This window comes from Ictalurus punctatus, chromosome 7, assembly GCF_001660625.3.
Source record: "Ictalurus punctatus breed USDA103 chromosome 7, Coco_2.0, whole genome shotgun sequence".
Classification (NCBI taxonomy): Eukaryota; Metazoa; Chordata; class Actinopteri; order Siluriformes; family Ictaluridae; genus Ictalurus; species Ictalurus punctatus.
In genome coordinates this window covers 21,969,206-22,040,668 of record NC_030422.2, presented here as the reverse complement: position 1 = coordinate 22,040,668, position 71,463 = coordinate 21,969,206, and the positions used below count along the sequence as shown (strand labels likewise).

At 38.6% G+C, this 71,463-nt stretch overlaps 4 protein-coding genes, 1 long non-coding RNA gene, 5 other non-coding genes and 1 pseudogene across 14 annotated transcripts in view; 4 read left to right on the top strand and 7 right to left on the bottom strand.

The window, feature by feature from the left end:
• The window catches only part of kdm6ba (lysine (K)-specific demethylase 6B, a), a 92,308-nt gene extending 74,695 nt beyond the window's left edge, over window positions 1-17,613 (top strand). For all 4 annotated transcript variants that reach the window (XM_047156842.2, XM_017472048.3, XM_017472049.3 and 1 more), the window contains 20 exons: window positions 3,157-3,233; window positions 3,722-3,845; window positions 4,035-4,127; window positions 4,210-4,423; window positions 4,908-5,153; window positions 5,423-5,569; window positions 5,714-6,244; window positions 6,387-9,376; window positions 9,577-9,703; window positions 9,871-9,976; window positions 10,106-10,311; window positions 10,514-10,608; window positions 10,735-10,803; window positions 11,031-11,179; window positions 11,678-11,792; window positions 12,046-12,233; window positions 12,401-12,542; window positions 12,749-12,875; window positions 15,548-15,718; window positions 15,868-17,613. In XM_047156842.2, coding sequence (XP_047012798.2) covers window positions 3,727-3,845; window positions 4,035-4,127; window positions 4,210-4,423; window positions 4,908-5,153; window positions 5,423-5,569; window positions 5,714-6,244; window positions 6,387-9,376; window positions 9,577-9,703; window positions 9,871-9,976; window positions 10,106-10,311; window positions 10,514-10,608; window positions 10,735-10,803; window positions 11,031-11,179; window positions 11,678-11,792; window positions 12,046-12,233; window positions 12,401-12,542; window positions 12,749-12,875; window positions 15,548-15,718; window positions 15,868-15,885 — 5,853 coding nt within the window. In that variant the 5' untranslated portion in view covers window positions 3,157-3,233; window positions 3,722-3,726 and the 3' untranslated portion in view covers window positions 15,886-17,613. The remainder of the gene's footprint in view (window positions 1-3,156; window positions 3,234-3,721; window positions 3,846-4,034; window positions 4,128-4,209; window positions 4,424-4,907; window positions 5,154-5,422; window positions 5,570-5,713; window positions 6,245-6,386; window positions 9,377-9,576; window positions 9,704-9,870; window positions 9,977-10,105; window positions 10,312-10,513; window positions 10,609-10,734; window positions 10,804-11,030; window positions 11,180-11,677; window positions 11,793-12,045; window positions 12,234-12,400; window positions 12,543-12,748; window positions 12,876-15,547; window positions 15,719-15,867) is intronic.
• A 2,089-nt stretch (window positions 17,614-19,702) lies between these two features.
• Window positions 19,703-19,866, bottom strand: LOC124628360 (U1 spliceosomal RNA). Its single transcript, XR_006982861.1, has one exon. It is a non-coding gene; the product is annotated as a U1 spliceosomal RNA (small nuclear RNA).
• Window positions 19,867-22,076: 2,210 nt separating this feature from the next.
• On the bottom strand, window positions 22,077-22,267 carry LOC124628368 (U2 spliceosomal RNA). Its single transcript, XR_006982869.1, has one exon. It is a non-coding gene; the product is annotated as a U2 spliceosomal RNA (small nuclear RNA).
• Window positions 22,268-28,436: 6,169 nt separating this feature from the next.
• LOC124628361 (U1 spliceosomal RNA) lies at window positions 28,437-28,600 on the bottom strand. The gene has a single exon (XR_006982862.1). It is a non-coding gene; the product is annotated as a U1 spliceosomal RNA (small nuclear RNA).
• Window positions 28,601-32,979: 4,379 nt separating this feature from the next.
• On the bottom strand, window positions 32,980-33,143 carry LOC128633147 (U1 spliceosomal RNA). The gene has a single exon (XR_008396795.1). It is a non-coding gene; the product is annotated as a U1 spliceosomal RNA (small nuclear RNA).
• Window positions 33,144-34,686: 1,543 nt separating this feature from the next.
• On the bottom strand, window positions 34,687-34,863 carry LOC128633148 (uncharacterized; annotated as a pseudogene).
• A 92-nt stretch (window positions 34,864-34,955) lies between these two features.
• LOC128633092 (uncharacterized) lies at window positions 34,956-41,068 on the top strand. Of its 2 annotated transcripts, XM_053681803.1 has the most exons (3): window positions 34,956-35,399; window positions 37,526-37,599; window positions 40,138-41,068. In XM_053681803.1, the coding sequence occupies exons 1-3, from the start codon at window positions 35,387-35,389 to the stop codon at window positions 40,741-40,743; spliced, it is 693 nt and encodes a 230-aa protein (XP_053537778.1). In that variant the 5' UTR covers window positions 34,956-35,386; the 3' UTR covers window positions 40,744-41,068. The 2 variants fall into 2 exon arrangements, with proteins under 2 accessions (XP_053537778.1, XP_053537777.1); XM_053681802.1 differs by lacking the exon at window positions 34,956-35,399 and having other exon boundaries at window positions 35,433-37,599.
• A 198-nt stretch (window positions 41,069-41,266) lies between these two features.
• Window positions 41,267-41,430, bottom strand: LOC124628364 (U1 spliceosomal RNA). The gene has a single exon (XR_006982865.1). It is a non-coding gene; the product is annotated as a U1 spliceosomal RNA (small nuclear RNA).
• Window positions 41,431-43,876: 2,446 nt separating this feature from the next.
• Window positions 43,877-46,706, top strand: tm4sf5 (transmembrane 4 L six family member 5). Its single transcript, NM_001201115.1, is given in 5 exon segments — window positions 43,877-44,153; window positions 44,697-44,777; window positions 45,168-45,313; window positions 45,562-45,751; window positions 46,277-46,706. Coding segments are annotated over 5 exon segments (606 nt in total). The 5' UTR covers window positions 43,877-43,982; the 3' UTR covers window positions 46,295-46,706.
• A 5,844-nt stretch (window positions 46,707-52,550) lies between these two features.
• On the top strand, window positions 52,551-62,140 carry LOC108267671 (uncharacterized). Its single transcript, XR_001813160.3, has 3 exons — window positions 52,551-52,799; window positions 59,557-59,655; window positions 60,908-62,140. It is a non-coding gene; the product is annotated as an uncharacterized LOC108267671 (long non-coding RNA).
• On the bottom strand, window positions 62,098-67,666 carry mettl3 (methyltransferase like 3). The gene is made up of 11 exons (XM_017471978.3): window positions 67,443-67,666; window positions 66,284-66,471; window positions 65,706-66,173; window positions 65,414-65,589; window positions 65,076-65,289; window positions 64,709-64,896; window positions 63,000-63,038; window positions 62,797-62,905; window positions 62,644-62,709; window positions 62,434-62,546; window positions 62,098-62,336 (listed from the first exon to the last, which is right to left on the bottom strand). Exons 1-11 carry the CDS (start codon window positions 67,543-67,545, stop codon window positions 62,225-62,227), a joined length of 1,776 nt encoding a protein of 591 aa, XP_017327467.1. The 5' UTR covers window positions 67,546-67,666; the 3' UTR covers window positions 62,098-62,224.
• Between the last annotated feature and the right edge of the window lie 3,797 nt (window positions 67,667-71,463).

The following is a 71,463-nucleotide window of genomic DNA, read 5'->3' as shown; positions in this document are numbered from 1 at the left end:
TAAAAAAAACCCAACCTCTTTACCTCATATCCTGTTTGTGTGATCAAAACAATAAATACGCCAAAGCCGACTTCGATGACGCAACGCTTGTCGAGAAATTCCCGACGCCATCACAGTGGTCGCCCCCAATCACCTGACCGTAAAGAGCATGAAAGCATGTCATAGGCGGAGTCTTTTGGGGTAAACCCTGTAGTCTCCATTATCTGACTCACAGGGGTTTCCCCAGTTATGCTTCAAACACATACACACATACACAATATTAAAAATGGTGCTTGATTGCAGAAGGCTAGTGTTGTCTGTTTTGGTCTCTTATTCTGTCATATGACTGTCTTTCATGACCTCTATTACGAGCACGTAGGTAAGTTATGATAACGCTTAACTGGATGGAAGCTAAAAGAGTAAAAGTCTGTATTTTATACTTTCTCTCGAACTTTTAAAGATAATATGCTTCACTGGAAATGATTGTGTGTGATGATAATGTCATAAGATGTGGCTAAGTTTACAGAAGGCTCGACTAGCATATAGTAGCTGAGATTTTGGTTCTTTTGATTATTCAGTGTGTCAGTGAGAAGCTGACTTTTCTGCATGTAAGCAGATTCTGGACTAGTTTCAGTAGTGAGTAAGCTGTGTGTAGTCTATTAATACCCTCTGACTAAATGGGACTCCAATCACTCACTTCCTCCGTCTGTCTTTTGTGAATGTCTTTCTCTGTATCACTTACCTAGAATCAGATACAACATTAACAACAACATTAACCTAGAAACATGAACATGCACACAAAAAACATTTATATTTCTATCTTGCTCTTAACCAAGAAACCCTTAACCTTGCTCTTCCTCTCTCTGCTGAATTGCTCACGTGATAGTTGGCTTTTGTACCCCAACCCTTTCCTCTCCAGCCATATAATGCAAGCGCTTTCACAGGCGTGTGTGTGTGTGTGCAGATCCAGTGCCTTCATTTTTGCATCCTCTTCTTGATTTCAGTTTCCTGCAGTTGTAGTAAATATGGAACTCTACACTTTTTATTTGATTATCCTATAATGCTAGAGATCTGTAGTTTGTTTAAAGCAGCTGTTAGTATTTTCAAAGCACAAAGCTACCCACTGACAACCCTTTCTGCAAACCGACCTCCCACAACATGTTTAAAATGACATACCTTTTATGAAAAAATTTGCAGAGCATAACAGTTGTGTATGGGTTAAGGGTGGAGCTAATTTCTGGGCCAGAAATTCTGTCAATAGAAGCCTGAAATAAAAGGCAGTCAGATGTATGACAACATTGTAAACCAGGTTTGTTTTTTCTCTTGATGTTATGATGATTACAGGTCTAGAACGGCTTTTTAATATTAGCAACTGCACCTTTAACTAAAGGAAACCTTTAGATAGAGCTTATTAGTCAAATGGTTTGTTCCAAGTTGTGTATGGTATAGATGGTCAAATCTCAAACACCAGTAATTTGTAGAGCTGAAATGGAAAAAAGTGAAAATGATAACCCAAATGACCTCTCTTCAGTAATTTCAGCCAGTATAATTCAGCAGCATGACTTCCAACAGTCACAGCTATTCGCAGACAGTAGATGCTAAATTGAGAGGTTGAAAGTCGTGACTGTGTGTGTGTTCCCTGAGCCTTGAGATCTAGACAACAGCTCACTGTGAAATAGTAGGAGCAGCATTGAACAGCAACGTCACGATTATTTCTGTCTTTCCCAGATCCTAAAATATCACAGAGGATTTGAAATAGCACAGAGCCATGGAGAATGGGTGGTAATGTGGGCAGTGCAGGCTCAAATCTCTCTCTCTCTCTCTCTCTCTCTCTCTCTCTCACACTCTCTCTCTCTCTCACACACACTCACACACACTCTCTCTCTCTCTCTCACACACACACTCTCTCTCTCTCTCTCACACACACACACTCTCTCTCTCTCTCTCTCTCTCTCTCTCTCTCTCTCTCTCTCTCTCACTCACACACACACACACACACGCGCGCTCTGTTGAACAATGATGTGTCATCCATACACTTGCTGTGTGCGCGTGTGTCACACAGCTATCTTATAATAAGTGTTGAATAACAGTGACTCATATGTAAAATTTGTTTTAATTTGCTCTGTGTGTGTGAGTGAGTGACTGATTTGGTCGTGTAAGAAGGAGTGTGTGGGTGTTTGATATGAACCTGGCCCGTTCTCTCCAGGAGAGCGCTGTAATTTTAGATTTTTAAAAAAAAATTTTAAAGAGTATTTTAAACTTTATACACAAAGTCCATCCCATTTAGCACTCCTATTGTTTACTCATTATACACCCCCTTCCCCGATTTGCAAATATATGCCAGGCCTAATAAGATTAGCATTGGTGTGGAGCAGAACACCACCACATAGTCAAAGCTCAATAGAAGGCTATATGCTTGCACAAGTGTGCAAACACACACACACCTCACACACTGCTGGCTAGACTCCAAAGGGCCCTCTGCTTCTCCCTCCCCCCTGTTTCTCTCTCCTGTGCCAGGAGGCCCCAGGAAGGTTTACAATGACCTCAGTACACTCTTCCTGTAGGTGAACTACCACTAGTCCATCTGTGCTCCACTCATGCACTCACACACTCGCACTCAAACACATGCTTACTGCCCCCTACATGCCGCTTGCAGTATTAATGCTGAGTCTTTTCTTTGTTGAGATCAAGTGTTACAACTGATTTGATAAACTGAGATCATTTGCCAGTAATGTGTTGATTATAGATACCTTTTGGTTACTTAATTGTATATTTTGAATTTGTTTATTAGAGCATGTTAAAAATAGTGGCATTTAAACATATTTTTTGCCATGTCATGTGCAGAGAACTGTGCTGTCGAGCTAACCACAAAATTATTATAGCAGTCTGAACAGTCATTTCTGATGCGTTAGTTTACACAAGACAGTTTTGACATTTATAAATAATTGAGATATTTCCTCAACAATCATGCAAGCTAAGCAAACAGATTTTATTTGTATAAGTGTATAAAATGTCTTCTTTTTGCATTTTCTCACTTGACTCAATTTACCTCTTCCTAACACTCACTAACAGCTTCAACAAAGGTCTATGAAGTGTTTCTTAATGAATGTTGTATATGGGCTTCAAATCTGTTCATTTCTAATGTGGTGTATTTTTTGTTTTTGTTTATTTCTGCAGTTCTCCAAACAACTTGAGTGTTAGTGTGTGGCCCTCTCTCTGCTGCTGTGGAGGGCTTCACACACAAAGCTAGTGTGGTAAGTAACTAACTAAAATCAACACACAGGCTAAAACGCATATATGTAATATATTAGAGAGAGAGTCATCTTATGTTTTTGGCTTACTCAAGTTTTTAAGGCTCATAAGGACATTAGTTGATGTGGGAGTCAAGTAAAGTGTTGCAGCTTAATTCGGTTATTCTACTCGGAGGCTGAATAAGTAGAGTATGTTGTTTTAATAAATTAGATGAGCTGTGAATTTGAATGGTCAGACCTGAATTGGGAAAGCAGTTTTCACTCAGATTTTCTCATATAATTAATACAAGTTTTGGTTTATAATATTACCAGTTTTATAATATTAATATTAATTTTAGTTAAGATTTAAAATGATCTACTAGAAAGCAATTATTTTGTAATGGGTAAGATTTATGAAAAAATACTAAGTTATAGCATTTTCTATTATTATAACTTTTTAATAATCTAGAATTTTCCTGTATATAAACAGATGATGATCATTTATGTTGCAGGCTGGATGCATCACACAGTGGAAAAATTTGGCGCACGCAGCTCACGGGACCCTTTCCCTCTGGATGGACTCAACCGGGGACCATGGGCTCCCATGGGTGGTCGTGCCTGGCCTCCTCCCTCCAGGTAGCTATACCTCCATATCTCTTAATACCACGCACCTGTACATGGACAAGCTTGTGTTTGTCTTCAGGTTGACTCAATTTTTATCATATGTAAATACTCACAATTTCTGAAACTGGCCCCTTTTTTCCGCAAAACGATTAGTGAACATGCTGTGAATGTTGCTATTGGTCATTCCCAATTTTCATACAGGTGCTCGCCTGGTGGTCAACCTCAGTTCCTCCCTCATCCCCCACCCAATCACATGACAGGACTAAATCATCCAAGTAAATTTTACAACAGTGGGTAAGTGTTTGAGAACATACATGATTACAGTTTACCTAGTGTTAAATAAAATCTTACACAAAATTCTGGTTGTGTTCCCCAGGCCACTGGCACGTGGAGGGGAAAAGCTGGACCTATCACAGGCTTTGCCAGGGTTACACAGGGATCTGCGGGTGCCCCCAGCCCCTCCCCGCCCATGGGATCCACTTGGTCAGCATTATGAGCCATTGCCCAGTGAGGATCATTCCCGTTTGCACAACGGATACAATGCTGGACCGCCTGCACACCTCACAGCTCGAGCCAACCAGCTGTTAAAGGTAAGAAAAGTATAATATTGCAGTTCATTGCCATTCCAAATATATACTGTCTGCCTGTTTTGAATTTATCTACTAGTAAGGTAGGAGTCCGACTTTTGTGTACTATCTACTTGACTTGATTAGATCTAGTTTCTTGCCACTAGAATTGCTGTATTGTATAATATTGTTGATTCTGTAGTGTTGCTTGGAAGTGCTCTAGTCTATGCCAATTAGTTCTCTCAGGTGGTTAATCAAGAGTAATTTCAGTCTCCCTTAAGGTGTGAATTGTGGGCAGGGCTTGCTAAGATAATATTGAAGGTTATTAGAAGCATAAATTTAGATAAAGTGTCAAGTTTAGTAGTGTTTTTATCGCTCAGTGAAGTGTTACCAGTTCCCTCTCAGCCTGTATGCAAGGGTCATACATGCACTCTTATAACAGGTTTTTCAGCTTTGAGGGATGGTAAGTACATGAATGTTTTCATGTTTAATGCCCTCTTTCTCCTAGTATGGTCCCCCTCCTTTGCAACATGGTTCCAGGCCTATGCCTCCAATCCCAGACTTGTGGGAACATTGTCAACAGCAGCAGCAACAACCACCCAGGGGCCCTTACTCTCATGCTGGACACTTAAAGCGGCCCGCACCCCCTCTGGCAGAGCACTCGGTCATCCAGCACACCCCTCTTTCCATAAACAGGCCTAATGAGGACTGTCCCAGCCCAAGCAAGAGGAAGAGGAGTTCGGACTCAGAACAGGTAGGGAGAACCGCTACCTGGTCAGGTGTCTAATAACTAAGCTTTTCACTTATTCTTATTCTGTTTACCTCATTACCTACATGGTATAAAACCCTTTAAATAAAAAGCGTTGTATAAATCAGAGCATTATATAATTCACTTACAATTGGTGTTCATGACATTTAGTTTTAGAACACTTGCTAGTCTATCATAGATGTTTTATCCTGGTAATGGGGTACTTACTGTTTGTGATGCTTATTTTAGTGCTTGAAAATTTCTGTCTTTTGTAGCGCATGATAGGCACCCACCAATACTCAGGGTCAGTGGGAACTTCACTGCCCTTGCTGCAGCAACCTCAGTCCCATTACCCCCCTCTGCAAAATGGGGCATCAACTTGGACCCCAGTAGAATGCAAAATTGACCACAATGAGTTTCAGGTTAGTAAAATTTATTGTGAGTAAGATTCTATATCATCTGCACCTTATTTTGGTCTTTAATTTCCTAATTAGCTTTACAGCACAATGTTAGTTTAGTGTCGAATATGGCCATTAATCTAAAATGTTAATTCACCTCGTTTACAGGACTTTCGCAAACAAGACACGGGTGACTGCAGTTACAAACTGTTCCCATCCTCCAAACCTTCACCCATCTCTCCACCTCCCACCACTTCTGCCAGGGGTTATGAACAAGGCCGTGGTGCTCCGCCTCAAACCATTAAGCCTTCTCAATCACCGCAGTCTCTGGGGTCCTCCTCTCACAATGTCCACCTCCACCAACCAACATACCCCTTTCCTAACAACAAGCCTTCTGCTCAGACTCCAGGGGAGCACCAGGTCATTCCCACCTACAAAGTGCATCCTTCTAGGGTGAGGTCTACAGGCAGCCAGGCACCCCTGCCACAACCTTCATCGTCCTTGGCTGATAGAGAAGGCCCTGTCCCCACACCAGCACACCACACCGCCGTGCCTTACAGCCACCCCAAATTCCAGCCCCATCCAGGGCTGGTTCCCACCACCAGCCCCTCTTCCAACAGCAGGACACAGGCCTCAGCACCTCAATGCAACCCTCATAAGCCCTGGAGGAGCCAGATCAGACATGATAACCAGGCCTCAGTGAGTGTACAATTCAGGAGAAAATAGTTCAACAGAAACTAAATATATTACATGCAAGTTTAATGAAATATGTCAGCTAAATTTTGGTTTTATTAAAATCACTTTATGATTTTATATGTTTACAATCTTATCTGTTTTCTAGGAGCTGGGTCATTATCAAAGATCAGTGGACTCTCAGGTTTCCTCTTCACCTCTGCATCTGCAGAGTAGAACTGGGCAGAATCAGGATGAAGGCACCTCTCAGGCTCGGGAACCAGTCATCACCTCCACAGTGTCCTCTACTAACGGCTCTGTGGTGAGCACCATTAAAAGCTGGAAGACTGCACACCCTTCAGCGCTAGTCTCAAACCCCAATACGACTCCATCTGCACAAGGTCTCCCACGCCAGGAATATCGGAGAGCTCAGTCTGGTGCTGTAAGCCATCCAAACCACCAACAGAAGGCAAAAAGTCAGCATCAGGAACCCCATCTACCCTATCAAGGGCAAGACAGACCCCATTACACCCCAAAAGTGTCCTCAGCTCCTTCCTCTCTCAGCTCAGGGTTTCAGAGATCAGGAAATAGTGTTATCACCAGCAAGGCCATTGACAACCTCTTGCAGGCTACAAGTTCACCCCTTCATCACACACAGCCTGCAGTGTCTGTCACTGTGAACACAGCCCATCAACAACATTCTGACTCTTTGCATCATGAACTGCCTCACCAGGCAGCCCCAGTCTTATCTCAGGTGCCACCTGCCCAGACATATCAAAGGCCATGTAATCAACCTACCATCTCTAGCCCCCAGTCCATTGAGGAAGCACTCGAAAAGCTTGATGCTGAGCTTCATGACCATATGCGAGCTGAAGAGAGAAGGAAGGAACTGGAAAAAGAGGAGAGAAAACACAACAGGGAGCATAAAGTAGGAACCGAAAAGGTAAATGAGTCTGCAGCTGAGAATCTGGAGAGCTTGCTGTCAAATAGTGCTACTGATCCACCCCCTCCATGCCTGTCTCCAGCCATTACATCTTCCACGGTTTCACCACCAACCCAGACATCCCCACCTTGGCTGAGCAGGAGAGGTGTGCCTACACTTCAGTTGGCACCTGGTGCAAATCCTGTAGAAAGGTCTCGACCACCTCCTCTCACCCCTCAAACAGACTATGCCCGTGAAAAGCAGAGGCAGAGAGAGCAATGGAATGCTTCGATCACTCCTACTTCACAGAACACCTCAGGGATTCCTACATCTATATATTCCTCCAAACTTGTCCCAACAGATTCTGCCTGTTCATCCAAAGTCTCTACCATGCAGAAGAGCTCTCATAACATCAAGGCTATGGGCTCTGTCTCAAACCCTCCAAACCTGCGAGAACCCCCCAAACTCTACCAGGCATTTCCCAAGGACACTCTGCCATCTTCCTTACCAAAAGACACAAGTCCAGCCAATCTCCCCAAGCAGGCAAGTTGTGGGCTAGGCAGTTTAGGCAGCAGTTCTAGTAGCTCCACTGGGGATTCAGATAGTGCCCAGTTTGAGGAGGAACCATCTGAGCTTTTGCCTGATGGTTTGGCAAACATTATGAAGATGTTGGATGAGTCCATTAAGAAGGAGGAGGATCTATACTCTGGCCAGAGTGGTGGGCAGCCTGACCCAGAGCTACCATTTTCTCTTACAGTGGCACCGATAAAGAGTTATTCGTTTGCACCTGACCTCATGCCTGCTCTGAAACGGCCATCTACAGAGGATTATTCAACTGACACGCACGCTAGCCCACCTGTCCTGAGTCGTCAGGGATCTTTGGCATCTCCTTGCAGCCGTACGTCTTCGCTTGAGGAAGAGGAGGATACACTAAAAATCATCCAAAAATCTGACAGTATTGTCAGTACTCAATCTCAAGATAGTGGTGTTGGCATCACAGGAAGTAGTTATCGCCATAGTGACTTGGCCAAGCTATATGGACTATCTGAGGGAGTGAAGAGTGAGTGTGAGGAGGATGAGGAAGAGGCAGAACAAGAAGACGATACACCTTCCTATTCTCCACCACCTATGAGGCCACACCTGCATCAGACAGGTGTGAACAGCATGTTTAAAAACTTAGCCTCTATGCTGGAGAGCCAGAAGTATGCCTACCGTGGAGGGCCATTTGGTCGACCACCTCCTTCAGCTCTGGTAGGAGTGAAATACTCATCATCACTTTCATTGGGCCCAGATATCTGCAGACAACAAAGCACTTCTCCCACATCAGGTTCAACCAATCACCCAGGCTTTAGCCATCAAGCTCAATCCTCAATTAATTCTACCTCCGAACAAACCCATCCTCTCTCACCATCAGGATCAACACCAGAAAGAAAAGGAGATGTTTCAGTCTGCCAGTCGAATCTCTCTGGATGTGAGGAGGAAGAAGGAATGAGAAAGGGGCTGATGGATGAAGAAGTTCCTAGTATTGTAAAGGACTCCACAGAGGTTGAGAGGAAGCCCAAGCTCATAACAATCTCAGAATCATCGCTTGCAGAGCTGGGTCGTAGTTGTGAGGTGATGCTAAACCGACACAATCTCCCTTCAGTGGCATCATCAGACCGCAGTAAGAATCAGATGCTGCACATACCTGAGAAAGACAGGAAGAGGGAGTGGGACTATAACCAGAAGAAGCATAAACGCAGCAGCAGTAGCAAAAAACATGAGGAAAGGAAAGAGAAAAAGAAAAAACACAGAGAAAAACAAGAAAATATGTCCCTCTCTTCATCATCAAGTTCAAGTCGAAGGCACAAGGAAGGCAAACCCCACAAAGAGAAAAGGGCCCACTTAGACGGTCAGAAAAAGGAGCTCTGGGAGAAAGAAAGAGAAGGAGAGAAAAAGAAAAAGAAAGAGGAAGGAGGTGACAAGGAAGAATGGGTATGCCGGAACAAGGAGAAGAGTATTAAATCAGGGAGTTCTTCATTGGATCATACATTGTCTGCACCTGCATTGGGTTCTGCAGACTTCCAGAAGTTAAAGGCTCTGACAGATGGTCCACCCAAAGAGCTGAAAATTCGTCTGATTAAAGTGGAAAGTGGAGACAGAGAAACCTTCATTGCCTCTGAAGTTGAGGAGAAGAGAATTCCATTAGGTGAAATCACCATCAAAAACACAGCCAGTGAAATCATCAGATCATGCAAGTGAGTGAGAGTGACAATTGTTCAATATAGGTATTCTTAGCAACTTGTTACTAAGTTCACTTGCTATGAGAGTTAGAAATCCTGACCCTAAGGATCCAATCAAAGAACTACAGCTATGCTAAGGATTACTTTGACTTGCTACAGGCAAAATAAATATTAAGTGTTAAAAGTGAATATTAAGCAAGACTTATTGGTTCCAGGGGTGCCCGTGCTAAGGGGAAATTCAGAGAGTCCTATCTACTTCCATCTTTCTCTGTGAAACCTGTTATGACTATGGAGCACCCTATCCCACGGGAAAAGCTCAACCCTCCCACACCAAGTATCTATGTAAGTGCATCATAAACACAAACACACGGCTTCTTGTTTTATTATAGTTGTCGCTACGTAAAATATATGATTGAATGCTACAAATACAGTAGAAAGAGTAGCCATGTGTACTCTAAATAGGGCAAAAGAGTATAATGGTCTTGGTATTCTGTCATTTTCCATTACAGCTGGAGAGCAAGAGGGATGCTTTTTCTCCTGTGCTGCTTCAGTTCTGCACAGACCCCAAGAACCCCATTACTGTCATCAGAGGACTAGCAGGCTCTCTCAGATTGAGTGAGTACCATACAAAGTGCAGCATCAGTATTTCCTTTCCTGACAAGGAGGTCAATATTCAAAAAACTTTGTTCAATAATTGCATGGGTTGTGATTGTGCCTCCCCTTTTGATTTTGCTCTGGATACAGATTTGGGTCTCTTCTCCACAAAGTCACTGGTGGAGGCTAATGCAGAACATGCAGTGGAGGTGAGGACTCAGGTGCAGCAGCCAGCTGATGAGAACTGGGATCCCAGTGGCACTGGGCAAATCTGGCCATGTGAGAGCAGCCGATCACACACCACCATAGCCAAATATGCCCAGTACCAGGCCTCCAGCTTCCAGGAAAGCCTACAGGTCAGATTAACTTTTTAATGTTTGAGTAATATTAGTCTCTCTCTTTTTTTTTTCTTTTTTTTTTTTTTCTTTTCTTTTTTTTTTTTTTTTTTTTTTTTTTTTTCTTTTCTTTTTCTTTTTTTTTTTTAAACCATAACACTGAATCAGTTTTCAAGTATTTGTTCAGTCGAAATCACTCCGTTTTGTTTGTCTCTTCCCACAGGAAGAGAAAGACAGTGATGAGGATTTTGATGATGATGATGAGAAGAAACCTGTCGTTAACTCAGACAGCACAGGCAATAACCCCTCAACCTCCAGGTATTTTAAGCTAATTAAAATAGACTATTTGAAGCATGTTTTTCATCAGCCAATATTGAGATCTCGTTGTTTTATAGTTTTATTTAATCACCCTACCATGCATTCTTTCCTGTGCTTTTATCTCAGCTCAGAGCAGAAGCCTGTGGGGAAAATCATCAAATTTGGTACTAACATTGACCTCTCTGATCACAAGAGGTAAGAAAACTACTTGTTTATAGTACCTTATATTTGTCATCCTAAAAAAAATGGCTAGGGAAGGTTTGGTTCTAGAGACCTAATCTATTTAGCAATTTAAAGTCTAATACATGTCCAATACATTCAGAACCATTTGTCACATTTTTGAACCAAAGGATGTTGGACATGTAAAACGACTTCAGTAGTTTGTATTCCCGTTATTAAATGTATATTTTGTTTGCTTTCAGGTGGAAACCCCAGCTACAGGAGCTACAGAAGTTGCCAGCATTCATGCGTGTGTCCTCCAGTGGCAATATGCTCAGTCATGTAGGCCACACCATCCTAGGCATGAACACTGTACAGCTTTACATGAAGGTCCCTGGCAGTCGCACACCAGGTGGGTGTTTACGTGTGTGTGTGTGTTTTTAATGATGCATACACTGAGTTACCAGTTTAATATGTACACTTTGCTTTGTCTACATTCATTGGTGATTTTGTCAGGTAAATCTAGGTCAAATTTTGGGGGAGGTGTTGCTCTTTTGATTAAGGAACACAGTCAAGCACACGTTACCAACCCTCCTGCTGGAGTATCACCTGTTCTGCATATGTTACTGTTTTCCCTGCTCCCAATACACCCGATTCACCTAATCAGCCTTTCCTGAGTTGAAGTGTTAGAGCAGGGAAACCATGTGCAGGACAGCAGGTACTTCAGGACCAGAATACATCAGTTGATGTATTCTTATAAAGTGCACATAAATGGTAGGTGTACCTAATACACTGCCAACCCAGTATACAGTGTTACCTAGACAAAAGTGTTGCCTAGACAAAAGAAATATGCATATTGTTTGGCTTGTGATTAATATGTATGGGTCTATTTTCATATGTGTGTACCTAGGTCACCAGGAGAATAATAATTTCTGCTCTGTAAACATTAACATTGGCCCCGGAGACTGTGAGTGGTTTGCTGTCCATGATGACTACTGGGAATCCATCAGTGATATCTGTGAGAAGTAAGAAACCATGTTACTCAATTCAATCACTGACTCAGCATTTTCATCATGGAAATTTGACCAAATATTTTGAAAATGAAAAGAGGAGTATGATCCTAGTATTTTAGATTAAATCTGCCTAATGGCAAATTAGGTTATAAGCAGTTTAACCCATTTCATATAATCAAGTTTGCACACATTTGGGCTCTAGTTTTGGGTTTGTCTGTTAGAAATATTATCTGATTGGTTGCATTTTTTCCATGATCACTTTCAGGCATGGAGTAGATTATTTAACTGGCTCATGGTGGCCAGTGTTGGAAGATCTCTACAATTCCAATATCCCAGTGTACCGCTTCATCCAGAGGCCTGGAGACTTGGTGTGGATCAATGCAGGCACTGTGCATTGGGTCCAGGCTGTGGGTTGGTGCAATAACATTGCATGGAACGTGGGTCCTCTGAATGGTAGGTTTCACCTAGCGGCCAGACTGGATATAAATAATAGTGGGCATTTTGGGAATCTATATTAATGGAGTCAAATAAAACCCATGTAAAGACACAATAATTCAGTAACTCTTCAGTAGCCTTTCTTTTGCACTCTTGTGACTGTGTACATTTTATTGTGTTTTAAGCATACCAGTACCAGTTGGCTCTGGAAAGATTTGAATGGAATGAGGTGAAGAAGGTCAAGTCCATTGTGCCCATGATTCATGTTTCCTGGAATATCGCCCGCACGGTGAAAATTACAGACTCCGGAATTTACAAGATGATTAAGTGAGTATCTGCTACACATAGTAACAAGAAACATCATAATGGTTACTGCGTGTGTAATTTTAAAGTGATTCTGTTTAAGGTAAATAAAAAAAATCATATTTCAATAAGGTGTTTAAGTCAAATGTAAGCATATTAAATATTCCTAATTTGTATGTACTGTACCCTGAGTGTGAACTGTACTTGATAACTTTCTTGTCCATTCTCAGACACTGCCTCCTGCAGTCCCTGAAGCACATTCAAATTCTGAGAGACCAACTGGTAGCTGCAGGGAAGAAGATCTCTTACCAAAGCAGAGTAAAAGACGAACCAGCATACTATTGCAATGAGTGTGATGTAAGTATTTCAGTGTGCTCATTCAATGTCCTCATTCTGTAATCTAGACCAGAGTAAGACCCTACATTTGACTCTGCAACTATAGCCACATATCCACCGAAATTACCCGGAACAATTATGGCACTTTTTGATAACGACACTGCAACAACAAGAAGAAGCATGGAGGAGACTCAAGCTGTGCTGCTGTTGATTGTGATGTAATGCTTTGCTAACGAGAAAACTCTGAAAAAGAGACGAGCAGTGGTAGTAAAGCGAATTCAGAATGCTCATAATGCTAGACTTTAATGAGTCTTTATTGGTCACATATACAATAGAGCACAGTGAAATTGTTTTCTTCACATACCCCAGCCTGTCAGGAAGCTGGGGTCAGAGCGCGGGGTCAGCCATGATACGGCACCCCTGGAGCAGAGAGGGTTAAGGGCCTTGCTCAAGGGCCCAACAGTGGCAGGGTGGCAGTTCTTCCGATCAGTAACCCAGAGCCTTAACCGCCAAGCCACCACTGCCCCATACTTGATGTAAGCAAATGGATTTTATCAGCTATTGTGGAGATAACTGAGATGAACGCACGCTCATGATCTTCTCTCTGTGCTGTTTTCCAGTGTGAACATTGCCCAGCTCGCTTAACCCACTTGATATTTTTAAGTATACTTTTTCACTGCGGGTCGCCGTTTCCAGTTCCCGCTGCATTTCATCCTCGACATAAATACTTATTAAAGCCTGAACCTCGTCGTCGGTCCATCCTTCGTATTTTTTAAGAAACCCCTTCGAGTTGATTTGAATCGCAATAAAAAACTGTTACTGTATGCACCTCAACAGGTGGTTGGGAAAAAAAATGCTGCGTGCACTCAACCAATCATCATGGTCAGCACCCAATTTCCACTCCCTAAAGGTATTGAACTTTGAAAAAGTACCACCTCCCGAGCAGGGACTTTCTGAGGGGGAAATATTTTACCTGGAGCTTAATTTAGACTGGTCCCTGTGGTGGAGAAACACCCAGTACCTCCAAAAGTCCCTAGTTCCTGGGGAAAGTTCCTACAGTGGAACCGCAGCTTATGAGGGTCTATATCAGACATGTGGACTCAGCAAAGTATTTATCAGCGCTCGGTTCACAGTAAATGCCGCGCCACACCAACTTCGTCTCTGTGTGTGCTGAAAGTTTGAGTTGCTTATATCGTGCATTTAGAGGTTTACAGTATTTCACCTGACTGGTAACGAGAAGTGAATAAAAAAATAAATATTGCCAACTAAAAGGAGCAAGACTTATTTCTTGCGGTTTTCCGCCAAAATAAAAGCCACAAGGTCTAACTCATAAAAGTGAATTAAGTCAGAAATATTACTATTGTTATATTACTATTATTATTATTATTATTATTATTATTATTATTATTATTATTATTTGTACCCCAAATAAAAATGTATAATTCAGTGCAATAGTAATATTACAAAATGGCAAAGTTTAAAATATATATATAATTTCTTCTGTAAAAAAATATATATATATTTTCTTTACAAAATTGATGTTCATTTATAACACTATTTATTACATTACCCTGGCATTAAATTACCAAAAAAAAATGGGTAAACACAACACTCTGAGGGTTTTTTTTAAATACAGCTGCTGAGGGAGTGATGGTAAATTCAACATATTTTCTCTTCTGACTGCTGTAATCCATCTCTCTCTATTTTTTTTTTCCTTCCCTGTTGGAGCAAATAAATAGTAATGCAAAAAGGATATTTGCTATGGTCTCGGATATACCTCTATAGAGGTTATTTACCCTGCTATAGTTTACTTAAACCCAGAAATGGATGTATATGCATGAACACAATCAATTATAGCTGCTGTATCTTGTAGCCTGATTGAAGTGACGTGCAGGTCTTAAATTTTTTTTTGGAAATGTCTTGATTATAGTATTAAAAACTATTACATTTGAAGGGCTGATATCTGCAGATACCCTGTCACTGTAGTAAACTTGGTTTAATATTCAGCATTTGTTTGACATTCTGGATTAAGTTCTTTCCCACAAGTTCTCAAAAATTATTATAGTCACAACAGCTGCAGTCTCGGGCACAGAAGAAACAACAAAATGGACTACAATCTCAATCTTTTCATAGAACTCCAAGATTATATTCTTTTATCTGACATGGATTAAGCAAGCTTAAACTTTTTGCAATGCAAATATTTGCATTGCTGCTATGGTTTGCAACCATCTGAAACTACCGGAATATACATAAGCATGCATTGAACATGAAGTACTATGTGAATGTATGTGTATAAGAGCTATTAAATCTTACATAGATATATTAAAGTCTGTGACCATTTGACATAACATAAACTTGTGATTGTAGTCTATTGTAGTCTTTCATCCGTCATGGAAACTGTCATTGTTATGATTATATTACATTTTGACAATGTATTGGCTAAGAACAGAATGCCAAATGTCACCCGAATGGCAAATATAAAAAAAATTTTTTACTTAGCACTCAGACCACTATGTACCACTATGAACAAAATATAACCATTTGTTTTATTTATGGCCATGGTTAAGCATTAAAAGGTAGTAATCATTGCTGCCATTCATTTGTGTGTAAAGCAAGTGATTTTTACATAGCTGGGCCTTTTTATAAACGATAGTTGAATCCCCCTGATCTACATAATGCATTTCTGTTTAAAGGTGGAGGTTTTTAACCTGCTGTTTGTGACGAGTGAGAGTGGCAGTAAGAAGTTGTACGTGGTGCATTGTGAGGACTGTGCTAGGCAGCGCAGCCCCAATTTCTCCAACGTAGTAGTGCTGGAACAATACCGTATCGAGGACCTGATGAACACCTATGACACCTTCAGCTTGGTGAGAACGCACATACGCAAAAACACTTCATTTATAGCCTTTACACTATATGCAAACAATCTAATACACTGAAGTTACACTGTATTAGAATTATACTGTAATGTACTACCATTTATTAACTTTATTTATGTATTTTGTTTTGTGTTTAGGCTTCCAGCTCTCGGTGAAATCAACTCTGCCATCCACCCCAGCCATAACCAAAAGTCTTGCTTACTAGGACAATTACTTTATTTGTTTTAGTAAAATCTTTAGTGGGTTTTTTTCCTGCATTTATCATTTTTAAAATACTACTACTGCTAATACTTGTTGAACAGCCGATCATAGACCAGTTTACATCGTTGTTTACAAAACCAATAAGTCAACCTCTGACTGGTGTTAAGGGACTTTACAGCGGAATGCAGTTTGTGCTGTCAATTGTAATTAATGACAAAAAAGGCATCTTGGATTTTATGTACTTTGCATTTTTATTACTTTTGGGTTCTCTTTCTGTCTTGAATACTGAAATGTGTAAATGCTGTTTATATTTTTCATGGGTGCTGGTTTGTTTTTTTCTATTAATTTATTTTAAAATCTAGAACAACCTAGATGTATACCACATTGGCCTTGTGACTTGTATTTAGTGAAGATATAAATGAATAATACTAATAATAGATATATGAACATTTTTCTAAAGCATTAAGAATACAAAAAAAAAATAACTTTGTTTGGAATGGTTCAAAATATACGGGTTTAAAAAAAAAACTTTTTCAATTTTACATACTGTCTGAGAAGCTTGTGTAGTTATCATGATTTTATTTACTTAAAATACAATCCATTGTTACGAGAGCATTTTAAGATTACATCAGGTCATTTTCCATTATTTTATTTTTTTTTTTTTTGCGAGATTACAATTCGTCGTCGATTTTAGTGAATTTTTTTTACCTCTTTTTTTTTTTTTTTTTTGCTTAATAGATTTATTCACACTTTTTTTTTTTTTCTTTTTTACAATTGTACATTTTATTTAACTTCTTTTCTATTTATTGATTATATTCTCCTTGTTTAGGGTCATCAGAGACGTCTGTTTTCCATTATTTGTAGTGTATAAGTTTTGGAAGGAGAGTTTCAGAGGTGCTTAGTCAATAAAAGGAGTAATGTTTTCTGGCCTTTAAACTGTCCTCATGGGCTGATGCATAACCCCATGAGGAGAGTCTGAGGGACTCCTCTGTCCTGTAGAGTATAGAAGGCAGAGCAGTTGTAGTTTGTTAAACTAAAAGCTGTCTTGTGTATAGGGATGCAAAAGGCCCCTTTTTTAAACCAACATTAGCAGCAAAATCGGAAATGCGAATAAATTCGGAGCTGTTTCTAAGTATCTACGTATTTCATGGTGCTTGAGTTTGTTTGAAATGTTTTATATGAGAGAACAGTCGCTATGCCAACCATGAGGCAGAATCTCTGGTTATACTAAATCTGACTGCAGTTGGTTATCATAAACCAAATATTGAGGGTTTTTAAGCATTTTTGTTTGTTTGAAAAATCACATGAAACTGTAAATACTGTGGCATTTTACTGGAATGAGGTTAAGTGTGAATCGAATTGTTCATTCGAAACTGTAAGTTCTCTTTAATTTTGTCTTAAGCTTGAATCAGTTATTTCATGTATAATGAAACTGTTGGTTACGATTACGATACAGAAGGTGCTGTTCTCTTTGAACTACTGTCTTTCAGTTTTGTTTCTAAAGAAAAAAATCTATTTTCCCTGTTGCAATATATCTTCTGTTTTGTGGTCATTTATTTAAAATTCTGCACTGTTTTTAGAGCGTTCACACAGAAAGCAAACTGAGCCAGACACATCTTAAAACACTTCATGAATTTGTGTGACATTACTATGATTATTAATATTAAAAGCTTTTGATAAACTTTGAGTGTAATTCATCTGTTAATTAAAGGACTCTGTCTTTCCTATTGCTTGCATTTAAAATTAGGGTAGAGCGTGAACGCAGTCCCCCGCTACCAGAAATTATGCAGTCTACATTCAGTCTACAGCCATTGGTGAGTCTACAGTTGTGCAAAGTCAACGGCGACTGTAGACAGTTATGCCTTCTGATTGGTTGAGAGTCTACAGTCACTGTATTGCTTGTAATTTACTTTAAAAGAAAATATCAGGAATCCATACCTGTGATCATTCAAAAGCTTTCAAATTAGAGCTTAGATTGCATCTCATTAGTAAGTGCAGGTGATTGTGTAACTAGCAAACAAAGCCTGTGCATGATGCAGTATACAGTTATGTATGGTTATGATAGAATAATATAATATGGTATTATATGTGAAGAATTAAACAATTGGGTGAGAGCTTAAGTATGTCTCTCAAACCCATTGAAAAGGTACTGCAGAGATTATATGCAGTGACCTGTCACTGTTTTATTCAACCATAAATTATACTGTCAGATGTTGAGGTAAAGTGGTGTCGGTTTTATGTCATCTCTGGCAAACACACAGAAGCATGTGAAACATTTGTTTCAAGTTCTATAGCAAATAAGTTACTGTCGCTTTTTATAACATGAATGTTCAATAATAATAATAATAATGTTTAATTTGTATAGCAGCTTTCCAGAGCACAAGGGCACTTCACAATTAAAGTCAATAACAATACAGTAAAACAGTCAAACATATGGGTCATATGGACAGTGGACATATGCCCAGTCCAGATCAAGAAACAATGCAGTTGAATAGTTATAATAAATCTTAGAACATTCAAATCCATAACAAGGGACAGACAGTTAGCGTCATGTAGACAGCACAGAAAGTGTAAGCAGTATAAACAGCCAAACATGAGTAGTACATGAAGCAGGAAAACATTATGACTGATAATATTTGGTGAACAATGGATTTTGAACTGAGTTTTGAACTTTGAGATGTAGGTAGTTGTCCTGAATTGCCAGGGGGAATGAGTTCCATAACTTCGGTCCCACAACAGAAAAAGACTATCTTTGATTCGTCTGTCAGAGCACATTATTCCAAAAGGCCTGGACTACAAACTGTAGTCTTGCAAAGGCTTTTTCCTGGCACACCTGCCTTGCAGGTAAATCTCTTTCGTAACTGTAGCAACACCTGCAAGACTTACTAGCAGATCCTGTGATTAAATTTCGGGGTTCTTGGAGACTTCTGTTTGCATCAGATGGTCTGCTCTTGGGCTGAATTTGCTGGGACGGCCGTTCCCGGACAAATGGCAGTCATTTGAAATCTGCACCATTTATAGATTATTTTCCCTACAATGGAATGATGTATTTCAATTTAATTTGGAGATCTTTTAAATCCCTTGCCAGACTCATAGGCATCCACAACCTTCTTTCTGAAGGCCCTACAAAACTCTTTAGATCTTGGCATGAGGACACTACACACCTCAATAACAAAGGGAACACCAGACACTAGACATAAGAAGGGTATAAATAAGACAGATTCCACCTGAACTGCCTAAGCAGCTTCTAATCACTGACACTTGATTCTACCTTTATGGATTTGAAGGTGTGATAAATATAGGGGTGCACTTACTTTTTCCATGTGATTGATCTGTTTGTTGTTAATTTAAATTTTTAAAATGACTACAAAATGTCAATTGTGTATCAACTTTATTAATATGTTTCAAAGAGGATCAAATGTTTGCTCATCCAAATATCTCAAAAAAGTCAACATGGGGTGTACTTATATTTTCCCCACATTACTGTATGTAAAAAATATTTTTGGGTTGTGTTTTTTTCTTTTGGCAAATTACATTCGTATCCTCATCTGTGCCCATGCTCTTAAAACTAGCCTGGACATGCTAATTTTAATAAATCATAATACTAAAAGTTGTCTCCTGAAAACATAACATTTTCAAATACATACATTTAGAAAACGAAAATACTTTAGTCAAATACCAAAAGCTTAACAATGGCGCTATCTTCTGGATTAATAATGTAACTTAAATAAAGACACAGAACTACTGTTTTCTTTTATTTTACAGCAAAATCAGGGGAGAGCGCGAACGCAGTCCCCCACTACCACAAATTATGCAGTCGAGATTCCCACATTTGGGGAATTCGCAGGGGTCAGCACAACCGGAGTGCAATGGCTGAGCCTCGCCCTGGGTGAACCACCTTCTTGATCATGGTATCTCCCCTGCCAGGTAAGTATGAGTTGAATACGGACTGCAGAGCGCCGCTACAACCACACACACTCTTTACCATCATGGTGAGTGACATTTACTCACTCATTACACACACATATATCCACATCTACACAACACAGTCTATACACTGCTGATAATGAATAGTGAGTTTCTTAATGATGTGCTCGTTTATTTCACAACAAAACTACAGAATGAAATCTCCCATGATGCACTGCTCCTGAATATGTAATGAGAGCTACGCTACCCCGGAAGTAATTTCTTCTTCTTTTAGACTTAGTGCGTCCCAAATCACACATTTGTGCACTGTTCTACACTTGTTTGATAAATAATGTGATTAGTGTTAGATTAGATGTGATTAGCATCTATATGGCTTTTACTAGAGTCAAGAGGAACAAAGTCATGATTATGAACAAACACACAATTCATTTCAGTATCCAATTATGCATTTTCATTTTTAAAATTCATTTAAACTCTATATCTGACTGTTATGACTATGGACAAATTTTGAATTTTTCAGTTGAACATTGTTGCTGGGGTTTTTTTTTCCAAATACAAGATTCCATATAATGTTAAGTAGCATTATATATGCTTAACTGTATATATCATCCTAATCTGAAATGTTAATTGTAAAAATGTTTCTAGTCTGAATTGTTTATCTGTATATATGTTAATAGTTGGTAAGGTTGATTAGAAATCTGAAATGTTGATTTGTAAATTTGTATAGATCTAAGTTGTAGAAAGCTTACATATTTCATGAATTTGTAATTCCAAGGGCCCTAATGAAAAACAGCACCTGCTGAGTGGGTCACTCTTGTTAAATATGTTCAAACAAACAAACAAACAAACAAACAAATAAATAAATAAAGTTATTTATTATTTATAAATTTTCTTAGGTATAAATTGACAACCTCTCCAGATTTAAGAGAAAGTTACGTGGGGGACTAAAAACAGAACACACGAGCAACATCAAAGGTAAAATCACTGCTTTAAAAATTAAAACTTTACCTTCGATTGTCAGCTGTCTTAGTCCCCAAAAGCCCAGTTTTTGCCTGACTTTCCCTAACACGTCGGCCCAGTTTCCACGTCCTCCACCCTCTTTGTCAAATTTTACTCCTAAAAGCCGTAGGTCGGTTTTAAAAACCAATTCCAGTCCGCCTGTGTCCACGCTACCCCACGGCCCGAAGAGCTGGGCCTCGGACTTGCTCCCGTTGAGCTTGGCGCCCGAGGCTCGACCGTACCAGTCAGTCAGGTCCATTGCTCTTCGCATGGATAAAACGTCTGTGGCTAAAAGGGTTACGTCGTCCATGTATAAAACGCACGTCGCGGTCAGTCCACCCGTCCCAGGCACTTCAAGTCCTTTGATCCATTTATCCCTTCTCAAGATCTGTGCCAGTGGCTCGATACAAGCCACATACAGGAGGGGAGATAAAGGACACCCCTGACGGACGCCACTGCGGATATTCACCGCCTTGGACACGTGCCCGTTTACCAACATTCTACTGATTATACCCTTATATAGTAATCCCACCCAGGCTATGAACCTATCAGGGAACCCCATTTTGTCCAGTACCAATAAAGACAGCTGTCTTTCTACGATCTTTTAAAACAGAAAATAAATGACTTTACTGTGAGGTAGTCAGGTACAGTTTGGTTTAAAACTGCAGCCAAAAGTCGGAGTAGCGAGTTTGGTTTTCATGGCAGATAAATTAAGATGTATGTAAAAGTACAGACTTGTACAAATCCACACTGGTCCTTTATGAACAATTAAAAATCCTTTTCTGTAGTGAACTATGAATTCAGCGTAAACTGTGAATTCAGTGAGACTATAACCCGCTTAAATGCAAAAATTCTACAAACAAATTAATTACAAGTATAGCGTTCACTTCCGTGTAAGTAATTACCACCACAAACATACAATCATTATCTTTCATTGACAGTAATAAAAGGGGTGCATCATTAACGTCACGCGCGTTTATTTATTTACCTTTTAAAAATATTTTCTTGTTGAAGCAGTTTTCGTAGCTATTTCTATTGGCAGTTAGTTTAAGATGAAAATATTACAATTATAAACTGACGCTAATGTTAAAAAAGCGGTTTTATTGAAGTTCACGCTACACATACAGGGATAGACAACAGTTACTCTGATCACAACGTATAAACATTCAAAGATTTTCACTGCAAAAACCATTCCATTATCTTTTCTTGGACAGTATAAGGGGGGTGCACCGTTCCCGGAAGTACTGCAATACCGAGTCGATGCGTGGAGTGGACGGAGCAAGCCCCTATTCCATCTCCCTGCTCCAAAAATCAATTTAATATATGGTCCCCGGGTAGGGGACGTATCAGATATTAAACTGATAAGAACAGATACTACACTTGATCTTAGCCAAAAGGCCGAGAAGCGATACCTGAACTGATAAACCACGAGGAGGGACATCCTTCACTACACAACACACGAGGACCACAAATACTACTTTATTCACTAAATAGTTAATAAAATATATAACCCGCACTGTTACCATGTAATAACGCAAGAAACCCTCAAAGAAAACCGACACAAACACACAGAAGAACTAAATCTTTAAAAACACACGAACACACACGAATAGAGGAGGAGAAAATGCTAATGAAGTCGTACACTAACCAATCAGAAAAATACAACCTCACCTAAACTATATAAAGAAAAAACCTCTTAAAGGAAAAAAACACATTAATCTGACAAACTCCGCCACACATATTCACTAACCTTGGTCAGAGTATATCAGTATGAGATAGGTTTTAGACGACCTTAGACGACCTGGGACGACTGAGCAGCTCCGAAACGGCAAATCTTGGGGGTGTTTCCAGTATGCAGTAGTTAATACCTACCAAAAGTGGTGCAAGGAAGGACAACTGGTGAACCGGCGACAGGCATTTTCTAAATAAATGAACAGACTGAATTTAAAACTATTTAAAAGGAACAGATTATGTATTAAATGGTCAACATTTTAACAGATGACGGAAATATTGTTTTGGATTAAAGTAATAAATAATAGCTCGCCTCTTGGTGGCCAAATGAGGTATTGCAGGGGGAAAACCAGAAACGTGACGGTTGGCCAACATTAGTTTTCACAATTCACGGTACGCATTCTCACTTTATATTTTATACGGATATTTATTTGGTAAAGCGTAGGCATAATTTAGGCAATACTACAATCCATTAATTTAATAAATGTATCACAGGTTCTGGTATTCAGCGGTACACAGATGCAAAACATGGGTCTTTTTGTTTGCAGTTTTAGCACTACTCCAAAACACGAAGACAGAAAGTGCAAAGCGTGCTTAAACTGCAAACATGAAGACTCATGTAGTGCACCTGTGCAATGTTTCAGCAACACATGCAATATTTTCTGAATCAAAATTTGCTCTGAGCCCTCTCTTACTTTCACATGGTGCTATTTCTTTACCATCCAGTAATAATTAAACAGATCTGGTGAGGGTTGGTGAAGGCCAGCTTTGTCATTTGCCCAAAACTCAGATAAAATGTTTCCACAATATCTTAAGGTTTAGTTACTCAAGTAGGATTGATGGTAGACTTAATGTAGGTTTTGCTTGTTTCACATCTGTCTAAACGGCTACACTGCTATAGTTTCATTAACTTCTTTTCAGTGTTGTTTATTCTAAGCATGTTATATTTAGAACCAATCTGAATTACAGGCATGGATAGCATGACTACAACAAACAATTACAGTTGCTTATGAGGAATAATATTCAAATGACCGGACTTTCACAAAAATGGCACCACCTTGCACTACAAATTCAAGAACTGTACTAGCACATATTAAAATTGCATATACAAAACATTCTGCTAGGTATACACATATCTACCTTTATATAAACACCTGCAAAAAGAAATATGTCTGCTTGGTGCTAAAGAGTAATAAATTTAAAGAGTATTATTTAGAGATGCACCGATACAAAATTTCTCTGCCAATACCGATAACCTGTGTAAAATTTTATCAGTGCAGAGATTACAGAGCTTACAAACTGCAGTTTTGTCGTCATTCCACACAAGAGACATCTTTACACACAGCACGTAATCGATGTGTTTTCCCACCCTCTTTTGATTGACAGGATGTAATCGGCCCTGATCATCGGATGATTTAAACCTAAGGTACAACTATTTCTCAGTCATGCTGCTGTCACTATGCAGTGCTAAGTTTACTTCTGTCCTTTAAAAGAAATGAATTTAGTAGATTTGTTCAGTCCTTCAAAAGCTAAAAGGCTTTAGTCCTATTTTTGGTCAGCATGGGCACTCTGACCGGTCTGCAGCTATGCAGCCCCATACACAGCAAGCTGCGATGCACTGTGTTCTAACACCTTTCTATCAGAGCCAGCATTAACTTTTTCAGAAGTTTGTGCTAGAGTAGCTCTTCTGTGGGATTGGACCACACGGGCTAGCCTTTGCTCGCCACACACATGAAGAGGCATTGGATGTTCATGACCCTGTCAACGGTTCATCGGTTGTCCATCCTTGAACCATTTTTGGTAGGTACTAACCACTACATACCAGGAACACCCTGTTTTGGAGATGCACTGTCCTAGTTTTCTAGCCATCACAATTTGACCCTTGTCAACATCGCTCAGATCCTTGCCCATTTTTTCTGCTTTGCAGCAGATCAACTTCAAGAACTGACTGTTCACTTGCTGCCTTATATATCCCAGCCCTTGACAAGTGCCATTGTAACAAGATAACCAATGTTATTCTCTTCACCTCTCAGTGGTTTTAATGTTATGGCTGATTTCTGTATAATTAATTCAGTGTCTAAATGTTTTTTATACTCTATACATTTTGTAGAAGATTTGAGTGATCTTTGCCAGTTCTGTGGAGAAGACATCAACAACAGTGATCCAGGGTTGGCACCTGCTTGGGTAATGGGACATTTTTATTTTAAAACTTTCTTAATAAAAAAAAAAATAGTAATACCTTCATTTTATTGGCCCTTTCACTGCAGGTAAACTTGTAACAGATAAGTCTAATCTAATGTAGAAATAAAATAATTTTTCACATTTTAGTGATGATTTAAAACATTGCATGCAGGTGTGACCCCAGATGGTGAGGTGATAGGATTATCGAGACAGATGTCTTTCTGAATGATAATTACAGTCACGTATCTCATGTAATCTACCCATCACTGGCTCATAACCTCCTGCACACTGGTTACTGATCCCTCCAAGTAGGCAAAACTTTATCATAAGGTTTCTTTTAAAATTTGGTTCTATATAAAATGTTTCTTGGGTTAGGAAGAGAGGCATTCACAAGAACCATCACAGCCAGCGGGAATGTCCTAACAAATGCAAACAGAAAGTCCCCCCCCCCCCTGCCTTTGTCCCACACAACACAACAAACAACACCTTCTAAATACACGCTATATAAATATAAATAAAATAATCAGTAAAACATTACAAACACATACACTTACTTGCTCACATCCTTATCTACGCCTGGCCACAAGAACATGTTTTCTATCCTGTCCTTCACTTTTGTTAATTTCTTACACCAGCATGTACTGAAGAATAGACCATGGTTAATTGTGACAGTATTTTCCAAAAGTGTCTATGTTGTGTGTTTTTGTTTGATTAAAAAGTATATAATATATTAAATTATTAATTAATTTCAATTCAGAAGTGGCACAGTGGCTTAGTGGTTAGCGTGTTTGCCTCACACCTCCACAGCCCTGTGTGTGCGGAGTTTGCATGTTCTCCCCGTGCTGCGGGGGTTTCCTCCGGGTACTCCGGTTTCCTTCCCCAGTGCAAAGACATGCATGGTAGGCTGATTGGCATGTTCAAAGTGTCTGTAGTGCATGAATGGGTGTGGGAATGTGTATGTGATTGAGCCCCCGCCTTGTGCCCGATGCTCCCTGGGATAGACTCCAGGTTCCTCGTGACCCTGAAAAGGAATAAGCGGTAGAAGATGGATGGATGGATCTTAGTCTTACTTTTGCTAATTCTAATGAAAGTTTATAACAGTTAAGGTTACAGTTATGGTTTAGAGATATGTTTAGAGGCAGGATTAGCATTAACATCTTTTCTTCTTTTCTCTCTTCAAATTGTTTGCAAATTTAGGTTCCTTCAACTCATTAGTGTAATAAATTTAAAGCCTGACATATAAATATAATAATGCAATACAAATAGAGATGGTACTAGATTTACTCTCAGGGCATATGAGCATGAATATATCATTTCAAGAGATCTCTGAAGAGAGAGTTGCATTGTAAAAGTCTAATATATTGTCCAACAATAGATTGGTTCGCTTTACTGGTTTCTTAATTAGTCAGTGTGTATGCTCTGTGTGACGCATGTGTTTAGCGTTGTCATTCTGAGCTCCTCCAAGACCCATCTCATTCAGATGTATATTTGTTTGGCCCTGCTCTCCTTCTGTTACTAGGCCAGGAAAAAAACTTACTTTTTGTTTTTGTTTCCCCTAAAAATGAGCTCTGACTTGTTCAGTCAAAGGATGAAACACACAGCACCTCACCAATATCCAGCAATCATAGTCTTACTGAGCTACACACATAAGCCAGTAGCAAAGGTTTTTTAAAAAAATTGTTTGTTTTTATTTTAGCAGAAATGAACCCCCCCAACCCCTGATTTTACTATGACTGTAATTAGGCTTTTCACAACATTTTTGAAGGTAATCACAAACACATCAATATATGTCACGTTATGTCATGTAATTCACTGTGATGCATGTGTGCGTTTAGCCACGCATATACCATCTGTGTGACAAATGGTGTAGAGAGATAAAGTGGCCTTTGGGATCTAAGGTTTTGTGTTTGCTCTGTTTAATGGAAGTCTGGACATTGTTCCTGAGAGTAATGTAATGTAGAATGGCGCACAGAAAGGTTCACACTCACATGTTTTTTGACCTTTTCATCAGAACTATATCCTCTGTGTTTTGTGCTCTCTGTTCTGTTACCACTGTGAAATGTGTGTTAACTCCTAGAGCACCCTATTATCTTGTTTTCTTAAAAGGGATGATGTAGGGAGTAATGGCTATATCTGGGAAATATACAAGTTTCATTTTTCCCATGTTAAATGGCAGAGAATAATGTTGGTAATAATGGTTGTTTCAAGGAAATGTTCTGTAGGAAATATAGATACACTATTCTTTTCCCTATGATATAGGACGATGAGAATAATGTAAAAGAATGGTCCTTTGTTATTTTCTTTGTCATGGTTTAATCTATGGCATGAAAAAACATGACCGTTTTTAAAGGTTAATTAAACAAAATGTTACAATGCACTGACATTGAAGACTTTTCCCCCTAAATGTTAAACATCTTACAGAAAACTTCATTTTAAGGATTAAAAAGTTTATCTTTTTTTAAATAACACATATTTATTGAGTCTCATGGCTTCTCATACCATTGCTATGCTAATGACACCCAGCTCTATTTGTCTTTCCAGCCATGTTTGTCCTTGTCGGACATCTCGGTCTGGAAATGGGAACACCACCTTAAGCTCAACTTGGCAAAAACTGAGCTTCTCGTCATCCCAGCCTGCCCCTCAATCAACCACAACCGCACTGTACAGCTTGGCTCAACCACACTCAAGCCAACCAGGACAACCAGGAACCTTGGGGTGATTCTTGATGACAGCTTGACCTTTATTGACCACATTTCAACAACTGCACGGTCCTGTAGGTTCATCCTGTACAACATCAAGAAAATCAGACCCTATCTCACTGAACAGGCTACACAGCTACTTTTCCAGGTTCTTGTCATCTCAAAACTGGACTGTTACAAGGCACTACTCTCGGGCCTCCCAGCCAGCTCCATCAAACACTTTCAGATGATTCAGAATGCAGCAGCACGCCTCGTCTTCAACCAGCCCAAAAAAACCCATGTCACACCTCTCTTCATCTCCCTTCACTGGCTTCCTGTAGCCGCCTGTATCAAATTCAAGGCCTTGATGCTCATGTACAAGACGTTGTGTGGAACAACACCCTACTACCTCAACACTCTCCCTGAGGTTTACGTTCCCTCACGCAATCTGCGATCAATCAATGACTGACGCTTAGTAGTGCCTACTCAACGTGGCTCAAGGTCCCTTTCCAGAACCTTCACACTATCTGTTCCTCGCTAAAAACCCACCTCTTCCGTGAACACCTAACCAACCCATAAAAAAACAAACAAACAAACAAAAACCCTACTCTGGCACTTACACTTCTACTCTGCACACGTTGCTTATTGAATAACTCAATTAAAGATATATTGTATGGTAGTACTACTTGTATTGTTCTCTGCTTGAGATATTGCTTTGCTTGTATTTTCTCATTTGTAAGTCACTTTGGATAAAAGCATCTGCTAAATGAATAAATGTAAATAATTCTGAATAATACTGCAAGTGTATGGAAAATTATATTATAAACCAAGACCAAATTAATGTGCATACATTTATAACAACACTGATACGCAGAACAATATTAGTTCACGTTGATTTGATGGGCTGAAAAAAAATCATTACTAACAACATTCCTAAAATTAGAACGTTTGTTATGAACACCTCATACTCTATTTTTATACAGCAAAACCAGGGGAGAGCGCGAACGCAGTCCCCCACTACCACAAATTATGCAGTCGAGATTCCCACATTTGGGGAATTCGCAGGGGTCAGCACAACCGGAGTGCAATGGCTGAGCCTCGCCCTGGGTGAACCACCTTCTTGATCATGGTATCTCCCCTGCCAGGTAAGTATGAGTTGAATACGGCCTGCGGAGCGCCGCTACAACCACACACACCCTTTACCATCATGGTGAGTGACCTTTACTCACTTATTACACACACACATATCCACATCTATACAACACAATCTATACACTGCTGATAATGAATAGTGCGATGTGCTCGACGATGTGCTCGTTTATTTCACAATAAAATTACATATGAAATCTCCCATGATGCACTGCTCCTGAATAAGTAATAAGAGCTACGCTACCCCGGAAGTAGTTTCTTTCTTCTTTTAATCTGACTTGAACACTCGGTTGACAGTTTGAGTCGATCCAGGAGAAGAAATGCGTTTCTACACAGGACAGAGAGTCTGATACAACACCAATACATTAAATATCGACACGAAATAAAAACCGACCACTTCCGGAAATAACACAAGGACAGCTCGTGCTGCATCCTTAACGTCACGCGCGTGTTTATTTATTTACTTTTTAAACATATTTTTAAACTTTTTAAACATTTAAACTCCCCCGCTACCCTTTTCCTATCTTTTGCTGTTAAAATACAATTAAAATCCCCTGCTACAATTAACGGCACCCTCCCTAGCATGTGGGACTGCAGGTCTTCTAAAAGTTCATACCTTTCATTTTTTTCCCGTAAAACCATACACATTAAGAATAGTAAAATCCCTGTCTAAAAAAGTCAGATTGGCTAAGAGTGCCCGTCCATCTCTCACCACTGTGCTGCCCTTCACCGCGATATTGGGATTATTTATTAAGATTGCGACCCCATCGCATTTATTAAAATTGGAACCACTCCACACCGAGGGTCCCGGGGTCCACAGGTCTTCCCATTTCCTGTAATTATATAAAAAGGGCAAAGCACATTCTTGCAATAAAATCACATCTGACTTAAAAGATTTTAAAAGGGATAATACACTCTGTGCTCTCAGGGTGGACCTCACACTTCTCACATTGATGGTTGAGATTGTGAGGGTCATGAGCAGTATAGTAAAAAAGGTATAAAACAGTGTTAAAAACATGCAGAGACAACGTTAAAAACAAATTAAAGGCATATGATTTCTTGTGACACTTGCTCTTCCTTTATCCCAGTGGGCCTGGGTTCAGAAGGGCAAGTGTCTGCTGCCTTACGGGCCACGGAGGCATCCTCTCGCGGCTCCTTTGGCGACGATGTTCTTAGCTGAGGGTGCAAGAAAGAAACCTCATTTGGGGGCTCTGAGGGCCACAAACGGTTCAGATCTTCCGAGGAAGAACTGTCCCGCCTATGCTCTGCCCTCAGTTTCTTCTCCTCTGTTACCAACAGAGGAGATCCCGCAGGTCTTTTCTGCACCTGAGCATTTGGGAGAGGACTGTCTGGCCCACTCTCCCCAGATACTACAGTTAGCTCTGAAACTGTCTCCATGGAGGAAGCCGTCCCTTCCTCCCCTTCCTCCATTTCCTCTCCTTTATTTTCCGGGGAGGGGGGGCTTCCTCCCGCTGGTTGTCTGACTCCGCCCCTAAGGCCGCCCCACTGTATCTGCTCAGGCCCTGAAGCTGACGGGAGAGTAGCCTTTCCCGCCAAATCCACAGGGCCCGCCTCCTTCTCCGTTGTTTGCTCGTTTGTTGTGTTTGTGGGGCGGCCATCTTGTTACCTTTCAGTTTGTTGGCAAAACTTTTTGGGCAATCTCTGTAGAGGTGGTTTGTCTCCCCACACAGATTGCACCGTCTGCCAATGGTGCACTCATCGAAAACGTGACCAATTTCTCTACATTTTCCGCATATTATTTCTTGGCATGCGTCGGCTAGATGTCCCATCCTCCCACACTTACGGCAGAGTTTGGGCATCCCTTGGTAATGAATGTAGCCTCTGTTCTCTCCCAACACAATCATCGAAGGCAGATGTCTCAGGCCCTGGTAGCCCCCAGCGTCTTCCCATTGTTTAATGGAAATCCGCCAGGAACAATTCCAGATGCCGTCCTCATCCAACACTTTGACTGGTTGTCCGCGAACAGTACAAAATCTACCCAGCCATACGCAAATGTCATCCCCAGTCACCGTTTCATTAAACATCCTAACAATCACCGTTTTAAGTGAATTATCAGAGAGTTTCTCCACGGTGAACATGGAGAAATGGGCCTTACAACCATCAAACCGTTGCCAGAAATCATTTAGCAGAGATGCAGTCCGAAAGCTAACATCAAAACCTTTATTCAGGGGCAGAGTCACCAGACAGTTCAGTTCATCGGGTTTAAAGCTAAGAGATTTTTGGATTAGCTTCCTGGAGAAATCAAGGCGTGACATCCCCAGGAGCTTTCCATCCACTTCTTTAAATAAAAAGCGCACGCTGTGGTGCCTCCTCATGCTGGCACGAGCAGCCGACATTTTGGAGGCACCACTAGCCTATACATACATACCTAAATAAATAAATAAATAAACTACAATAAATAGTTAAACAAATATAAAACTAAACAAAATAAATATTTTGAAAACGAAAAAGGAAAAAAAGAATTAAATAAATGAATTTGTACTTACCTATTTACAGTTTCACTGGCTCGATGGTACATTCACCAACTGAAGCTGAAGATCACAGGATCCGCACAAATTTCCTCTCTGAACGGTTTTGCCCAAAACCACGAAAAGGTTGAGAGCAATGGCCGCCAAAGAGTCGATCGCAGTCTCTTCCGATTGAACTTAGCCAAAAGGCCGAGAAGCCGATCGTTATCACTAGTTCCGCTATGATTGGCCATTCCAGTGTATTTCTATTTCAGTGTACTCAATGGTCGCAGCTTTCCTTACGTGCGGAAAGGGAGGGGCTATATCAGGCTCAGATGCTGAACGAAAAAAAAAAAGATGTTTACATTGCCAGCAGCCACAACTTACTATGTTGATTTTAAATTGTGCAAGCAAAATTCGCCTGACTGTGACGATTACGCCTCAGTCTGACGGTGACTGAGGTCTTATTGGGCATAAAATGAACCATTAACATAAACAGTAAAATGCAGCAATTCATCTTTGCTATCTGTTTGGCTATTTCGCTAATGCTAGCGCCATCGCGTGTTTCACATAATTTGCCCTCGACCGGGAAACAGCATATACTTCCGGTTAGTACTATACCAAAAGTGTGCCATTTGAGACGATATTACCCTTCTAAAATTCATACACTAGATGGCAGAGTGTATAGTGCATAGTGTAAGTGTAAGTGTATATTATGTCATTCGGGGCAACTTCTGACTTCAGCACTCAATTGACAGTTTGAGTTGGTCCACACAGCAAAATCCCCAGTGTTGATTTAACACCCACAGTGTTGAATTCACACCCTACAGGGTTTATATAAGTCCATTGGACTCATATAAACACTCAGGGTGTTAATTCAACACTAGGGACTTTACTCTGCAGGAGAAGAGATGCGTCTCTACACATATACATTACTTTTACATCTATTCATTTAGCAGATGCTTTTATCCAGAGCGACTTACAAATGAGAAAATACTAGCAAATATATAATTAAATATCGACATGAAATAAAAAACAACCACTTCCGGAAATAACACAAGGAGAGCAATTTTTAAAAAATTAATATATGGTCCTCGGGTAGGGGACATACCAGATATTAAACTGACAAGAACAGATTTTTATTTGTAAAAAATTTTATTGACACTTTTTTCTTCACATTCACAATTTAACTGATTTTTCCTCCTCAATCAATGAACACAGACAACATTTGTGATTTATAAATAAACTTGTGTAACATACACAAAACAGGACACTACAAACTTAAAATGTTGATTTTATCTTTAAACTTAAATTCTGGTCATTTTCCTGTTTTTTTTCTTTTCTTTTCCTTTTTTTTGAATATCATAAATTAATTGTGCTTGACTGACTAACAAAGAAATATTGTTGTTACTAATGGAAACCTTGTTTTTATTAAACCAGTTTGAAGGTAACCCATGCACACACCAACATTGGGAAACAACTTTTAAAAAGACCTCGCACCCAAAACGGGCTGTGACCCTGAACAACCATTCCCACAGATAACTATTAAGTAGCTTCTGTACTAAAAGTGGAAGACTTTTACTACAGGAAAGGGTAGCAATGAAAGAAAAAATATATATTATTTTATTAGGTATCCGACACTAATTAACGGGGAGAATTGAGAAAGAGATTATTTTTACAGTAAGTAGTAACAGGAGGACACTGAAATTATCTCACGTATATCTCAAGATATAACACCTTACATTAGTCATGATATTTAAACATATTCACAGCAATATTACTTTTTATTGTTAATGATCTATAAACATTTGAATGACTGCAATTTTCACGGAGTGATCCAACCATTCATGCATGTTTCTAAATTCCCACGATTATACTAACACAATTAAAAATTCTGATTTTAGTACAGCAAAATCAGGGGAGAGCGCGAACGCAGTCCCCCACTACCACAAATTATGCAGTCGAGATTCCCACATTTGGGGAATTCGCAGGGGTCAGCACAACCGGAGTGCAATGGCTGAGCCTCGCCCTGGGTGAACCACCTTCTTGATCATGGTATCTCCCCTGCCAGGTAAGTATGAGTTGCTTTTCCATCGGCTACCGACTGCACCACAGCACACACTGTTTACCATCATGGTGAAAAATATAGCACTTAAATATTAAACACACATCCAAGTGTAAAACACTACAGCCTAAAAGGACTGAAAAAAATATCACGTTTTATTACACTTAAAGTCGTGTGGTCGTCTATTTTCTTAACAACAAAACAGTATAATACTTCCCATGATGCACTGCTTCTGAATATGTAAACGAGACCTACACTGTCCAGAAAACGGCTTTTGTAATTGTAGCATGTGCACTAAAATCACAACTGTCAGTCCAGGAGAAGCAGCGTATTGCTACACGATAAGCAATGAGAGTCAGCAAAAATATTTTTTCAACAATTTTATGAAGACTGTTTGAAAGCCTCGCTACAATTAGCCCCGCCCCCTTGGTATGCAGCGAGTTACAGCCAAAATAAAACGACGTCTCTACAAGAAATCTCACTTCCATTCATTTAATTACCAAATAAATAAGGAACTGAGGTAGAAAAGCAGCTTCATACAAGTGATTATATCATCACAATCTATGAACAAAGAGATCTGAAAAAAACTCGCATGAAAGCAGAAGTTTCTGTCCGACCCGCAATGAGAGTCCGGATATATAGTTCCGGGTTGATAGTTCCGTCTGCCACAAATTATGATTGATGTGGTTAATAGATTATGAATAATAAATTGATACATTAGTAGTTTATATTAATATTACTAAATATTAATATTAATAAATTTGAGCTGTTTGATAAATTAAGTTAAGCAAAATCAAGCGCAAGAAATAATTCTTTTCGTTGTAGAACTACAGTGCGTGTTTTAATTCATCTATAAATACAATAATTTAGCCTTTAAAATGATTTTGGCACGCTATAAGTCAGGCTTCCAATAAAGACAGCTGTCTTTCTACGATTTTTTAAAACAGAAAATAAATGACTTTACTGTGAGGTAGTCAGGTACAGTTTGGTTTAAAACTGCAGCCAAAAGTCGGAGTAGCGAGTTTGGTTTTCATGGCAGATAAATTAAGATGTATGTAAAAGTACAGACTTGTACAAATCCACACTGGTCCTTTATGAACAATTAAAAATCCTTTTCTGTAGTGAACTATGAATTCAGCGTAAACTGTGAATTCAGTGAGACTATAACCCGCTTAAATGCAAAAGTTCCACAAACAAATTAATTACAAGTATAGCGTTCACTTCCGTGTAAGTAATTACCACCACAAACATACAATCATTATCTTTCATTGACAGTAATAAAAGGGGTGCATCATTAACGTCACGCGCGTGTTTATTTATTTACCTTTTAAAAATATTTTCTTGTTGAAGCAGTTTTCGTAGCTATTTCTATTGGCAGTTAGTTTAAGATGAAAATATTACAATTATAAACTGACGCTAATGTTAAAAAAGCGGTTTTATTGAAGTTCACGCTACACATACAGGGATAGACAACAGTTACTCTGATCACAACGTATATCACAATTCAAAGATTTTCACTGCAAAATCCATTCCATTATCTTTTCTTGAACAGTATAGAGGGGGTGCACCGTTCCCGGAAGTACTGCAATACCGGGTCGATGCGTGGAGTGGACGGAGCAAGCCCCTATTCCATCTCCCTGCTCCAAAAATCAATTTAATATATGGTCCCCGGGTAGGGGACGTATCAGATATTAAACTGATAAGAACAGATTTTTCTTTCGAAAAAAATTTTATTGTCACTTTTTTCTTTTTTTCATATTCACAGTGTACACAGTTTTTTTTTCCTTCTCAGTTCATAGACATTTTTTTTTTTTTTTTTTTAAATAAATAAATAAACTTGGGTAAAACAATTTCTTATTTTAAAAACTGTTTAAAGGAAAAATAAATAAATACATAGATTGTGTGTGTAAAAAACTATGAATAAAAGTGTCCATAAAATCGTTTCGTTTTTAAAAACAGTTAAATAATTCAATTGATTACTAAAAAAGCAAACATATATCTTTATATAAAACACACAAAATAAAAAACCACTTAAGCGTCCTCTCTTTTCCAAGATCGGGGGTGAGTCCTTACCAAGGGCGCCCATCACACTGCTCTCCAGCCACGGCCAAGGCCCGTCACTTCCGGTGCCCAGAGGAGATCCTCTACCCTCCGGCTCGCTGCTCCCGTAGCCTTTGCAGGTGAGGGCGCATCTACGAGCGGCCAGGGTCGGTGGCGGCCGGGACCTTTCTCGTGCAACCCCGGCCCCCTCCTCCGAATGTCGCCGCGCGGTAAACTCCACCACACATATTCACTAACCTTGGTCAGAGTATGTCAGTATGAGATAGGTTTTAGACGACCTTAGACGACCTGGGACGACTGAGCAGCTCCGAAACGGCAAATCTTGGGGGTGTTTCCAGTATGCAGTAGTTAATACCTACCAAAAGTGGTGCAAGGAAGGACAACTGGTGAACCGGCGACAGGCATTTTCTAAATAAATGAACAGACCGAAATTAAAACTATTTAAAAGGAACAGATTATGTATTAAATGGTCAACATTTTAACAGATGACGGAAATATTGTTTTGGGTTAAAGTAATAAATAATAGTTCGCCTCTTGGTGGCCAAATGTGGTATTGCAGGGGGAAAACCAGAAACGTGACTGTTGGCAAGCATTAATTTACACGATTCACATTTCTCACTTTAACTATTTTGTACGAATATTTATTTGGTAAAGAGTAGGCATAATTTAGGCAATACTTCAATCCATTTAAAAAAAAGTGCATCACAGGTTCTGGTATTCAGAGGTACACAGATGCAAAACATGGGTCTTTTTGTTTGCAGTTTTAGCACTACTCCAAAACACGAAGACAGAAAGTGCAAAGCGTGCTTAAACTGCAAACATGAAGACTCATGTAGTGCACCTGTGCAATGTTTCAGCAACACATGCAATATTTTCTGAATCAAAATTTGCTCTGAGCCCTCTCTTACTTTCACATGGTGCTATTTCTTTACCATCCAGTAATAATTAAACAGATCTGGTGAGGGTTGGTGAAGGCCAGCTTTGTCATTTGCCCAAAACTCAGATAAAATGTTTCCACAATATCTTAAGGTTTAGTTACTCAAGTAGGATTGATGGTAGACTTAATGTAGGTTTTGCTTGTTTCACATCTGTCTAAACGGCTACACTGCTATAGTTTCATTAACTTCTTTTCAGTGTTGTTTATTCTAAGCATGTTATATTTAGAACCAATCTGAATTACAGGCATGGATAGCATGACTACAACAAACAATTACAGTTGCTTATGAGGAATAATATTCAAATGACCGGACTTTCACAAAAATGGCACCACCTTGTACTACAAATTCAAGAACTGTAATAGCACATATTAAAATTGCATATACAAAACATTCTGCTAGGTATACACATATCTACCTTTATATAAACACCTGCAAAAAGAAATATGTCTGCTTGGTGCTAAAGAGTAATAAATTTAAAGAGTACTATTTAGAGATGCACCGATACAAAATTTCTCTGCCAATACCGATAACCTGTGTAAAATTTTATCAGTGCAGAGATTACAGAGCTTACAAACGGCAGTTTTGTCGTCATTCCACACAAGAGACATCTTTACACACAGCACATAATCGATGTGTTTTCCCACCCTCTTTTGATTGACAGGATGTAATCGGCCCTGATCATCGGATGATTTAAACCTAAGGTACAACTATTTCTCAGTCATGCTGCTGTCACTATGCAGTGCTAAGTTTACTTCGGTCCTTTAAAAGAAATGAATTTAGTAGATTTGTTCAGTCCTTCAAAAGCTAAAAGGCTTTAGTCCTATTTTTGGTCAGCATGGGCACTCTGACCGGTCTGCAGCTATGCAGCCCCATACACAGCAAGCTGCGATGCACTGTGTTCTAACACCTTTCTATCAGAGCCAGCATTAACTTTTTCAGAAGTTTGTGCTAGAGTAGCTCTTCTGTGGGATTGGACCACACGGGCTAGCCTTTGCTCGCCACACACATGAAGAGGCATTGGATGTTCATGACCCTGTCAACGGTTCATCGGTTGTCCACCCTTGAACCATTTTTGGTAGGTACTAACCACTACATACCAGGAACACCCTACATACCAGGAACGCCCTGAACAGCACTGTCCTAGTTTTCTAGCCATCACAATTTGACCCTTGTCAACATCGCTCAGATCCTTGCCCATTTTTTCTGCTTTGCAGCAGATCAACTTCAAGAACTGACTGTTCACTTGCTGCCTTATATATCCCAGCCCTTGACAAGTGCCATTGTAACAAGATAACCAATGTTATTCTCTTCACCTCTCAGTGGTTTTAATGTTATGGCTGATTTCTGTATAATTAATTCAGTGTCTAAATGTTTTTTATACTCTATACATTTTGTAGAAGATTTGAGTGATCTTTGCCGGTTCTGTGGAGAAGACATCAACAACAGTGATCCAGGGTTGGCACCTGCTTGGGTAATGGGACATTTTTATTTTAAAACTTTCTTAATAAAAAAAAATAGTAATACCTTCATTTTATTGGCCCTTTCACTGCAGGTAAACTTGTAACAGATAAGTCTAATCTAATGTAGAAATAAAATTATTTTTCACATTTTAGTGATGATTTAAAACATTGCATGCAGGTGTGACCCCAGATGGTGAGGTGATAGGATTATCGAGACAGATGTCTTTCTGAATGATAATTACAGTCACGTATCTTATGGAATCTTACCCATCACTGGCTCATAACCTCCTGCACACTGGTTACTGATCCCTCCAAGTAGGCAAAACTTTATCATAAGGTTTCTTTTAAAATTTGGTTCTATATAAAATGTTTCTTGCGTTAGGAAGAGAGGCATTCACAAGAACCATCACAGCCAGCGGGAATGTCCTAACAAATGCAAACAGAAAGTCCCCCCCGCCTTTGTCCCACACAACACAACAAACAACACCTTCTAAATACACGCTATATAAATATAAATAAAATAATCAGTAAAACATTACAAACACATACACTTACTTGCTCATATCCTTATCTACGCCTGGCCACAAGAACATGTTTTCTATCCTGTCCTTCACTTTTGTTAATTTCTTACACCAGCATGTACTGAAGAATAGACCATGGTTAATTGTGACAGTATTTTCCAAAAGTGTTTATGTTGTGTGTTTTTGTTTGATTAAAAAGTATATAATATATTAAATTATTAATTAATTTCAATTCAGAAGTGGCACAGTGGCTTAGTGGTTAGCGTGTTTGCCTCACACCTCCACAGCCCTGTGTGTGCGGAGTTTGCATGTTCTCCCCGTGCTGCGGGGGTTTCCTCCGGGTACTCCGGTTTCCTCCCCCAGTGCAAAGACATGCATGGTAGGCTGATTGGCATGTCTAAAGTGTCTGTAGTGCATGAATGGGTGTGGGAATGTGTATGTGATTGAGCCCCCGCCTTGTGCCCGATGCTCCCTGGGATAGACTCCAGGTTCCTCGTGACCCTGAAAAGGAATAAGCGGTAGAAGATGGATGGATGGATCTTAGTCTTACTTTTGCTAATTCTAATGAAAGTTTATAACAGTTAAGGTTACAGTTATGGTTTAGAGATATGTTTAGAGGCAGGATTAGCATTAACATCTTTTCTTCTTTTCTCTCTTCAAATTGTTTGCAAATTTAGGTTCCTTCAACTCATTAGTGTAATAAATTTAAAGCCTGACATATAAATATAATAATGCAATACAAATAGAGATGGTACTAGATTTACTCTCAGGGCATATGAGCATGAATATATCATTTCAAGAGATCTCTGAAGAGAGAGTTGCATTGTAAAAGTCTAATATATTGTCCAACAATAGATTGGTTCGCTTTACTGGTTTCTTAATTAGTCAGTGTGTATGCTCTGTGTGACGCATGTGTTTAGCGTTGTCATTCTGAGCTCCTCCAAGACCCATCTCATTCAGATGTATATTTGTTTGGCCCTGCTCTCCTTCTGTTACTAGGCCAGGAAAAAAAACTTACTTTTTGTTTTTGTTTCCCCTAAAAATGAGCTCTGACTTGTTCAGTCAAAGGATGAAACACACAGCACCTCACCAATATCCAGCAATCATAGTCTTACTGAGCTACACACATAAGCCAGTAGCAAAGGTTTTTTAAAAAAATTGTTTGTTTTTATTTTAGCAGAAATGAACCCCCCCAACCCCTGATTTTACTATGACTGTAATTAGGCTTTTCACAACATTTTTGAAGGTAATCACAAACACATCAATATATGTCACGTTATGTCATGTAATTCACTGTGATGCATGTGTGCGTTTAGCCACGCATATACCATCTGTGTGACAAATGGTGTAGAGAGATAAAGTGGCCTTTGGGATCTAAGGTTTTGTGTTTGCTCTGTTTAATGGAAGTCTGGACATTGTTCCTGAGAGTAATGTAATGTAGAATGGCGCACAGAAAGGTTCACACTCACACGTTTTTTGACCTTTTCATCAGAACTCTATCCTCTGTGTTTTGTGCTCTCTGTTCTGTTACCACTGTGAAATGTGTGTTAACTCCTAGAGCACCCTATTATCTTGTTTTCTTAAAAGGGATAATGTAGGGAGTAATGGCTATATCTGGGAAATATACAAGTTTCATTTTTCCCATATTAAATGGCAGAGAATAATGTTGGTAATAATGCTTGTTTCAAGGAAATGTTCTGTAGGAAATATAGATACACTATTCTTTTCCCTATGATATAGGACAATGAGAATAATGTAAAAGAATGGTCCTTTGCTATTTTCTTTGTCATGGTTTAATCTATGGCATGAAAAAACATGACCGTTTTTCTCTCTAAAGGTTAATTAAACAAAATGTTACAATGCACTGACATTGAAGACTTTTCCCCCTAAATGTTAAACATCTTACAGAAAACTTCATTTTAAGGATTAAAAAGTTTATCTTTTTTTAAATAACACATATTTATTGAGTCTCATGGCTTCTCATACCATTGCTATGCTAATGACACCCAGCTCTATTTGTCTTTCCAGCCATGTTTGTCCTTGTCGGACATCTCGGTCTGGAAATGGGAACACCACCTTAAGCTCAACTTGGCAAAAACTGAGCTTCTCGTCATCCCAGCCTGCCCCTCAATCAACCACAACCGCACTGTACAGCTTGGCTCAACCACACTCAAGCCAACCAGGACAACCAGGAATCTTGGGGTGATTCTTGATGACAGCTTGACCTTTATTGACCACATTTCAACAACTGCACGGTCCTGTAGGTTCATCCTGTACAACATCAAGAAAATCAGACCCTACCTCACTGAACAGGCTACACAGCAACTTTTCCAGGTTCTTGTCATCTCAAAACTGGACTGTTACAAGGCACTACGCTCGGGCCTCCCAGCCAGCTCCATCAAACACTTTCAGATGATTCAGAATGCAGCAGCACGCCTCGTCTTCAACCAGCCCAAAAAAACCCATGTCACACCTCTCTTCATCTCCCTTCACTGGCTTCCTGTAGCCGCCTGTATCAAATTCAAGGCCTTGATGCTCATGTACAAGACGTTGTGTGGAACAACACCCTACTACCTCAACACTCTCCCTGAGGTTTACGTTCCCTCACGCAATCTGCGATCAATCAATGACTGACGCTTAGTAGTGCCTACTCAACGTGGCTCAAGGTCCCTTTCCAGAACCTTCACACTATCTGTTCCTCGCTAAAAACCCACCTCTTCCGTGAACACCTAACCAACCCATAAAAAAACAAACAAACAAACAAAAAAAAACCCTACTCTGGCTCTTACACTTCTACTCTGCACACGTTGCTTATTGAAGAACTCAATTAAAGATATATTGTATGGTAGTACTACTTGTATTGTTCTCTGCTTGAGATATTGCTTTGCTTGTATTTTCTCATTTGTAAGTCACTTTGGATAAAAGCATCTGCTAAATGAATAAATGTAAATAATTCTGAATAATACTGCAAGTGTATGGAAAATTATATTATAAACCAAGACCAAATTAATGCACATACATTTATAACAACACTGACACGCAGAACAATATTAGCTCACGTTGATTTGATGGGCTGAAAAAAATCATTACTAACAGCATTCCTAAAATTAGAACGTTTGTTATAAACACCTCATACTCTATTTTTATACAGCAAAATCAGGGGAGAGCGCGAACGCAGTCCCCCACTATCACAAATTATGCAGTCGAGATTCCCACATTTGGGGAATTCGCAGGGGTCAGCACAACCGGAGTGCAATGGCTGAGCCTCGCCCTGGGTGAACCACCTTCTTGATCATGGTATCTCCCCTGCCAGGTAAGTATGAGTTGAATACGGCCTGCAGAGCGCCGCTACAACCACACACACTCTTTACCATCATGGTGAGTGACATTTACTCACTCATTACACACACACACACACACACACACACAACACACAACACAATCTACACACTGCTGATAATGAATAGTGCGTTTCTTAACGATGTGCTCGTTTATTTCACAATAAAACTACAGAATGAAATCTCCCATGATGCACTGCTCCTGAATATGTAATGAGCGCTACACTACCCCGGAAGTAGATTCTTTCTTCTTTTAGTCTGACTTGAGCACTCAGTTGACAGTTTGAGTCGATCCAGGAGAAGAGATGCGTTTCTACACAGGACAGAGAGTCTGATCCTTCATTAGGTTTTCTCACCAATACATTAAATATCGACATGAAATAAAAACCGACCACTTCCGGAAATAACACAAGGACAGCTCGCACCGCATCCTTACCGTTATACATTACGAGCATAAACCACCTTCCTACAATAACACTCTGCATTTATAATAAACTATAAATCGTTCCTTCACTGTACCATGCACCGTTCCCGGAAGTACTGCAATACCGGGTCGATGCGTGTAGTGGACGGAGCAAGTCCCTAACGTTAACAAATGGGGAAAAGAAAGAAAAAACAAACAAACAAACAAACAAAACCTGGGTGACATCCGCTTGCAAACCACGGACCATGTCTCCTCTGGGTAAACAGAACAGCTTCTCTTTGTTCATTTTTATGTGGAAAATTGTGTAACATTTGTGATAAGGTACACTATTGTTTCATATGCTGTAACGCCACCATTATTATTAATATAAACCAATCATTAAATATATATTATATTTACAGGATCAGTCAGGCAAATGATTCTGTATTGTTTTACACTGTAATGCGTAGATTAATTGCACTTTAATGTGAATATTTTACAAAAGAAAACCTCTTACCTCCACAAGGATAATTACCAGCTTGACTTGAACAGCAGCAATCATAAAATAAAAAAACAAAACAAGAAGAAAAAAAAAAACACTCCTCTGGCTGTAAATTCTTCAGAAAAAGTTGAGAGGACGGGAGGGCAATTTAAAAGTTGAAGTAAATAAATAATTCCAGCTATATTTAAATCTTGTGGCATATCTTCTGTATTTAGCCATAGAGAGGCTCGTTATCTGTCCTCAAGTTCAAATACATATTTCTTCTTTTCATGAAAACAATTTGAATGGTAAGCATAAAACAAGAACTGTTGCTGCATCCCTAAATGCTCTAATAGTTCCACTAAACCCCATCTCAGTTTTCATTCGTTTCTAACTGACGAAGAACGGTGTATTCATGTTATTCAGCGTCATGAAGGCAAAGGTTTTCAGTTTTAAAAGGGAGTACATATGTGTGCGCCCAGCATTTCACAGAGTCTGACAACTCTTCAACAGGAGGGTTCTCATCGACTTTATTTATTGATTTATTTATTTATTTTCTCGTAAGTTTTAACTATTAGAGCATGTACGGATGCAACGACAATTCCTCGCTGTGCTCGTCGCCTTTGATACAGATTAGAGCGGAAAGTTTGTTTTCGCTATTATTTGAAGATTCCGCTTTGCGAACGCGAAGTGTGATAAATGATCATGCTAATCTTAAAACCACGGTTATCACAGGAAGTTTCCATGACGTGAAAGGCCAAAGGGGTCAAAGGTTATGTAACATTTTTACGGTATCTAGCTGAAAGTAAATAATGCAATGACAACAGAATGTAATTTTTCACAGTTGTTTGCTAAGTAAAGTTGATTGTACTATTGTAGCCTATATTTGTTATAAAATTTATTTTATATAAAATAATTAAGCATTGCCGAAAGACATAATTCATCCCTTTAATGTTCTTAGAGAATCTTGCGTCTTATCAAAGGATTTATTTTAAATGTTTTCTAATATGTAAGCCATAGTCTACGCATTATTTATACAACTCTATTACTATCTATATAACTAACACCAATATCTTACTGTATACAGTATATAAGTTTATACCCATAGATAGCTTATTATTTTCATCGTTTTTAGATGATGCAGAGTTGGTTTCCATATGGGAGAAAATACTTTAATTGGAATTGGTCTAGGTGCAGCTTTTTAAGGAAAATATCAGAAGCAATCAGTGGGAAAACCCATGTTCCCACCACCTTAGAGTGATCAATAAATTATATAGCCTACTGTATTACTTACAATCAACTGCAGCTGTATCACTTTTATCACACACACACGCACAAACATACATACTCATTTGTGTTAACAAACCATAAATGACACTGATAGTAGAACAGTAAATATGAACAGATATCAAAGGTCATGCAGGAGTTTTAGATCACCACCCTGTGTCCTTCATTAGCTGGGGCACTAAACTTCATTTGCTCTTTAATACACAGCTCCTCTTTGTTTGACTTTGTTCACCATTTGGGCACAGAGGCACGGCTGGTATCTGGAGTGTATATGCTATCCGTCTTGATTCTTTTTTTTAAAAATAGTCTTAAATTGGGTGAATTAGCAGGCAAAGTTAAAGAAAAAAGTCAAATATTTTAAAAGATGTGTACAGGAAAGTGTGCACGGTTAGTGGGTTTGATACTCTTGCCCTCTGCGTTTCTGTGTATGATAGCCAACCTGCTGTTGTTCTTCCCCAGTGGCAATGTTTTGGAAATTGATCAAATCTCCTTACAGGTCTGGCTGATGGGAGGAATCTTCGGTGGAGGCTTGTTTGTAAGTAAAGAGCAGAGTCCTTTTCTGTTCAATGGTTGTATCAGAAAAAGTTATTTTAACTTAGCTATGAACCCAACTTAAGTGGATGTATAAACCACTGCTCATTTAGTGTATGTCTCTGAAGTGTATTTAGTGTGTGTATGTGTTTGTGTTGGGGGTGGGGGGGACGGGTGGTATTTACTCTCTTTAATTATCTCTCAGTCTCTATGTTTTGGAGAAATAAATCAATTTTTTAGATTTCAAATTTCTTTTGTAATGTTAGATGATTAGTCTCTTGCATGAGTAACAACTTTTTAAACTGTAGTCATTGTGGATTATGTAAGGTTATAATTTAAGTTTTTAACCATGTCAACATCATGAAGTTGTAAGATCCCATGTAAACAACTGGTATACTATTGTTCAGTATCAGTAACACCCAATATAAACCATGCTAAATTGATTCATGAAGCAAACTTGTAAATAATTATTTTACAGCAGATATAATAACTATCATTGTAGAAACCCTACTATATTTTTATTTCATGATATTTCTTTGTCCATCAGATGCTGTGTCCAAGCTGTTCGGCTATCAGAGCTGGTGGAAAGGGCTGCTGTGGGAACGGTTGCTGTGGAAATCGTTGTCGTGTGAGTAAAACTACTCCAATGCGGGGGAATCAACTCTAGTAGACATGGGGAAAAAAGGAAAAATAGTTTTTTTCTGCTTTCAAAAACTGTGACAGCAGAAACAAAGTGGTTACTATTTGAATGGCAAGTAGCCTACAACGTTCCACAAATCAATCAACTTTGTAAATCAGTAATCAACTTAGTGGAACCATTTACTTTTGCATGCTTGTGCAAAGCTGTCATTTTGAGAACTAATGCAGCCCAAATACTTAATTAGAGTTACTGAGGTTTAGTTTTAGGTGTAGCACTATTTAACTACATTAATACATAGGCCATTTAAGAACAACCCTGGTATTAAAAATATTATTAAGCCAAATGTACGTTTATGTCTGTCTATCTGCATGTCTACAGATGCTGAACTCTGTGTTTTCCTCTGCATTTGGTCTAATTGGGGCAATATACAGCACCAGCGTGGCATCTGCAGCACTGGCTATTGGACCAAAATGTCGCCTGACCTCAGGGACCTGGAACTATCCGTTTGAGAACCTGCCCCAAGAGTAACTGAGCACTAGACTCAAGTCAAATCAATCAAAGTTAAATTATATTTTTGGTTAAGTACTTATGTGTGTGAATGTGCTATAATTGTCTAATTAAAACTTTTCAAAGACATATTTTATTGGTGGGTATAAATTGCGTATATTGAATTCTTTTTCCATGAATCATCTTGACTGAGATTTTAATTTTTTGAATGCAAAAAAAGCCACAGCTTATATTATCTATCTTTTCTCTCTCTGTATGTCTGCAGTAATACCAGCTACTTGGTGGATAAATCTCAGTGGTCTGAGTGTGCTTTCCCAGAAAATGCAGTCCTCTGGCATATTGTACTGTTCTCCATTGTACTAGGTCTGGGTGTCCTGCAGGTCGTGCTTCTTGGGATCCAGGTCATTAATGGCTGCATTGGTTGTATCTGTGGAGACTGTCGAGAAAGGACAGAGGTAAATGTTACAGCAGTGCTTCAACAAAGTTCTGTAGTGGTCTGTCAGGGAGTTGAAGACAAGTAGATCATTAAACTCTAAGCTAGTTCATGGTTGCACATTCAGTGACAGCCAGGGCATACATGCATTTTTTTTGCACTTTGTATCAGTGGCTAAAAGCTAGTTAAGTGCACTCTCAGTAAGGAAGAATGAAACATTGAAAGCTGTCATTAGGACATGATCAATGTTTATTATAAATGAGTTGGATGCCATTTTTATGAGAATATCAAAAATTAATGGGATTTGAAGACATTGGATTGAGGTGGAAATTCTTTCCAAGAGAAATGTAAATAGTGAAGTATAACTGTACACATTTATTTCAGAATCAACTACATTTATTTTAAATAAGTCATTTTTAACTTTTTAAGTTTTCCTAAATAAGTAGTTTTTATTTCGGACACAGGAGAAGCAGCCAAATTACAAGATCCCAAGTCGAGTAATCATACTTTAAACTTTAAATGGAACATGTTTATTCCTCTTTTGCAGGATGATGGAGGATTGTGAATGGAAGATATTATCAAGACAAAATCAAGGGATCAAATTCCATAACACATATTTTGTTCACTGATAGATAGCAATCACATACATATCTATTTATTAACGTGATCTAATTAAATTATACCTCTATAAAAATACATTTTCAACAGTTTCATTTTTAATTTACAACAGGATCTATTTTTATAGTGCATTTCCATCAGTCATCTGAAAGCAATACTGCATATGTGAACATTGCTTAGGAATTTACTGTTAATGTCAACTTTGTACACTGTGCTATTTATATTGCTATTACCATCAATTATTAAGCAATGTGCTATAAATATGTATTAATTATTGACTAAAATTGAGTAATATCTTTACAAAGAGCTTGAAGCTCTCAGGCTCGATAATAAAATTTGTTTTACCTTTGACCCTTCAATATACACAAATAGTGTGTAGGTGTTCTTCTATAAATGAATGCATTTTGATACAACAATAACATTTACATGATTTCTGTGGACTGGAACATTTTATCACTGAAAATATTCAGAACACTAAATTCATTCATTAACATCTTGCTCTGTATATATTGGGACACTAGCAGTGCTTTCGCTTCTCACCAGTTTGAGCTAGGTCCTGCTTGAAAGCATGATCAGGTGCACCCTTGTGGCAGAAGCGACATCTACAGCTGTACAAACAGCTCAGAACAGACTATGAATGTAAAGTGTATGTAGAAAGCATCATCTTGTACAATCATCTTTTATTGATGTTTTAATAATTTGATGTTATTGATGTTCACCTCATTACTGCTATGGATAAGTAAGTAATGCTATTTTAGATCATCTTAAAGTAGCAAGTAATAAGTAACAAGTACTGGGCTTGTAATGAATCATAACAGACTATGTCAGTAATGCTTTTCAGCACTCAGAGACTTCAATACAGACAGGGAAAAATACACACTGTGGATCAGGATTCATACTTTGAGGAAGCTATACGCCCTGATGGTGACTTAACGGTGGTGACATACTGTCTAGCTATGCTCCACTCTGAATAAGCTCCATCAACTGATAAAAATAAACATACCATGCATGTTTTGGCCATATCTGGTGAGGACTGTGAGTGCACTTGTTCTGTCTTATGGCTTCAAATCAGGCATAAGACTCAAGGATCTTATGGCCTTATGGAAAGTCAGAAGGCAGGATCATTGTGGACTATATGGCTACATCTGAGATGATAGCAAAATTGTAACAACTTGCATAAATCAATTTGTCTGAAAACGTAATTATAAATGTTAAAAGGCACACTTTTATTCAAAGTGCTTTACACTGTGTTTCATTCACCCACACAACAATGGTAGAAGAGCTGCCATGCAAGGCGCTAGCTTGCCATTGAGAGCAACTTTGGGATTCAGTGTCTTGCCCAAGGACACTTTGGTATGGGGAGTCACGTGGGCCGGGTATCGAACCGCCAATTCTACAATTAGTAGACAACCCGCTGTACCACCTGAGCCACAGCCGCCCCCATGATCAAGGTTAGGGCTAGAGTCTGGGTTTGCATATGTACATTTTTGTACAACTTAATTCGTATAAAATCATACCACATTGGCCTGAATTGTTTGAATTCCCACATTTTTTTCCCCATCAGCTAAGGTTTCTTTTTCATATATAGAAAACAAAGGCAAAAACAGCGAACAGGAAGAATCAAACCATTCTGTCTTTTGTCATGCAGATCACACACATTCACACAGATAATGTACAGTAAAGGGTGACAGGCTGAGGGGAAGGGGGAGCTTAGAAATGTTGGGGCGGATTGAGAAAAAAAAAAGATCATCAGCGCCAATCGTGTTCACTCAAAGGAACTAATGCAAACTCGCTACTCTGCCAGTAATAAACACACACAAACACACACACACACACACATACACACACACAGAGCCTTTCAACCCACGAAGAGCACAGGCACAAAACATACACAAACCTCCGCATTGAATCCAAAAACAGAACTGGAGCAGACGAGTTGAATGTACACACATGAATTAATCTGAATTGTACTGTGTATACAATAATTTCTATATTGTACACATTATTTTAACCTTAATCCAATCCAAACAAATACACTGTTATTTAGAAAATTCTGTTTTTATATATACTCTACTTATATTTCTGTCTTTTTATACACACTGAAAAAAAAAGTCTATTTTTGACAGGTAGTGCAGAAATAAACCTACAAAACAGTAACCACAGCTTCTTGAGGTGTGACTCAATACCTCAGAAGAGACATCACATCATTGGTGTTAGCTAAGCTCTGACAGCTTAAAAATTAAACACAGACTTGCAAGAAGTGAAATGAAAGACAAGCCAGCACTGGTCTTATAACAACGTCACTGAGACGCTATACCATGAGAAAGCTATATCATGTGTCATCTAACCTGATATAATAAAAGCCTGTGATAACGAGTAAAAGATGGTTATAAGAATAAGCAAGGATAGGGTTAAAGGAGGAGGATGTGTAGTGGGAATGCAAGATATGGGGGGGGGGATATGGGGTAACAGGACTGAAAAACTAGTCTGAGGCGACTTGAACTGGAGTTTTCCAGTAATAACTGTATGTTTCTGAGCTCAACAGAGTTTTAGTATGAATACAGCCTTAAGGCTTAGAAATGTATGGTGGCATGAACACTTCTTACAACACTAATAAGTGCAGGAACAAACATGCCATTTTCTTCGGTCAAATACAGTTGACAGCCAGATCATTTTATTTCCCCCTGACGTAATTTCTCTGCTTTCTTGATATATCTCAGACAAATACAGTTTCCATATGCTGCAACTAGATAAGACTGATAATAATATGAAAATATATTTCATTAATACAACTATGAATAAGATTAAAAAACAAATATAGTATATTACTGTTCTGATGTCTTATTCTAAAATTAACCATATGCAGGAGATTGTAATTTTCCACATGACTATGTACCATTTCTTAATTGTCAGTGCCAACACTATCATTCTAACTGCCAACACTACTACCTACGTTTACGCAGTTGCTATTCTTATCTGTTGCTATCTGACTCCAGTGGTTGCCAGGTTCTGAATAACAGGAGGGCCAAAGATTCATTGGTCCGTTGTGGACTGTGAATTATGTTACAGTGACATCTGACCAGTAAGCTTTCAGAGAACAGTAAAAGAGAGTTTTTCCATATTCAGACATTGGCATCACTCACTGAAGGTGGCTATCACAGATGACATATACTGTAGTACTATACTGTAGATTAAAAATCCTTCTAAAAGGCATGGAGACAGCTTTTTAAAACAGAGATTTGTAACAACTTAAACTTTCTTTGTATGTAATGTATTTAAGTTTGTGCGTTAATATGTAATTAACACCCTCTGTGATAAATAGGATTCGTATTGTAGCCTTGCTGTTTTTTTTTTTTACTGGGAGAGGATGATATTGCACATATTGCACATTTCTTCATGACACACTGATAATGAATTGCCTTGAGACAGCACAGCCTTAAAAGTGTTAAACATGGATTTGCATAAGTTTTGCGTAATCCATATTCAGAATTCAAACAACCAGGCATGTGTTGAACTCTGATCAAACAAGACCAAACCCAAAATGTTTCTGAAAGCTAATGTTTCACACTGAAATGAGGTTGGTTATTTTTCAGGACTGAACCCCTAAAGGGCAGCTATTGTGCTCTCCTGCACCTTATCAACTGCCCACAGTTCTTTGTTAATGATTGACTAGTCACTTGCATATCACTGAGAGATAGTGTCCCACTTCATGTCTCCAGAACTGTCTAAACCACATCCCTCTTTCACCGAGACTGAAATTAAACAGATGGGAGAGAGCAATATAAGAGAAATTGGTGGAAGAAGCGGAAGATCAGGGAGAAATCCAGTGAGGAAAAGGAAAAAGAGTGTATCCTGAAAACATATAATGAGAGAATTCATATTACTTGTTTCTCAGAACAGTCTCAATGAAATGTGTAGCTTGTTCAGGTCTTCTGATACCACACATATAATCTTGTATTTTTCATTTCCACACCTACTGAAATATATACAGAATACAATACCATACAATTTAATACAGTAAATTTGCTGCATTTACACTGTTCTTAGACCCATTGTAAGGCATACTTCAGAACTTGTTAAAGATCAAGAATAAATCCAAAATTGTCCTAGTATACCAAGAAAACGATATTTAAAAATGAGCCCAGACCCTCACCATGGGTGGCATCACGAGGGAAACTGGACTGCACCCCAGATTGTGCAGCAGGCATGCTGGTCTGCATTCTAATCGGTTTCTCCTTTAGAAATCAACCCCATAAAATTTCCACTGGACTAAATCCATTGGCAATGTTCCTGACAGACTGGCCAGGATAACAATGTCAATGAGAATACAAAGTCAGTTTGTGAACGCGTTACATAATTTCACAAAGCTCATACAAGACTATCACTATTTATGTTTTTTCTACAAATTAATGGTGCTATTAGAATAATTTAATTACTAAAATAACCACTGAATGCTCAGTAAATGTGAAAAACTTTGTGCATGGGCAAAGTTGGCAAATAAACTCCTGCACTCTTACACTCGGGAACTCAATGAAATTCATTGTCTCTGTTTATGCCTCACGCCTAAGTGGACACTTCCAGGTTAACAATATTCGCTTTAGCCAATGTTCAGGTCATGAAGTTTACTGCACATAAAACTCAACAAAAAAAGAAACGTCCTCTCACATTCGACTGCTTTTATTTAAAGCAAATTTCTTAACATGTGTAAATATTTGTATTAACATCAAAAGATTCAACAACTGAACAAGTTTCACAGACATCTGTGGAACAGAAATGGAATAATGAGTCCCTGAACAAAAGGGGGAGGGGGTCAATATTAAAAGTAACAGTCAGTATTTGGTGTGTCCACCAGCTGCTTTAAGTACTACAGTGCATCTCATCCTCATGGACTGCACCAGATTGGTCAGTTCTTGCTGTGAGATGTTTCCCCACTCTTCCACCAAAGCATTTGCAATTTCTCGATCACATCGGGTTGGGCGACGACACAGTTACATGTAATTTTTCCACTGCAAGGACGATCAGCTGTCCTTCCTGTGTCCCTGTAGCACTGTCTTAGGCATCTTACATTACGGACATCGCAGTTTATTGCTCTGGCCACATCTGCAGTCCTCATGCGTCCCTGCAGCAGGTCTATGGCATGTTCACGCATGAGCAGGAACTCTAGACATCTTCTGGTGTTTTTCAGAGTCACTAGATTGGTCTTTTTAGTGTCCTAAGTTATTGTAACTGTGACCTTAATTGCCTACCGCCTGTAAACTGTTAGAGTGTTGAGGACTGTTCCACAGGTGCATGTGCAATAATTGTGTATGATTCATTGAACAAATATGAACATCGTTTAAACCCTTTCCAAGGTTTGCAAAGAGGTGGTGAAAGAGGTGCTGTTCAACAGTAGCTCAATTGTACAAGTGACAAAACCAGTCAGGGAATGCAGGTTTTTATCAGCTCACTTTAAGGGAGCTGAATGTACAGTATCAAAAGCTTGCCTTTAAATAAATGAACTCAAATATATTAGTTACTACATTACTGTTAACTGACTTAAAGGAGGCAGCGTGCTGGTGCACTGGGTAGTGTAGCCACTTCAGAGTCCAGGGATCCCGGTTCAATCCAAAACTCGGGTTACTGTCTGTGTAGAGTTTTGCATGTCCTCCCTGTGTTCACATCAGGGTTCTCTGGTTTTCTCCCACTGTTTAAAAACATAGATGGATTGGCTATGCTAAATTGACCCTAGAATGTTTGTGTACATGGTGCCATGTGATGGACTGCTATTCAATGTGAAACGTAAAGCTAGTAGGCTGGAAAGTTTCTACAAATTTGTGTGGAGGTGTACTATAGATTTCAGATTTGGAAGGTGTTTCAAAATGGAAAACACTATGAGCTACCACAGCAGCCAGTGTTTACTTCATACGTCAGTAATCCAAGCATTCGATGGTTTTGCCTGCATTACCACACTCAGTCAATTCAAAGGGTCTTCTTTCTCTTCTTTCATTCACTGCTCTGTTTTTTTTTTCTTAGAAAAAACATGCAACAATATAATAAGAAATGATGAGTGAAAAAAAATCAGTAGTAGCAGCATAATTAAAGGTGTAGATTCTTAGAAGTGGAATGTTTATAACTCAACTTTGGAGGCTTGCCAGAGTCTCGCCATTGAGAGAAGGAGGAGGAGGAGGAGGAGTAAGGCTGGGAGCCTGAGGTCGCTCTAAATCCGTTTAAAAAGCGCCAGAGCTCTCCGTGCTGTGATCATACACAGACACACACACCCCCAACACACACCACTCGACACCTTCTCCTAACGCCAGCACTCGTTGTCCTGTGGCACGGCAGTAATCTGAGAGGTGAAACACTCAGATGAGTCTCTGCGCGACGTTGACAGCCTGAAGACGTAGAGCCAGTTTTGGTGTGACGCACATTTGAAGCTTCAAATTCCTGTCCCCAGTGACTGCTCTCTAAAATTGGTAAGTGAATATTTAAATGTCAATTTGCATACCCAGAAACTGCTCAAATCGCCCATAAAAAGCCCAGTGTGCAGAGAATTAAACGCCTGTTTGTTAATTCCTTTACCTGACTGTTGTTGGAGGTGTGTCATGGTGGGAGTGTCTGTCATCCAAGAAGCCTTATCATACTGCACGTTTATTTGGGTTACGGCAGGGTCATAAATATTAAACACCACAATAAACCAGGTAATCTCACTCCTATAGCTTAGAAATCAAAGTCAAAATTTTGTCGAAATGGAGATGCTTTGTTGGGCTACGGTCGGTTCAGTAGCTTGTTATTAGGTGACTGTTATGTCTTTTTTGGTTGCGTTATAGCAAATTATGAAATATGATAAGCTGATGTTGTTTGCGTCTAAGACTACTTTCTCATGAACTCCAGGTTTGTTTGTCTCCGACCCGTTTATGTAACAGACTTTGTGCACAAAAAAGCCTATTAATATGTCTGTGAATTCCATGAACGCACCCACCCCCAGTTTATAATTGCTGATGTTTATTATGTCGGAACTGCAAAACTACAAGACGCACCACCTGACCATTAATTGCATAATACACCACTGCGGTAAAGTTGGTTTTAAATTGGACATTCGCTGCACATTCGAGCTTCTCTCTTCTATTTCTCAAGAAATAAACACACAGGGAGGACTAAAATGTGTGTTGTCTTACTCTGGAGTAAGACATGGCTTCCCTGGGCATTAACGGGAGAAAATTAAAAAATATATTCAGTTGTACTTGGTTATATGTCCACTCCAGAGTAAGACAATACACGTTGTCCTTTCTGTGTGTTTATTTCTTGAGAAATAAAAGAGAGAAGCTCGAATGTTCAGCGAATGTCCAATAGCCGACAAAACCAAATTAACCGCGGTTAATACACCATGTGAACATTCAGTACTCCGGATGCCTTGTGCTGGCTGTGCGTCACGTACAGCACGCAAGCAGTGAGGCGCGTGCTGGTGTATGAAGTGGAGTGTCATGTGTAACCGCGCACACATTTTCACCCCTACAAGCTGATGAGATTTTCGTCTTACTGTTTTATGTTTGTTTGTTTTTTTTCTTTTCTTTTAAACTGGACATATTGCCTCTTTGCATACCTGTCCTACATACTGTCATATCCTATATTTGAAGCGTGTTGCACATGTTTGTGCGTTGCTGTCTGAAGCCAAACCCATTTCCGCCCACGCGTTGTTCCCTATACCTGATACAAATGTAGCCATGTATGAAATTACAATCTTGAAGTGACAACTTTGCTTAATACTTAGCATCACGTCATGCTGGCAGCAGGAGATGCTGCAAATCACTTTGTGCACATCTTGAAGTGCCTCGAGTATCTGCAATTTACAACTCATCTCACTTGTTTACAATTAGTTTAATGCTCCACTTAAGTTTTCAAATAGCTATTCGAGTGCAAACTGTAAAGAACACGAAAGTGCAGACATTTGTTCCAGTACAGTTCATCTTGTGATTTGTTATTCATGCCAGTCCATTCCACAGTTTTTGGAGAGGCATTACACATCCTAGTGAAAACTACTTAGCAGGTGGTTCTTCACAGTCCTTTTGTATAGCTAGTATTTTATTAGATTATTTGATTAATATAAAACATATTGAATATTAATAACAGAACAGTTGCTAACAGCTCTGTTATAGGAAAATACTGCAGACTTTTTATTGGGGTTAATCCACTGAAGAAGTAGCTATTATTCAGTTATTCATCTTAAAGCATTTTTTTGTTTGTTTACTCAGGTTGTTTTGTTTTATGTTGTATTTTGTTTGAAGATCTAAAACTATTTAGTATGAGATATACACACAAACAGAAAAAATCAGGATGGGGCAAATACTTTTTCACAGCCCTGTGTATAAAGAGATTCAAACTTAGGTCCTTGATAGCCAAAGGTTTGTTTTCTATCTTCTTTCATATAATCATCTTCACTAACTAGATTACCCTGCTCAGGGTTGTGGTGGATCCAGAGTCTTTCCCAGGAATACTGGGCGAGAGGCGGTAATACACTCTGGATGGGACGCTAGTCCATTGCAGGCCATCACACATGTACACACAGAGCTAGCATGTTTTTGGGAGGTAGAAGGAAACTGGTGAACTCAGCAAACCCATGTAGACCCAAGGAGAATATGTGAAACTATACAAACACAGCAACCTCAGCTCAGGTTTGAACTAGGAATCCTGTAGATTTGAGGCAGCAGCACTACTAACTGTGTTACCAAATCTATCTTCCACCAGACCAAATTCAGTATACAAGTATCCAAACAAGTACAGAAAACTTAAATGGCAGAAGCACCAGTGTTGTGGGCTCAGTGCCAGACTCCAAAAGGGCAAAATAGATACAAAGCCACATGCTCACAATGCAATAGCTCTGAAACTCCTACTGTAATACAGTGTAATGTCATACATGGCATCAATATGCATATAGTAAATGCAATTTCACATTTAAAAGAAGCCTTTTAAAGTCTCATTTTCATCCAATGGTCCAAACAGCATTTTAGGAATTCTGATTGTATGTGTATATGTGTAACAATATGATTATTTTGGTATCTATTTATACACAAATAGAAAGCAGAATGTGAGTAGGAAACATGCAATAGTATGAACTGTGTGTAACCAGTGGAACCTGTGTAGTGTTCTAAGAAACAATTACAGAGTAGTTGTGGTTATATGTTGCAAGCAAAAACTTTCTATTACTGCTTGGAAAATGTCAAGTTGAATTCCTGATTTTGTGGTAAGATATCCTGTAAAAGAAACAGAACAAATATTGACTGAGATATGTAGCTTGATCCTCCATTTAGTTCAGTAACATGGAAAAGTTGTGTAGACAAGTAGACATTTTGTTTGTAAATAATTTTGACATGTAGTTGGATTTAGATAAATTACCACTTGAGCAGCAAAACAGCTTAACACAGGACCGTGGCTTTTCCACGTCATCCTGAGACTCAAGTTACAGAAATGTAACTGAAAGTTGGCTCACTCTGGCCTTTATGTCCTCAGTTATGATTGATTTCTCTCCCTTTCCAATGTGTTCTGGACTATATCCCTCTTGTATATGACCAGGGAATGAACAAGGCCTTACATTAGCTTAACACTTTCAGGCACTGTACACAACTTTCAGGCACTGTACACAACATGTCTGTGTTGAATAATGGGTGTGATATGAGAGAGAGAGAGAGAGAGAGAGAGAGAGAGAGAGAGAGAGAGAGAGAGAACAGTGAGGCATGCGCATGGGCAAGGTTTATGCGAAAAGGAAGAGAAGAATTGCAGCTGGTATTTATGCTTTTGCTGCTTTTGCTTTTCAGTTGAAGCGTAAGGGCTTAAGGATGGGTTTAATATTTTCATTGACAATAAGGGTGATAGAGCTAATAAACATTCATTTAAAATGAAATACATTGTTTAGTACAATTTGACACTTGTTGTTTTTTTATTTGTTGAATATTATATACTCCCAGTGTCCCCAAGAGCCAGGCTCGATCCCCTGACAAATGCCAGGGTTGCAGTGAAAATCTTAACTAAGCACAGACAGCACAAAGTTACATTCCTAAAGAAATATATCTGTGATTAATCATGTATAGTGATTGTAACACAATGTAATATATATATATATATATATATACATACATACACACACACACACACACACACACACACACACATATATATATATATATATATATATATATATATATATATATATATATATATATATATATATATATATATATACATAGAGAGAGAGAGAGAGAGAGTACATTTATGTTTAATTTCTACACATAACACAACTCTTGATGATTTCCAAAGCAGAGAGGAGACTCAGTGAGTTCAATTTTGATCACGCTGATACATAACACTTTGCAATCCTTTATGTACTTAAACACCAAAGGCAGAAGTAGATGCATGTATTAAATGTGAAAGGGTGTACTGTGATCATTGTTCAATAGTTTCCAGGAATCATGTAAAATCTCAAGCCTTTGCTTTTATTGTTTCCATATTGGTCCCTTACACAATACTGAATCTTCAGATACCCCTCTACACCTCACAGTAATCTTACATGCTTCAAAGGTAGTTTTGTTTTTTTTAAGTCTTGGTTTTACATAGAACATCAGTCAAATGTAAATTCACAATTGCCACTTGGGGCAATTGGGGTTAAGAGGAACTGACATTGTGCCAGATGGATTTTTGTGGGCTGAGAATGAATTGTGTTCATCATGTGCCAGATTATCTGTATTGTGAGAAAGCTGCCAGGCATATGAGAGTTTACCAAATAGCTATGGGGTGGATAGAGGGAGGGAGGGAGAAAGAAAGACTCTACAGAGAAAGAGTATATTTTTAGATAAACCAAGAAAACTCTACCCAGTGTTAGAGAAAACAAGAGACTTTTCATGTAGCATGAAGGTACTGTCATGAGTGCAGTTCTGTAGTGGCATAGCGCTTTAGGATAGTAATTTTCTCAGGCCCCTTACTTGATGCTGTAACTGTATATGATGTGAAATTAAATATAAAATTTTAAATATAAAAGTGTGAATCTTGAGTATTGACACCACAGAAATGAGATAGGTAGAGCATGTATTGAATGTAAACCAGTATAACTGGTTTGCAGTTCATGCTTAAACACATCACAGATTCTTCTGTATTTTTTTTGTATTACTGTATATCACAAAGCATTTGACATTATGGCTTCCAACACTGCAAGATTATCATACTAAGATTAGCAGGCCCACTACTGGAACAAGATATGCTCTGTAGACTAATACCAATCAAGGATTTAGCAGAATGTTGACGTTGATTCACAGGCTTACTTAGCAAAAAATAGGCAGCTTGGTAGTCAAGGAGATAAGATTAGATTTGATTGTCACTCTTAACTAGTGGCAGCTCATCTACAGGGGCAGGTGGAGCAGAATCCCGCCATATACAGTATACGTACATATATGTACAGTGGGGGAAATAAGTATTGAACATGTCAACATTTTTTCAGTAAATATATTTCCAATGAGGCTACTCACATGAAACTTTCACCAGACATCAGTATTAACTTAAGAAATCCGCAAATATAAAGAATTCACAAGATTAAAATCCATAAATAAAGTTATGTGTAACTAAGAGGAATGACACAGGAAAAAAAGTATTGAACACGCTAACTGAAATGTATTTAATACTTAGTGGAAAAGCCTTTGTTTGTAACTACAGCTTCAAGACGCTTCCTGTATGAAGAAATTAATGGGCCGCAGTATTCAGGTGTGATTTTGGCCCATTCTTCTAAACATATTGTCTTTAAATCTTGTTCCATTGGATTCAAGTCAGGTGATTGACTAGGCCAGTCTAACACCTTGATTTTTTTCTTCTGAAACCAACTGAGAGTTTCCTTTGCTGTATGCTTTGGATCGTTGTCCTGCTGTAAGATCCACCCACGTCTCATCTTCATCATCCTGATGGATAGCAGCAGATTCTTCTCAAGAATCTCTCAGTAAAGGTCTCCATTCATCGTTCCTTCAATTATATGAAGTTTGCCAGTACCATGTGATGAAAAACAGCCCCACACCATGATGCTTCCACCTCCAAACTTCACTGTTGGTATAGTGTTTTTAGGGTGATGTGCAGTGCCATTTCTTCTCCAAACATGGTGTGTAATATGACAGACAAAAAGTTCAATTTTGCTCTCGTCTGACCAGACTACACTCTCGCAGTATTTCATAGGTTTGTCCATATAAGTTGTAGCAAACTGTGAATGAGCTTTAACATGCCTTTTCTTTAATCCTGATGTCTGGTGAAAATTTCATGTGAATAGCCTCATTGGAAATATATTTATTAAAAAATATGTTCTGTCCCCCACTTTATATATCAACCATTCAGCAAAAGTTAATCTTCATAAAGTCCTTAGTCACAACTCCATACATTTTAAATTCAATCAAAACACTAATTACCTGTTTTAAGCGACCAATGATTTAAAAAAAATATTCCATTGATTTTGCTTGCCTTTCTAGATGCTGCATAGTTGTGAGGTGGCACACTCACTGACTCATTTAGATCCAAAGAGTTATTATTGAACCTAAAAGTCAAAAATGGGATCTGCAACAACACGTACTACTAGAGCCCCATTGGTGCAGGAATCAAATTGCCCCATGCTAGCACTATGACCATTTTCAGTTTAGGAACAGCAGTGGACAGGGTGGTTAATGACAGGGTTGCCACATTTACATATATTACGCCCAACTGGGCTAGTTTAAAAATACTCTGATACCAAGCTCATCTTGTTTTATAGCAAATAATCAAAATATTAATCTAACAAGGAAATGAGCAAACAAGGAAATGAGTGCAGACAGTTTTATTGAACAATTTCTATATTATGATATATTGCAAAGATTGGGAGAGGGAAAGGGGGATTAAGGCTTATAAAAAGAAGAAAATTAAATTTTTGTGGGCTAGTTTCAGTTTTATGTGGTTTTTAAAAAGTAGTTTCTCACCTTAATTTTGTTTGAGGTCATATAATTATTAATATTGGTTTGCCCCTATGGTCACAAGCTGCTGCTGCCCTTAACATTTCAATTGCTGTAATAAGTTCATTACTGAATGGCTGTTTGTAGAGCCTCATTATTTATTCACCAAAAATGTATTACCTTTATAATGTGTGTCTTCTTTTATCTGAATTCTATAAAGCACACACAGAGTAGGTCTCCTTTCAAATTTCTCTCTGAACGTTCTTACCCGGTTCCTTTTTTCACACAGTGTCCTCTGGAGGAATGGGTGTGAAGGTACTCCTGTGCTTCCCCTTCTACAGACGCTGCAAAGAGCGATGCAAGGACAGAGAGTGTCCTCCTGAAACAGGTAAGAGAGCCATATTCATAATAAAACTATGATTTCATTTGATTTGCCTCTTAGTATCGGCCAATTTATTAGAATTGTTTATAACAGAACTGTTAATCTTGCAGAGCTAATAGGAGCGGTGACCCAACAATTCCCAGAATTGTTAAAAAAAATAAAAAATTATTAAACGTTCAGCATTTCTCTTTTAATCCCCTTCAAAGTACATTTGTCTTTTGTCCCAGTGTTTCTCCGATTCCTGGAAACATTTCCTGTAGTCATCTTTTGTCATCATGTCTAGAGTGTCCCGCATTTTTTTCTGGATTTCTTCCATGGTGGCAATTCTTTTCCCCTTTAGTCTCAATTTTAATTTCAGGAACAAAAAGAACTTGCAAGGAGAAGTTGCAATCTGGCAAATACAGTGGATGTGAAGTGATAACCACATTGTTTCTAGTTAAAAACTCCTTGGTTGACAGTGCAGTGTGTGCAGGTGCAAGATCCAATTCTGGATGCACCACTTCTCTGGACATTTTTTTCCCTGATACCTTCCCATAGACACCTAAGCACTTATTGAATATAATATCGCTTAGGTGTGCCCGCCGAGTGTGTACACCACATTTGAATTCTGGGAATTTTTGGCTCCCCCCTCGTAAATATAAGCTAGATTCAAAAGTCATGATTTAAGTAATTGCGTTAGTGGTAATATACTATAGTCTAATGTATCACAGCTAATGCATTAGCTTTTTGCCTCTGGCCTCACCTTAATTCGAATAGTAATCCTTTATGGCATGTTTAGAGCATGGTGGAAGTGTAATTTTCTTTTGGCATCATGCTAATAGTGCTGTATGCTTATTGTCTAAGGGTGGGTTTGCTGTAAAGCAAGATTCATAAAATAACAAACTGAGTTAGGACTAAGTTTCCATAAACGTTAGATTTAACAGTTAATTTGGTTAACACAAAACTAGATTTAACCCATCCATTGAGCTCAGCTCCTCCAACATTCCTGTTTAAAAAAAACAATATATATTATACAATTAATCAGTGCCTTGTCTTTTGAATAATTATGAATATATAAACACTAATTAATGAAATACTTTGGATATGTTTCACCATACTACATGATATGTAATCTATTTCTTCACTGGTTATATATTTAATATTAAGACTAATCTGCCTTCTTCTTGAAACATCAGTGACCCTCCAGATGATATTAAATATATGGCAATTTTGTATTTTTCCTATTCTGGTTCTAACTATCCAATGTTGTTTCTTAAAGAACCTGCGGTACCAAAAGCAGAGCCAAAGCCACGTCTCTGCTCAACAACATCGACAGTCAGTGAGTGCGACAGTGGGAGCAGCCTGGGTAGTCCTCAAGCATATTTTTCCCAGAAGGCTCGGCTCTCCTTTAGGCACCAAATGGATAGCAACTTCAATGCAATAGATGCCACATATTAACACCAGTCAGTCGCCAACGTTTTGAAAATGAACTCTGACCCCTGTTAAGAGCTGGGTTATGGTGTCAAGATGGCGTCTTCATGCCACTCAGGATGTCCTGAATTCTGTTCAATATAGTCATCTTATACTCTTATGAATGGAATGGTTATACTGAAGAAGCAAGTGGAGAAAAGAGTGCATTTAGGAAAAAAAATGTTTACAAGATTTCAAAAAGTGCTTTCTATGTTCTGTTTACATCCCAAGATTTTCTGGTATGACTCCTTTCAAACTGTGATCCTCCAAGGGCCACAGATGTCTGCTTGCTTCTGGTAATTCTGTGGAAATGGATATTTGTTTATAACATAACACTCATATTGCTCATCTTCTTAAGACAGTATGTTCTTATTTCTTGCTGAACTAAAATCTGAAATTTGTAATTGCAAAAGTTTTTTTTACCTTTTCTTTTTAAGATTAATGTTTATTTCTACTTCAGACAGCAAAGTGTCCTTTTCCATCTGTTTCTTCCAATGACAAAGCTCGAAGACTAGTTAATATGCAGTAGTTAATAGAGCAGGTGTAAAGTGTAACAGTACACACAAGTGTTTTACAGTTTAAACTCCACATTCAGTAGAGCTTTCTTTGCTTTAAAACACCAGTATCTGAGCAAACAAAAGTTTGTTTTACAGTAGTGACATTGTTAGATCACCTACCAGGACATGTAGTCTATCTTTATAACACTTACTTTTATGCCTTTTGTATTAAAGTGTTTGTACAGTCTTTGTAGTTTTTAAAAAAAATATGTGACTCAATATTCCATTAAAATTCTTCATGTAATTTTTAAAATTAAAAAGAAACCCATTTATAAATTTCACATTTATAAAATTGAATAAGACACTAATGTAAACTTTGTTTTCTCTTTTAGTCGTGTGATATATTCGACAAATGTGATAGGTCATCTTTTCAATGACCATGAGAAAATGTTCTGTTTGTGGTGTTAATTTTTTTTGTAAGAAATGACTAAAAAAAAAGGAATTAATTCACCTGGATCTTTTATTAAAAATGACAATACAAAAGGTGTCCCGCCTTTAAATGATCCTATAACCCTGAAAGTCTTTGAGAAAACCAAACATGTAGCAGCCACTTTGAGCTGGTTATGACTTCACATGTTTTTGGGTTTGGAAATGACTCCATCTGGATAGCGCTTTTTAAAACGGGCTACTACATCAGGGTCCAACAAATGAATTCCATCCAACTGATTCCCCAACGTTACCCTAAAAAAATCAAAGAGAGGGCAGAGAAACAATTGGTAAAGTATGAAAAAAAAACAAGAAGAAAGTAAACTGTAAACTTCCCACTTAAACTATTTACCAGTTTGGTTGGACATTATGGGGCCTCCCGAACAGTTCAATCTTCCTAGTGCCAGGAGACAACCGCTCAATCATTCCATAGATCTCATCTGGTTTGTGACTGGTAGAGCGCACCTAAAACACAAAATATGTAGAATATAGCAAATGTATTTCTGCAAAATGTATAAAACCAACATGATACCATATTTGATGACAAAATTCCTGCTATTACCTCTGCAACAATCACATCACAGTCCAGGCCTCTGTTAAATCCTTGAGGGTTTCCTTTCACGCCGACCTAATAAGAGACACAGAGAGAAATGTGTTTTAAAAATGAAAAGAAGGGAAAATGAAATAACTAGTGCATAAGCAAACAGAAACACACCAAGCAGTGCTCTTTGCCGTGGTTCAGCCAGTGTCCAGTCCGTCCTGTCCGAATAATACGCTGGAGCTGATTGGTCTTCACCCAAATGATCTCATCAACACGCTCATACCTGATAAAAATATTGTTTTCAAAAACAAAACAAAAATGTCTCTGGTATTTGAACAGATAATATAGCATTTTATTTCAAAGACAGATGTACTTACCCCCAGAGGCTTAGACACTCTCTTCCAAGCTCCATTGCTCTGTGAATGACAGTAAAATGAAAAAATAAAATAAAAATAATAATAAATCACTTAGCTTAGAAAAATCCTACAAACAAATTTATGCTTGGCTGTTTTATGTATATTGAGAACCAGTACTACATCCACACACTATGGTATACAAATGGTCCTTATAGGACATTAAAAACAGAGTTGTTTTTATTCAGCAGCTCTGAATTTCAATGATAAGTCAATATTTACATGGGCAAGGTCAGGTGCAGATATACACTTATGAGAGAGAGAGAGAGAGAGAGAGAGAGAGAGAGAGAGAGAGAGAGAGAAGGACAGCGAAAGAGAGAGAGCCCTGATTGACCACTCCACTGAATGTGTTTTATTGGTTTTTATAAAAGCAAATTTCATGAAAGTTTTCATCCTTTCATCCCTACAGTTTTCTTTGTCATTTCACTGCTTTACTGTAACCGCTGTAAAAATCACGACAATAAAGTTCACTGAACTGATCTAAACTGAACAGAACAAATACATCAATCAGATTTTAAACTAGCTAACCACTGACATATGATACAAGTGTAAATGCATATGAATAAAATATTATCAAGCTACAATTGAAGATGGATGAAACAACCAGATGTAAGGAAGTTGTTGCAAAAACATTAATGGCAAATTTTGTGGTAAAAATACTGACTTGAATCAGGAAAAACTGTATGTTATAGTATTCTAATTTTCCATTAGACATACAGTGGGCTATTGTTAGATTGTAGATTTTTCACTGTGGTCACAAACCAAGATAAACTGTTTAGACAAGGATTTATTTATCAAAGTTGTGTATGGTCAAATTTGATCATAAAACAAACTTACACAAATTCCACTGACAGTTTGTATATTACAGTTTTGGTATATCTGCATGTATGGTCAAAGTGCATGTGAACTGGAGCATAATATTTTAACAAGCAAAATAAGTGCTTGACCAGCAGTTAAATAATACAAATCAATATCAATAACATGAATAATTAGAGCAAGTATACTAAGTAAAGTAGTAATAGTAGTAGTAGTAATAATAATAATAATAATAATAATAATAATAATAATAATAAGTAATACAAATAGCAAAGAATGTTCAACACAGTTGTGCATGTGAGAAACTCCATGTAATGGGCTGTGTGTCAACATGAAGCTAATCTGTAAACATGAATCAAAATGCTCAGATGTGGGTTTTAATAATTTAATTAAGAAACAGATGCGATTTTATTCTTTTTGGTTCAATTAATTTCTTTCACCATTTTGTTTATTTGATATTAGTTAACTAATTTGCTCTGTCTGGAAACTTGGCTAACCTACGTGTACAAATAAAGCATTTATAAAATACGAGTTCAGTATACTATGACCTACTGAAATACAAAAATGACTACAAGGTGAGATTCCTCAAGTATGCTCGTCACCACTCGTTCTGATTGTCATGCAACAGTTTTATGAATCAGACTCCTCCATATAGCGTTCCATTTTGGCAAATCTGTACTCTTTTCTATACAACTTTTATGACAGAAAATTATTCGAAATTATATTTATTATATAAGATGTTGCTCCACAACGTTGCAAAGATTCCTCATATGTTAAACTGACAAAATAAAAGAAAACTACTACATTCAAGTAACACTCATGTCATATTCAATAATCTACACTCTCATCATTTGTACCTTCCAGTCACCCAGAGGAAGAGGAAGCCATCATCCTGCAGAATAGGTATGTTAAGTTTCCTCATCTCATCATCTGTCAGAGTTCCATATGGAAGTTCCATGTGAATGTCCCACGGAGGGTCAGCCATTACCACTGCAAACTTCCCCAGAATGGACACATCCAGGTAGCGGATATCACAACAAATCCACTGAGAAAGAGACAGTAGCAAGTGCTTCAGCTGTTTAAATTGAGAAATTGACCAAATACAGCAAACACTGAAGCCAGATAATCCAATGCCTCTATTCATCGACAGATAAACTGTGTATGTAGCCACTATTTAAACCAGCTATCAGTTTTCTTCTTTACAATAACCAGATGGTCACCTACCTGAGCTGGAAACAGTGTCCCCACATTGCTGTCTCCGTCTCCAGCATGCAGAGTGAGCTCAGTGGTGCCGGGCTGAGGTCCCATGGAGCCACTCTCAGCTTCAGGTGGGCTGTCAATCTCGTAGTGCACATATTTGCAGGTGTCCATGTGGAAGCAGGTGTTTAGGAAGGAGCAGTCTCCAAGACTCTCGTCTGTGTGCTTGTTGATGATCCGCCTAGGGAACTCACACAATTTTATTTCAAGTAATAAGTATTATCTGGGGGAAAAAAATATATCTGCACAAAAAAATGACAAACTGAGAATAAAAATTATGTAGTATAGTCAAAAATTGGACCAACCTAAAGTGCAGCTTGTTGCAGGGTTGTGGTGTGTCTCCATATCGCATGCACTCCTCCTTAGTCCCGTGATCGCAGAATTCCTGCACCTGTGCTCGACCCCGTGAACGAAACTTTTCTACAATGGACTGCTCCCTGGCTGAGCTGGTGTTCAGCAACTCAAGGATTTCCCTGCTCACCTACACACACACACACACACACACACACACACACACACACACACACACACAAAATCACAAACTTGTCTTATGATACAGCTAAATAATGCTTCAACAGCCTGAAGAGTGCTTTGTACCTTTTTGCTTTGTTGCTCCTTGGTTGACTGCTGACTCAATAAACTCTCTATCTCCATATCCAAGTGAGACGTCTTTCCCTTATTGATTCTGCCCTTTTTCTCAGCCCCAACTCCTCCAGATCCCGACTTCCAATCAGAAGTCCCTGCCAGCTGTGAACTGGAAGCAGAAGAAATGGATGACGTCTTGGACGGCGAAGAAGATGGCTGAAGCAAAGGGGAGGAGCCAGGAGCTCTCTTTTGGTGAATAATATCATCTCCTTTTCTTTTCACACCAGCTTTCTGAGGTTGTGGTGTGGAACTACTAATCATTGCCCACAGTTTGGTATGATCGACAGAGACAACTAAGGTGGACGAAGAAGAGGACAAAGACGAGGTGTTGTTGGTTGGCTGTCGGACTTCGATCAGTTCCTGAGCTGAAAATTTCAGAAGAAGACTCTGGATACAGGCATGCGATACTGGTGATTCTGACTAAGAAAGTGAGAGGAAGAGGGAGAAGGATTTACTCTTAATCCATTTTATCAACAATTAGATTCTCCACACAAAACTTAGTGTCTAAATTCTCACACGTTTATACATACAGAGTTGAGCTGGTTGGTGATTGCCAGAGAGTCAGTGGGGAGTGTGAGGCTCAATTCGGACAGGTATTCCAGAAGTCTTCTCTCTAATTCAGGGTCAGGGGGACGCTCCTCCTCCATCTCTGTCGGGGTTTGGAGGGTTGGCCCTGGACTGTCACTGCGCGTGGGTGCCCCATCACCACCACCAACCTCTGACGGGGGGGGGGGGGGGGGGGGGGGGGGGTGTATGGTTATAAAATGACAGTCTCAACAATATTTACACACAATCAACAATATTTTTCATTCCAATATTTTAGTAAGAGGTCTGATTTCAACAACTGGCTTTTTAACCATGACTGCAAATGAAATTGTGAATGGACTTCATCAAGGCGACCATCATCGTTTGAGTTCAGCATTTTAAGCTTCAATGGACAATGGTATGGTTGAATCCACCACATTCATTATATAATGCACCATTTCAAAGATTGTATGTCCTTTTGTAGTTCTGTGGAATATCCAGTGCACTTGTGATAATGATTCACAACCATGGTCCAGGAGTACTCCTTGTCCTGTGTATGTGTGTGTTTTTAAATCCATTTTCCCTGCTCCCATCCACCTGATTCAACTAATCTAGAGCTGGAAAAACACTCAAATGTGCGGGACAGGGGGTACTCCAGGACCAGGGTTGGGAACCTGTGAGTTATCTTCTTATACCAGGTGTTGTAGGCGCAAGTCTTTAAGAGCTGCAGCACTGCAGACTTTAGACTCATTAAACACATCTGATTCAGCTCATGGACTGATTCCCAAAGCCCTCATGGAGTACATTTATTGTGTTTGAAGATGGTAAACACAATTCTGGGTAGTGTTTTGACCCTGCAGGACCTAAGCTAGGATACACCTGTCTTAAAGTCTACATAATACCCATAATGCACTCTGAAGTTTGAAGGGAATAGAGCACAGGACACTTTCTGGGGCAGAGAGCAAAACATCCAGCTACAGTCATACATGATAACTTCTGTTATAACTGATAGCGTTGTGTATCACACAAGTACAGCTAGTAATCCCATTCAAACGCGTGTTTATCCATATATGAGCTGTGAATGCGGCTAAATAAGAAACGTCTTTATAATCTCATTCATTACTGTCCATGGTAAGATAGCAACTGGCTAACACAGGACCATACCGATGCCCAGCTGTGTTGGATCTTTCCTCCTCCTCTGCAGCCTCTCTCTCAGAGAGTCCAGCTTCTTTTTATGTGCCTGGATGTCGCTCCATGTATCTGACATCTTAAAAACAAACCTAAAGACACGATTCAAATATTATCTTTAGTGGTGCCAACAAACAGTTAACAAACTCCTGCCTCAAACACAGGAACTAAACTTCCGCCATATACCGGAAACTGAAAGCCAGAGGTCGCTAGCATAAAAGTCTACACTGCTAGCATAAAAAAGTATGAAGTGGGAAATTACAAAACTGTAGTTTGAGTGGTGGAGGAAAATGGGAATTACATTAATTTTTTTAATTGTATTTATTTGTTTGTTTTTGCCGCAAATAATTCAAAGCAAGAATGAGTTCTAAACCTGAATATACAAAGGAAAGAAAAAAAGGAAACAAAAGCACACCCCGAATGTTTTTATTTTAATTGACAGATTTCAATTTACAAACTCAAGTATGGAACAATAATATGCACATGAAATATACACAAATAACATGCAATTAAATCTCCATTCGTATATCTATCATTTTGTGCATATATGCTTAAACATGTTCATGTGTTTAAGAAACAATAGCATATTCAGTACAATAAAAAAGCATAATCTTTTAGGACACTTTAGGGCAGGGGTTCCCAAACTTTTCCAGGGCAAGGCCCCCCAAATGGCATTAACATTTGTCTGAGGCCCCCCTTTTGCAAGATGTCTTTAAAACACATTAAAATACAGACTTCTGAAGATATCCCCCCCTTTTTTAAATTAATAATTACATCTTACATCTTTACATTGCATTACATTAGGAATTGATTGTGTGTGTGTGTGTGTGTGTGTGTGTGTGTGTGTGTGTGTGTGTGTGTGTGGTTGTCTGAGAGTGAGAAAGAAAAAATCATGTATTTATTTATTTTTCACACCAAATCGTTGAGGCCCTCGGGCGCCCCCTGGCGGCCCCACTTTGAAAACCACTGCTTTAGGTGACGCACCCCGCATGTGTATGTACTAGTTGATCAGCCTGGTTATTAATTATTGTCATGGTGATCAGTGAGTGTATATATTTTTCTGACAGTGGTGCCACCACTTAGTGGCTAACTGCCTCAGTGGAGGAAAAGGGAAACAGAGCACTGCTTAGTTTGGTTTAACCCACTGCTAGCATACATCCGCAGTGCAGAATACTGTATGTTCCTTCACCGTTCACGCTGCAGTTTCTATTCATTTTTCTCATAGTGCATAATAAACAGTAAAGTTTTCCACCATGCAAATCACGTCAAGTAGGTCTAGTATGTCTTCACTCTTAGAAAAAAAGAGTTCAAGGGTTCATGGGGTAATTCAGGGTTCTTCTTTAAATGTTCTACTTGAAAACCTTTGTGATAGTTAAACATTTTGTTATACCCCTGCTAAAAACAACAACAACAACAATAGAATGTTTTCCACTACAAATATCATTACAAACCATCAGGTGCTAACCATTAAAACTATTACCATCCTATTGATCTTTAATAGTATCGACTAGACATAACATGCGACCAATAGAAGGCTACCAGTAGAGATCCACAGGTACCATTACAGTTTCCATTGAAACCAATACAATTCCCATCATAACCATTACAACCATTACAAATTCTATGAGGATTTCTGTTGTTTTTTTCAGCAAGGATGTGTCCCCCAGAGGGACAATCTGAGAACTCTTCTAAATTTGATACTTTTTTAAGAGTATACAGGTTAATCTAAAAACAATTAGAATATCGGGGATAAGTTCATTTTTTCCGTAATTTAACTTAAAAAATGGAAAAAAGTGAAACATTTCAACCCTTTTTTGTTTCAATCTTGATGATTACGGCTTACAGCTCATGGAAATCAAAAATCCAGTATCTCAAAATATTAGAATAAAAAATTTATAATACAAAAATGTTGACCTGAGTAGATCTCTAATCAGCTAATTAACTCAAAACACCTGCAAAGGTTTCCTGAGCCTTTACTCTTTGTCTGGTTCAGTACACACAACCACAATCATGGGGAAGATGAAAATAAATGTTGCATTTAATTTCAAATCAAGGTCCCAGAGTCTGGAGGAAGAGTGGAGAGACACAAAATCCACGTTGCTTTAAGTCCAGTGTGAAGTTTCCACAGTCAGTGATGATTTGGGGCACCATGTCATCTGCTGGTGTTGTTCCACTGTGTTTTCTCAAGTCGAGAGTCAATGCAACGTCTACCAGGAGATTTTAGAGCACTTCATGCTTCCATCTGCTGACGAGCTTTATGAAGTTGCTGCTTTCCTTTTCCAGCAGGACTTGGCACCTGCCCACAGTGCCACAACTACTAACAACTGGTTTGCTGAGCATGGTATTACTGTGCTTGATTGGTCAGCCAACTCGCCTGACCTGAACCCCATAGAGAATCTCTCAGAGACACGAGACCCAACAATACAGACGAGCTGAAGGCCGCTATCAAAGCAACCTCGGCTTCCAGAACACCTCAATAGTGCCACAGGCTGATTGCCTCCATGCCACGCAGCATTGATGCAGTAATTCGTGCAAAAGGAGCCCTGACCAAGTAAATTAACATATTTTTCAGAAGGTCAACATTTCTGCATTATAAATTCTTCAGTCTAATATTTTGAGATACTGCATTTTTGATTTCCATGAAATCATCAACATTAAAACAAAAAAAGGCTTGAAATATTTAACTTTATCTGTAATGAATCAAGAATATATGAAAGTTCCACTTTTTGAATTAAATTATGTAACAAAATTAACTTTTCCTCGATATTCTAATCTTTTTAGATGCACCTGTAATTCTAGGCCAACATTATTAAGTTTCGGTGTTACCAGTTGTCTCATATTTCTAAATCAATGTAAAGTAACTATTAAGGGTAGGATTTAGTATGTAGTAACACTTTGTTATGAGGTCCACAAATATACATATTATCTAATGATTCGGAAAGAATGTTGTGTGTATACATTAATGGTCAAATGAGTCATATAGAATAGGCATTGATAATGGTGATAGTTAAAAACTGACTTCTTGTTCTATTAATAAATATTATGCCAAATACCTTTTTTATTCCTTCATTCAAATGAAGCCCTATTCATTTGTAGATGAGCAGCAAGGTTAACTGATCAGAGATCACACTTGCCAATGGATTTTTACATACTGGTTCAAATCCTCTAGAAGCAAACAATAAAGGTAACCCAGTATGCTATCTAGGGTTTTGACCTGGCCCAGGGCTCTATTTGTGAATGGTGATGGCCAGACAAGAGAGGCTATCAGATTAATCAGAGAAACCAGAGTCTGAGGATTTGAAAGATGCACTGATAACTATATTGTATTTTATTTTTAATGCATCATTCCATAGCCAAACTTGGCACAAACCAGTATTGTTTCTATTTATTAGAATATCCATAGGTGAATCTCATAGATAACAGTTGAGGATATTAACAGTACTACAGCCTATTTAACTATTATGGCTAGTATATGTCACCTATATAAATATACAGTAAATATGCAGTATATTATGTACGGACAAAATGTGTTTAAGATTTCTAATTGCAAAATGACAATTACCTGTGCTTTCATTCACAGTAAAACCAAACTCCTGTATTTCAAGCTTGAGACTACTAAAATGTTCTGAAATAGGTATAATAATCATATATTTATTTTAATCTTAGATCATCTTAGATACAAGATAAATTTGAGAATATTCAAGATATTTTCACTTGCTGTCATTTTTTGCAGTGAACAAGTAGTGTATTGGATCATACTTGACTTTCTGTTTAAAATACCAGCTCATTATAGGTGTGTGTGTATCAGCATGTGTGTGTCTTGTATAAGCTATGACACAGGATGACTTTTATGGGGTATGCAGACCAATTAACATTTGAGTCAATTCTCGTAATTAGTAAGCCTTTGTAGAAAGGACCTCATGCAGAGACCAAGACACATGAATGTGCTTTGCACTTAATCACAAGTGACATACTTCTGGCCATAACAGAATTTTAT

Excerpts from the sequence above, each read along its gene's own strand:
- LOC128633092 (XM_053681802.1), top strand. The coding sequence starts at position 37,426 with ATGTTATTCTCTTCACCTCTCAGTGGTTTTAATGTTATGGCTGATTTC. Across the intron at positions 37,600-40,137 it reads CAGGGTTGGCACCTGCTTGG|CCATGTTTGTCCTTGTCGGA; the intron begins GTAATGGGACAT and ends TTGTCTTTCCAG.
- mettl3 (XM_017471978.3), bottom strand. The coding sequence starts at position 67,545 with ATGTCAGATACATGGAGCGACATCCAGGCACATAAAAAGAAGCTGGAC. Across the intron at positions 66,174-66,283 it reads TCACCAACCAGCTCAACTCT|TCAGAATCACCAGTATCGCA; the intron begins GTATGTATAAAC and ends TCACTTTCTTAG. Across the intron at positions 64,897-65,075 it reads GGACACTGTTTCCAGCTCAG|TGGATTTGTTGTGATATCCG; the intron begins GTAGGTGACCAT and ends TCTCTTTCTCAG.